This window comes from Ornithodoros turicata, chromosome 1 (assembly GCF_037126465.1).
Source record: "Ornithodoros turicata isolate Travis chromosome 1, ASM3712646v1, whole genome shotgun sequence".
Lineage (NCBI taxonomy): Eukaryota > Metazoa > Arthropoda > Arachnida > Ixodida > Argasidae > Ornithodoros > Ornithodoros turicata.
The window spans coordinates 102,213,149-102,285,237 of record NC_088201.1 but is presented as its reverse complement, the minus strand read 5'-3'; the positions used below and the strand labels follow the sequence as shown (position 1 = coordinate 102,285,237).

Below are 72,089 nucleotides of genomic sequence, written 5' to 3'. Positions count from 1 at the left end.
GTGACGAAAGGTATATGCACTTTATCACATATTTAATAACCTTGGTGGAAATGGTCGATGCTGTCCTCTGCCTTGTACGGTGCACTTCGTAGCAAAATACACAGAGTCCAAATCTTTTCCTTGTCCACAAATGCCCTGTCAAAGCTGAAAGACCCTTATCAAAATGGGGAAGCCCCGGCTTTCTTGTCGGAAGAAACAAATATGAAACTGCAGCGCTGAACGTAAATGACTGCATGCTCATCAAGTAAGGCTCGTGATGCCGAAGACCTAATATTTCTAGGTTAAAAGGAAAAAAAAAAAAAGAGAGAAGAGCACTGCATATTAATGTTGCTTCAAAAGTATAACACCACAAGATTTGTGAGGGTGAGTTGGTGTATTTAGTTATGTTGGTCACCTCGCAGCAATTTTTAATAATTGATCAATTGCGTTGCTACCAACCAGGACCTAAGCCTGACCTATGATCTAATAATAATAATGGTGTCTATCTATGACCTATATGGACCTTCAACACTAGTTTGGTCTAGGTTTCACACGTGGCTCTTAGTGAAATTCGAAGCTGCTCTGTAGAGCTCACAGGAGACAGACTTGCAGAGGCTTTCTCCGACTTTCCTGGCGGCTTCTCCCGTTTGCGAGGCAGTCCAGTTATGGCGGCCGGCTACGATGAGCGTTTCGTCCGGGGTAATCCCGTGAACTATTGAACGATAGAAACAACTGCGAACTCACCTCAAGAGCATTTTCGACGTGAAATTGTGATTATGTGCTCGAGAACTTCGCAGTTCAACCGTTCAGCTGCCATTCACGTCGACCCGTTTGCTGCTTTTACTGCAAGTGCAACAATGGGAGCGATTGAGCAACGACGTGAGACTTGGTGGTCGTTTGAGCATATACCTGCAGAGGACTGGTCTTCAAAGAAAGAAGACCGTATTTCTGCCTGCATCGTGCGATTGCCAGGCTTGTTACACGAAATACACATATTCTGCAGCATCATACCGTGACCGCAATGAACGACGCAGGAATGTATCGTGACCATTCGAACTGCATTCGTTCAGCCATTCGTCGGTTATATGAAAGTGGTCATTAGAGTTGGCCCGCACAAGTGTTGGACGTAGTTTTGTAATGCGTTGTTTATCTCGTAGGGCGCATCGCGCCAATGACAGCCCTTTAACGTATTTTTTGCATGTTTACCTGAGTGTGCGCGTTGCTCTATACCACACGGGCCATATTTCATTCATAATAGTTTCGCAAATAAAGACGAACGGGACGATCTCATACTGCTGTTGAGTTAGGCATAGTGTCTTCAAATCAGGGTATATGTATCCTGTTTGCTGGGCCCCACAGATGTTATAAAGGGAGTGCAACATTTCCCACTTCTTGAACCATGCTAACATTGCCAGAATAAGGAACATTACACTATGCTGTGTATTCCACACTCAATTGTCTCGCGACGTAAACCTACAATTATTATATGTGTACTCCACATTTTCAACCAGCCAGCACTTCCCATTCTCTTATTTTTTTTAACATGTGCTTAAAATTGCACAAATGCCACTCAAGTAACTTTGCCACCAAATTAGTCAGTGACGAAAGGTATATGCACTTTATCACATATTTAATAACCTTGGTGGAAATGGTCGATGCTATCCTCTGCCTTGTACGGTGCACTTCATAGCAAAATACACAGAGTCCAAATGTTTTCCTTGTCCACAAATGCCCTGTCAAAGCTGAAAGACCCTTATCAAAATGGGGAAGCCCCGGCTTGCTTGTCGGAAGAAACAAATATGAAACTGCAGCGCTGAACGTAAATGACTGCATTCTCATCAAGTAAAGCTCGTGATGCCGAAGACCTAATATTTCTAGGTTAAAAGGAAAAAAAAAAAAAAAGAGAAGAGCACTGCATATTAATGTTGCTTCAAAAGTATAACACCACAGGATTTGTGAGAGTGAGTTGGTGTATTTAGTTATGTTGGTCACCTCGCACCAATTTTTAATAATTGATCAATTGCGTTGCTACCAACCAGGACCTAAGCCTGACCTATGATCTAATAATAATAATGGTGTCTATCTATGACCTATATGGACCTTCAACACTAGTTTGGTCTAGGTTTCACACGTGGCTCATAGTGGCTCCTAGAGCTGGCAGGAGACAGACTTGCAGAGGCTTTCTCCGACTTTCCTGGCGGCTTCTCCCGTTTGCGAGGCAATCCAGTTATGGCGGCCGGCTACGATGAGCGTTTCGTCCGAGGTAATCCCGAGAACTATTGAACGATGGAAACAACAACTGCGAACTCACCTCAAGAACATTTTCGACGTCAAATTGTGATTATGTGTTCGAGAACTTCGCAGTTCAACCGTTCAGCTGCCGTTCACGTCGACCCGTTTGCTGCTTTTACTGCAAATGCAGCAATGGGCAGTGCAGCAGACTTGCAGAGTACAGAATTTGTTTATTTATATTTTCCATAGAACATGTAAAAAAACAATGTGCTGTACCGACTGTATTCAAACAAATACAAATATACTGTGTTTTAGCTATGTGCATGTTAGCAGATTACAGGTGACCGATGACACACAATGGGCGTCAAGGGTGAGACCACAAGTATACTACCACTGCAGGCACTGGCAGGCATTTGTCAGAAAGCAATGACCACACAGAGCTTAAGGATCATATTGAGCTCCTTCCATTATTTTTTATTGACAGCACGTTGGCTGCCATCCAGTTCATGAAAGTGACCTTTATCGTTGAAAGAACGGTTCAATAGTAAACGAGCTGGTGATAGTGTCCATGATGGCGAGACCCGAAGAGGAGATACAAGAAGGGACATACACACACAATGTTGAGCCATTGTGTATGCCCCTTCCTATCCCTCGTCTAATGTTTTTTGCTATGGACCTTCATCATGTTTCATTCCGGAAACTTTACATATTTTTGTGTAGAATTGTGAATGTACAGCCAGGCGCTGTTCACAAATCACACAGTACTTTTCTTGAATCAAGAATCCATAGACGGTACACAATCATCTTCAGCATTGCACATATCTATGGGACATGTTAATCAATTTGAAATGTCACAGACATGTAATTGAGGCCGGCACATGATTAGTGGTGTTGAACAGACAACTATTTGTCATATTTGAGGCACAAAAAGCATGCAGGTTTTACATTATGCATCATCTTCACCAGCTCGCTTGCTTCCTAGCCATTTTTTCATTGACAAAAAGCAGTTTTGGCACTTGTATGTTGAGACAGATGTATCTCTACATACTTTGCCATGACACAAATATATGAAGCAACAAATGTACTCTCTACTTCATTATGGTTATTAGTCAACACTGCCAAGAATGTGGGAACACAGTCTTGTACCACCTACACTCTTCGAAATGACCTTCACACACAACACCTTGTAGGTCAACGAGAGTCCAGAATATGTCCTCTCCCTCCTCATTGGCTGAAAACTTTTTCCACGACTTTGCATAAGGGGAAGTGAGTACAAGAATCGCACACGTTCCTTTTTTGGGCAAATCAGTATTCAGAGCGTTACCATACTGTGGTGGGCCTGCAGTGCATTACGTGGTACAGCACACACTGTAAAAAATTTCGCCGTAGAACATGTCATCCGTACTAAATGCAGCCTTCTCCAGTTTTTCAAACTGCCATTTCTCATAGTAGTTTAGGATATGACACAGTATTTTTAAATCTTTACTGTAGTTTACCGCTTGTAGCAGAAAAAAGATACCGTTGTTTCCGATCACAGGACACAAGCCATAAATGCTACACGGCAGCAGTACATGCTGCTGTCTAGCAGTTCTTCGTGTTTGGACATGGTATAGTGCATGCAGGGTAAATTCCATGGTTAAAATATCCAAACGTGAACAACTGTTAGATTACGTGATGTAGAATGCTGTATAGTATTTATGTCCCGTGTCATGTGGCCAAAAGCAATATGTGCTTTTGCTCATGCTGCACATGAAACCCGAGGCGCGTAGGAAAAGACATGACTTTACGATCTCTGTGTCAATTGTTTCACGTTGTAATTGCGTACCAGCTCGCCTGTACATGAGAATAAGTTTGATGCATTGTACATGCACCTTAGACATGCAGTTTGTGGTGTGTTGTGATAGTAATGCCACTGCCAATTGAAAAATAATGCTCCAGGTGGATTGTTACGGTACAATCTTGAACTAAGCATACCAAGGGGTAGGGCACCTGCGTGACAGGTATACCTGGAAGTAAGAATATAAATGTTAGCTGAAGTCATTGAATAATTAACATAATCAATATATTGCCGCCGATCATACAAACAACAGCACACAAGATGTTCCGATATGTTCTGCAGGAATGTCTCTGTACGCACAAGATTAGTATAGCAGCTACAGAAAGGCATGAAACAAGTTTTTGTATACATGATAACACTTGAATGCAACACAAGCTTCTGTTGCTTTGCCAGAGCACAACAGCGCACAGATTTACCTTACTTAAACCTGAGAAAAAGAATGTACTGTTGCACACATGATGCTGTTTGAATGTAATACTGAAACGTCTCGAAAAACATAATTTATGACCGAAACACATCAACTGGAAGATTTAAATTTACCTTACTGAGAAAAGGTATGTGCTGTTGCACACATGAAACTGCTTGAATGTAACCCTTGAGGGATCTGGAAGAACACCTTATTTGTGACCAAAGTACAACAGCTGAGTCAACGTTTAAATTTATACCTTACTCAAAACACACAAGATGCGCTGCCCTGCACATGATACGATGATACTGCTTAAAGGGACCGAAAAGTGAATATAAACCTATCGAAACTTTATGTTCAGCGAAAAGCTTGAACCTTCAAAAGTTCGAATATCAAAGAACTCCGCTGAAGTCGCTGTAGTTTTTCTGTAATCGAATTTTTCATAATTGCATGTCCAGGGACCTAGTAGGAAACCGTGCAGTCTGTCAACAATTGCATGACCCCGCGCCATCTGTCGAGGACGCATGTAATACGCGCACTTCCGGGCGCTAATCCGGCGAAAACGAAAATGGCAGTGGGCATTTGTGACCACTTTCTACGTCGAGAATGTCGAGCCTCTTGAACATGAGTGCGCATGAATTTCACAGTCGAGAACTGTCGCTCACACAGAACTGTTGTTCGTGCGTTAGAGTGCTGGAAAGTGTGTTCTTCGCAGCAGAAGATTCCTCGTCCAGAGATCAATCGGAGTCACATTCGTCCTCAGCAGTAGCTCACCGTGCCGTGAACATGAACTGCTTTGTGAAATTTCCATGTATCAGGGAGAAGCACTTGTGTAAGCCGAAACAAGCGCTGGTTTTTCGTCGTGCAGGTGTTCATGTGTGAAATGCAAACCGACGGATACTACGGATGGATACTACGGTTTTTGCTGCCGAGAGGTAGAGAATGCGTGTGAAAAGCAGACAGACGATTGCATCAGAACTAACGAATATTTCGAAATATTGTGCCTTGACACCGAAGTACTGCAAGTGTCTTTTACATATATCCGAGAAACCGAAGAGCATGGCAACATACATGGCAGCGCCGTGTTGTCTTCACGCGCTACTTGAACAGCAAACTGGACGGAAAACCCTTATTTCTGCAGGAAATTCCGTTATACCACCTGTCGGCCATTGACAATAAGGATATGATCCGAGAAAATACAATAGAAAGTACCCCACTGGATCTCGATCTGCGTCATGCATGCTATTAGGGATGCTTTCCCATCAGTGCGTTGACCTGTAGAAATGTTATCAGCAGATTTTCATTTCTTGTTTGCTGCAAGCTTTTCGCATTGCTTTTTGTTTGCTGTCACAGCATATTATAATTACTAGTTTGTTCCTGAAGGGTTAAATAACCTGTGGGCATAGATGTATTTGTAGGTTATACTCATGTCTCAATTGTATATGTGAGGAGTAAGTAAGATAATTTTCATCAGTGTCATTCAGCTGAACTGTGTTCATAACCTTTTAGTATACTTCTTAGTGACCACGTTTCCAAATGTCAACATTGAACCAAGATTGGGATTTAACACTTAACTCTGTTTTGCCAAACGAAGTACTTGTAACTGATTCATTATCACGTCACCAACTAACATTTGTAAAGAAGGACTTGAGGGCTGACTTCAAGTATTATTAACCCTTGATCTGAGTTCAAAGTTAACCATGCACCATTGGTGTGCATAGTTCTCCAAAATGGCTAAATAATTTCTTGCATAAGTTCTCTGTTACTGTAATTGAGATGTACTTTTGTAAAGTATTTTGACAGCCCTGCAAATTGAAACTTGCTTCAGTGTACACTACAAATGCATCATAGCATTTGATTGAAATATAATATAAGAGCAGAAGCAACGTTTTGTCACAACTCAAACTATATCTTTCTTTTTTATTGTCCAGGGATTTAGGAAACAGAGTACGACTTCCTGCCCTCTGATGTTTAGACGTACTTGATAGAGTTGTAAAACCTGCAACAAACTAAACAAGAGAAGTATAAACAGTTTTGTCTTTCCCTTTTGAATTTAACGAGCTAGTTATATTTTACCATTTGTTCACTTTTGTATTCTCTGTTGGTGAAAAGATTACAGGAACAAAAATGCTGCAGATCGAACAATGACCTGTCATCTTGATGAAGATCAGAACATTTCTTCAGGCATGCTAAGTGAGACAAAAGAAATGTACAATGAAGGTTATACAAAAACAGCAACTCTCCGTCGACTAAAACTTTATATATATGGATGTTACCACATCGTGTATTTTCCATCCAAAAGTAGGACTAGGCAAGGTTGTTTGGTAGGTTGTTGGCATGCTGATGTGCTATACCGTTACAGCACATCAATATTGATGAGGGGCAAACACAGTAGACAGCGTGATGGCTGCAAACTCAAGTGAAGATTTATTCAACAGAACAAGAAACCGAAAGCATGAGTATAGAGAAAGGCAGTGCCATGCAGTGTATGGTGACCCACATTAATCTCTGAGAAGGTAGAATCGGAAAAGCAATAAAGAGAAATGACAGTTGCGTCCTAGATAGGGGAACTCTGCAAATTTACGACCAATATGATGTGGAAACCTTGCATGGCTCACTGCAGCTCTGACACACATTGAACAATTCCAGTAGTGGGGCTTCAAAGACAACGAACGTTTGCTGTTTCACTGGGCATTCCAGTGTAGAGGATGCATCTCTAGAAAATTAATTAGCGTTCCTTAGTCATAAAGTCATAACTACATCTCAACAGGAAGTATTCTTATACCCCTCAAACAAGCTAGTAGTTCTGATCGGTTTCTTCTCCCCCTGTTGACGTCATACTAATGTTCTGCACCTGTCCAAAGACTAAAAAAAATGTCGCAAAGTCTGCAACACGTAACAAATCTAGTGCTTCCATCTGTGGACTTTGCATACCTGCTTTCAGCTATTTCTGTCATGTCAACTTGAGTGCCTGGATCACACACACACGAAGCACTCTTGCGCCACTTCAACACTGGAAGGCCCCTAAAATTAAATTTGTTGATGTTGACAATGTTGAGTACGGGACAAGTAGGATAACATAAGTGAAATGGAATACGTCGTCGCTATATTATAATTTATACATGTGTGACGCCTGTACATACCTAAGACGCTGTGTTGAACTCGTCACCTCGGTGAAGCAAAATCACTGGGTGCTGAGCATCAGTGTGCTTCGGAAGTCTTCGCAATTCGCCTTCTACGGCATCTTCGTAGTCATCGGCAGCAAAATGAGAACAGCACACACGACACGACTGCTACATCTAATAACCGAGTGTTTCGAACCACATTCGCTTTCGCGCACTCTCCTGTTGAATCTTGTGGTAGAAAACGCCCGCCGCCGATGGTGAACAAACATGATTTTTGCATCCCCGAACACCAAAACTACACCAGGCATATGTAGGTCTCTCGAATAATTGACACAACCACGACGAACATGTCATTCACTTCTCTTCGCGCGACCAACACGACCACCCACGACGTAAACAATAAACGCGATAACACAGACGAACTTGCAGATGGCGCGGCGGATCGTAGCTCGTAGCGGCGAAGTAGCTGAATGCTTTATTAACGTAAAAGCTATGGAAGTGAGCCTCATTTTTAAAATGGCGTTTAGCTGTAAGATAATGTGCGTCAGCTTTGTTATCTACAAAATTAACTCTCACGCGGTAAGGGTTGACCAATCCCTGGGAGCCCTGGACCTGAAACCCAAGTTGCTCTTTTTCGCCGTTCGCTGGCAGCACCGTCCATGTTCCGGCAATCTTCAAAATATTTATACGTAAAAAATATGCCGAATTGAGAAGTAATGCTTTCTGTATCTTATCAAACAACGATGTTGTGCACGACTGTGGGCAAAAATATGGGGGTTATTTTTCACTTTTCGGTCCCTTTAAATGTACTCTGAAAGCGCTGGAGTAAGAACACAAACACCTCAGGCATGGTCGCTCTAAGCTAGCGAACAATAGCAAGGGTATACGAATAAAAGAAGTCGAGCACAAGTGATCCAATGCACTTGATTCATCAGAAAATAAAATGTCTCAGTACCAGGTGTCACTGTTCCGTCAACAAAGACAGATGAACTTTGAAGGGATTCGTCTGGTTGGCACTGGTGACAGCCTTCAGCTTAAAACAGAAGGTGATAGTTGAGACGTGGAGTGTAAGCTTCTCGGTGGTGCCAGAAATCATTTAACAAGTAAGGCAATTCCAAATCTGTTCTGAGAATATACCCGCTGGGGCCTAATCTTTAAAAGATGAAGCAGTAACTGACAGATAGCGTATTTTTCTTTTCTATGCATTTGCACCGCATGACTACTGACTTGTCTAACATTACCCGACTACCTTTATCTGCTGCCTAGTCCTGCCTCTGCAATCTCCTGCTGCAGATAAAGTTGGCACAGCATCCCGAACGAGATATCTTCGGCTTCGTGTGAAACAAGTTGCGCATTGCTTCCGTAACATTCAAATGAGCGAAATGAACAGATCAAATCGCTGCTTTCGAAGGTGGCACCCAGTCGGAGTTGTAACCGATTGTTGCAGTCAATATATTTTTCTTTCGCCTTCCGGAAAGTTGTGGTTTGAAACATTGGAACTGCCTGAAGTGTTCTGGCAGACGGGAGCAAAACGCTCACGCATTCTCGGCACGCAGCACACCAGGAAGTCTGTACTGGCCTAGCAAATGCCTTGCAGTCGAAGGAAGCAAAACTAACGTTCCTCGTGGGCTCAGTGAAGTCCAGAAATATACTGGCTCCCTAACAGTGAACTGCCTATCACTTCCCCAATCTCCATCTGCGCAGCAGACAGCTCGGCAGAAGAAACCGGTCGGCTTGGCGGAAGAAACCAAGCCAAATGGTATGCCAAGCCGGAGCACGGGCAGACATCGGCTGTGTTTCAATACTCGGCGCAGGAGCAGCTGTCTGAGTGGACAGCTAGATAGACGCCTTATCGGCGGAGATTTGGAACAGACTTGCGGACTTGGCGCGCTGTCGCCATCTGTCATGGCCCGCAGGAACATCAATTCCGCACTTTGTTTAAACGCCGCGTAATTCATTAATAAACGCTGAAATAATTCAGCTCACATGTCGATGCATTCTCCCTGCGTATCGTTATATTGCAGAACACCTAGTGACCTCAGTATCATTAGTTAACAATGATCGGCAAAAATGCCGGCACGGCTCATTCATATTACGGCGTAGCCTTTCAAGAAATACGCGTTTCTTGTATTTTCTTGATGTGTTCATATCATTCGTATATGTCTACATTTCCTCAGTGTTCCTTGCATTTCGTTGTTCTTCACGTTTTGCAAAACTTCACTCCGCCATGTATTAACCCTGGGTCCTTATGGCACTACAATAAATAAATTCAATAAAATATCACTTTTTGGACTTATTGTTGAACGCCGTAAACACGTCAGACCTAATCGCATCTATGTTGCAGACAAGTGTATTAATTTTCAAGGCTGCTGTCAATGACGACCACTCAGACGCATAGCTAGTCTGCATCGATGCAGACTAGGCGAAAGACGCCTGAATAGCAGTCTAGGCGGGAATTGGAACGAAACTTAACATGGCGGCACTTCCGGTTGGACCGCCAAGTAGTCGACTTACCGGAGTATTGAAACACAGTCAACGAATGTGTCGTCGACACAGGGTTTGCGGGCCACAACACGGAATGTCAGTGAAACTAAAAATTCGCTTTTTCGAAAAACCGCGATGAGTTTGCGATAACTATTTTGCACACATAATCAGTGTTCCTTTATGAACACATCGTGTGAGTACCATTCCATTCTGTAACACTCGGAAATCGGCGTAGCTGAGCTTTGAGGCAAATGCTGTTCTACAAGAGGAAGGCTTCACTCGAAGCAAGGCAGATCCTTGTCTGTATTCCAAGACGACTAATAGTCCCATGTATATTTTACTATACGTGGATGATATGCTGAACCAAGCACATCGATGTTCGACATCATTATCTGAGAGACTCAATTCATCGTGGGTTGGTTGACATGCAGTATTGTCAGTCAGCCCACATGATTGCAGACGTTCTCACCTAGCCACTCCTACGACAGGACTGGAAACCTTCAGAGAGCGCTTACGTCTTGTGAAGGGGAGTTGTCATAGTTGTCGAGGGGCGGGTGTTGGCAGATGAAGAAAACGACAACTTACGTGCATCTAGCACGGTCCCACTGTCATTCTGCGCGGGACAGTAGAATAAACCTTGTTCTCTGGTTCCCTGTCACTGGTCCGGTCTGCTAGCACTTACATCAACCACGCAGGTACGCGCAGCCACAATCGGTGGTAGCCCAAGCACGGAAAGTTTGAAGTAAGATTTCCGTATCGTGTTGTGCGGGAGAAGTGCTAGCGGAAAACAAGTTAGTTGTCACCATCTGCTGGACATCATCTTGCGATACATTGGGCTTCCAGGGTGGCCACACACATCGAGACACAGTGTCTGCAGCCGTACTTCTTGCACTTAGTTCTATAGCGGCAGGTTTTAGAGAGATGCCCCTGCTTCGTTCATCGAAAACATCTCCTCTCGGATGCAAGCTTTCTCTTCTTTTCCGCCAGAGTAAGGTCACAAGGACAGGTGTCGGCAGTATGACTCTCAGAGGCACAGAAAAAGCAGGCAGCGGTCACCTTGCCGGCGCTGTGAAGCACGAGTGCAGATGGAGGACTTACTGCTCCTTGCTTGCGCTTTGGAGCCGGAGCGCTGTCCTGCCCCCTGTCGAGTACACCCGAACGTTCTCTGCTCAAGATTTCCACGCGCAAGAAATTGAGCAGCTTCACCAGTTCCTTGAAGGACTCCGATACCTCCGATGTTGATCCTGATGATGCCTGCGACGCGACGGGGGCAGCATCATCCTCGAGCAGATAGGAAAATTTGAGTGCTGCTATTCAATCTACGATGATACTCCACTACAATGTCTGAGGGAAGCACGGACAGAAGAATGTCCACCGTCATGGAGGAATACGTTGCAGTCGAGACACAAGCGATTGCAGGCCGCGTGTATTCGTTTGGACACGATCGTATAATTTTCGGAGAGTTTGAATATCTTCCGAAGACTTCACAGCAGGGAGACGTCTCATTTTGCTCAAATGTTCACGTTCAATACGACGTTTGTCTCCGAAACGCTGTGCGAGAATGTCTATTGCGTCTTTGTAGTATGAAGACGTGGACTGCAATCCCGATATCGCACTCGACGCCGGACCCACGAAAAGTGAACGCAGGTACTGGAACTTCTCAATGTCTGACAAGCTTTCGTTATTGTGGACAGCCGTTTCGAATTGATCTCAGAACGGTTGCCAGTGCGCCAATTCCCCCTCGAACTGCATCAACTGCACCTTAGTGAGTTTCACGCCAGTGTTTTGGGGCTATCCTCTGCGTGTCACTGACTTGTCAGCTGTAAAAGGACCGTTAGAGGACATTTGAAAAGTAGTTAGCTTACTCTAGATGCCACTGAGTGTCCTTACAAATTGGTCTTCGTAGTCTCCGACAGTGGAATACTCGGCTTCCAGCGCATCGTCCGGTATGAGGGGTTCGACTTGGGCGTTTACTTGCTTGAGTTCATCATTACTTGCAATGAGACGATCGCGAAGGCTATTGGGGGTAGTCACGGTGACGTCGGGCTGTTGAAGCAAGGAAGCAACCTCGTTCTTTGGTGTTCGTTGTGCGTCGAACCGATCGTTTAGTCTTCAGTCGATCCATGGCGTTGGAACTTCACGAGTGTAATCTCGGGTTTCGCCGCCAGAAACCGCCAGTAGTTGAAGAATATCTGGCGATATCACATTCGGTACACAATATATGGATGACACTGTGAAGCTGTCGTTGACCCGTACAAAGGACCGATAAGAACACACGTAGCACAAAGACGTCTTTGCTCAGCGAGGTTTATTTTACGACTAAAAAACTAATGGCTTTTCCTGGGGTTCAGACACTTCCAATTTTGAACAACTAAAAAAACAAGAAAGGCAGTTGAGACACAGGAAAAAGGGACACAGTTTCCCCTCTACTTCCAGAGAAACTGGAGTTCCGTGCACCCCTTCTGCTGGGTGTGTCATGACAGCCACTCCGTGTCGCAGCCGTCCAGCCGAAGAACCGTTTTCGGCCGCGCACAGTTTTACAACAGTACTTTCAGTACCCGTGGCCTGAACAAAAACGAAGAAACGCGGTTTCAAAATGTGACCTCTTCGTTCGATTGCAACACACCTTTCAACTGGGTCTCCAATCCTTATTGTAGATTTCCGATAACCCAATACCCATTTGCATGGATGAAGACCGACATGGGATAGAGTATAGAGTAGTACAGACTAGAACAGGGTAAAGTATCGCCTGCGATTTGACACCCCAACCTTCGTCACAATAAAGTTATTCTTGAATAGAGTTGGAGATAACGTTAAACAAGTGCTACGTGCTCTCGACTACATCATTTATTTCTAGATGAAGATGAAGCAATGCCTAGATCAGGGTAATCGGGGGTGTCTCACACGAGGCCGTATATGGCCCGAAGTCAGCTATTCTGTGACCCAAACGCTCGTGACCACTAAAGAGAACGTAGCGGCCCTCCCCCCCCCCCCCTCCCTCAAAAAAAAAGGTGAAGAATAAGAATGAAACCAGGTTTTCGTGCATTGTTTTTACCCTTGCTTGCCGTAGTACCGCTCCTGTAGGAAACAGATACACATTCGAGCAGTTCTTCTGGCTCAGAACCTCAACAAGTAATGGTTACAGCCAGTGGCGTAGCCGGTTTGAGGATTCAAACCCCTCCCGAAATCATACATAAGGTAGTGCATTTCGGAGAAGGTAACTAGGGTGAAATCCCATCAAACCCGTCTCGAGATACTTTTGTGGCTACGCTACTGGTTACAGCGACCAAGCCTGCACGTGCATTTTCGTAAACTACATTGTGAGTAATATGACAATTAAGAAGTAATAGTGAAGAGAAAAAGAACTAAACACAATGGCTTCATCTAAATTATTACAACAAACTTATTGTATATACTATATGCCTATAGTATAGCTACAGACTCTCCGGATATCATCCGCGAAAAACTGTACGAAGCAGAGAGGCGCAGAGAGAGAGAGAGAGAGAGAGAGAGATAAAATATAAATGGAACAGTTATGTACAAGGTCATTCTATTAATTTTTCAGTTATTGCTCTTTCTATGATGTTTCCTGTTTTTACGCTGAAAAAGTAAGCAAAGGCAAACTACAGTGTGTAAATAGACAATTTGAATCCTCCTGAACATGGGGTAATCGTTCATGAAGAACTCTGTGCGAATAACTTGAAACGCCTTTCAGATTTTCAGTGCACGATTTGGAAAGACAGCCTATTCATTCCTGTTAGTGTGCCGAGTGAACTTTTTCAGTGATTAATTGCGCATACACCGAGTGCACAATAACTACATCACTCCTGTTTTTCGGGTATATTTTTTTATGCTGGAGTATTGTGCGATAATTACGGTCATTTCTTTTCTGTCCGGTCCTCCATGATGTCGTCCAATGTCAATGCGGTCCGCGACGCAATTTGAGCTTGAGTCCCCAGGCCTAGACGGTCTGTGACCGATGCGACATTACTGCACCCACTTGCTGGGAACGTACGGCATGATGGGCGGATTCGCATCCATCTCTATTAGCATTAGCCGCGTTGACATGAATTCAATAGGAGTAGGTCAAGTTGACTTGTCGAGTTCGTCTCGCTTACGTAAACGCTGTGGGATCATGTTGACTCAGTGTCGCGTCGAGTCAAGTGAAGCATAAAGCAGGGGGAAGGTCGACTCGGCTCGCTCGAGCTATAGACGCCGCTGCGATCGCCTCTGGTTGGAGCGAGTTCATGTAAACAGCGTTTGGTCAGGCCCGACTCAGCCAGATAGTCAACTCGTCCTGCTCCTGTCAGGTTCATGGAAATGAGGCTATAGTGCTACCATTTTGCGGTGAACAACAACAACAGGTGTCCCAGCACCACGGAGTTTCCTTTGAAGATGACCTGCCCACCGTCTCAGATTTGATAGAGAGCTCCAAAACATTTCACAATATCGTTCTCGAAGGCCAAGGTTCTTCATAAAAGGTTTTATACATCGCTCAGGGATGTAGTTCCGTATCGGGACCACTGGCTTTTTTTCAAAGAAAAAAGAATAAAAACAGAAATCAAACGCTTTTACGTGAAAGAGGATCTAATTAGTAACGAAATTAAACAGTAACGACCCTCGTATATTGCGTAAAATGTATAAAAATTAAACTTTATCGGCGGTTCCTTGAAGGCGATCCGCCATCTTTACTGAGGACCTTCTGATCTAACCCGAGGCACAGTCTCGACGCCCGCACCGACTAGTGGGTGCCTGGGTGGGGGGCCTCAGACCCCCGAATCTGTAGAACCTAACCTAGACGAACCTCACTAAAGTGAGATGATCGAGCCCAATTCAACGACCCTACCTCTTACAAGATGGCAAGTTCCGAATCCGTTAGGCTTAGCATTCCCGTGTTTCTCCTGCGCTAAAAGTGCATCAGATGGGGTTGGTGAAATGCATATAAAAAGCTTTTAGTCCACAGAATTTTATAATTCTTGCGTTTTTAGATTCAGTATATGACCTTGTTCCACTTCTATGCAATATTTACCTTCCTATCCCTTTCACTAATTTTTAAAAACGAGTGGTCCTGACACGGAACTACACCCTCGCTCAGTAGTGCGTGTGTTTCTTCAGCAACACAGGCTCGGCAGAGGAAATACGGGCACTCCTCTTGCTATGCTGCACCCTTCCTCTTCTTCTTCCTCACACAAAATTGGCCGTGGACCACGGAGGGAGGTTGACAAGGGCTATATATAACTATGTAAGATTGGTGTATCGCTATGAACATTGTGTATATATACCTTGTATATATGAACCTTGTGTATGTTCCCTTCTGCATTCTTCAACTTCATCGCCGCCATTCGTGATCGATGTCCTTCGCTAATAGTGCAGGCAGCTGTAGCACATCGGATCACGACGCGTTACATCAATCGTGCTATTGTTGCACACTCAGAACCGCCAATCACTTACTTTACCTACAAGAATTCTTAGTCTGCGGTACTCATAACGTGGGTTTATACAAATTAGTACCGGTACTAGGTTATTATTAGAATTCTACAATAAATATGGGACAAAAACGAATTTTGGGGCCTAGAAAGGTATTCATGATAACGCCCTGAAAGTATGGCAAGCCCATTGCAGCTTCTCTTCCAACAGGTGATATCACACTGCTAAGCTAGGATTTGATAACTTTCGATGTACTAAAACTCCGTAAAGGTGAAAAGTACGCTGCAATTGAATGGCATGATTTCATTATCAGAACTCAAATTATTTGTTTCCTTTCCCGAAGAAGCTTATGTATCTTCGCGAATTTGTATGCAATTTATTTTTCAAGCAGATTACATTTTCTACGCCATGGCCCTACGACTGACTACAACAACGCACCAAAACTGATACACATAGTTACAAGGGACGAATGTCGCCTACGTTGAAATACTATGCTCACCATAGAAATAATTTTCGCCCCTTGATCAGGTCATGAAAATGTTTTCTTTGCATGCGACGGGAGACAGACGCTGCTATGTCATTCAGAGATAGCGATAACGCATGGAGAGCGCCTCACTGAGCGGGCTGGTTCAGACGGCTAATTTTCTTGTTGTTTTGGTTTCGTCACTGATTCTCCTTTCCCACTCTTCAGCCAACCAAATTTTACCTCCCGAAGACAAAATCTGTCCTGGGCATTGATTGACAAAATTAATTAATGACTTCTCGAACTGATGATTTTATTTTAGTCCCCGACATTGCGTGAGAGTTTGCAATTCAAAAGTGACCGAGTACTCACTTGCAGTTTTGCACCGTTTTAACCATCCACACCGGTTCTCGGTTTTTGGCGAAGCGTTTTGTTCCTGTTTGGGTATATACAGACGCACATACCAATGAAATAATCAGGAGATCCATAAATATTAATAGTAAAAAAAAGAAAATTTAAAAAAGTAAAAAAGAAGAAGAAAACGAAACCTTTTTACTCTGGAGGACCTGTAGTATGTACATTTATACATGACCATGTATATGCATGATGGTGTTTGTCCGTTACAGATTTTCTGTAAGAAACATATGGAAGCCACACAGATGCCTTTTTTTTTTCAGGTGGGTTATGCAGTCAGGCGGACTGTCGCAAAGCGTATCAAGTTACGTTGCGAGTCATTAGCTACAACTCATTAATTAATTTATTAATTATATATTCTTTTGCAAAAGCGAGATAACAGAATTGGAACAAGTGATTATTTAAGTCTATTGTCCTCGTTAAATATCCTGAGATGAGCACGTACTTTGAAATATACATAAATTGCCAACTTTTGCTATGCAAGTGAACCGATAACGGAACAATCCGAAGCGCAAAAAAGTGCGATGGGCATTCCACGTGAACGGGAATCACCAGTGCCTGAATAGAAACAAAACAGAAGTACTACACAACTACTGAAAAAGCTGTTTCGGCGGTGGCTCGCTTTTCCCCCACCTACTGTGTTTTACATATTCCATTTGACGGAAAGTAGCGGTAGGGGAGAAAGGGTCCGCAGCTTCCCCGGATTTTAACGGAAACATGTTTTCTGATTATTCTGTAAACTGTAAATACTCCGCTGCTAAAAAAAGCAATGACCGCACGAGGTGCCAGCGGTGCAGAAACCGAAATGAAGTCCCAACGTACGGTAATTTCTGTTATTTCGGTTGCTGCACCGACAGCGCCCCAAGCGACACCCGCACAAAACTCTCTGATGACGTCACGCTGATATCAGTATATTTCTATATTTCAGATAGGTACAAAATGGCTACAGTTTTTGCCCAGTGTTTGGTTTCTACCGTTTTTTTGTGTGTGTTATTTTTGATCGCACAAAAGCGCCGTCGCGCGACACAGGAAGCTTGTCGAGTAAGCAGGCATCGTATTACCTGAGTAAATGTGGGGCTGCTTTATCTGCACATACCCGGCACTTCACAGTCTTTGAAAAGCCCGCCTTTTCATTTCTCCACGACATTATTTCCTCTTGACCAATGCGAACCCACGAAAGTGGGTTGCGCCTCAAACTCATCTCACGCCGTGAAACTTCTTGAACCGTCGTAAAGCAGAGTCAGGAAACTGGATATCGGTCACGATCTCCGCATCTCGTTGCCGAGGGAACGTTCTCTGGCTCGGCCTTGAAAATGCGGTCGTCCAGCCAGTGCATCGGCGGCACGCGATTAATCGCTGTTGGTCTCGGTCTCCGGATAACACGTTGACGTCTGCAGCTGTTGTGAGGAGCTTGTGCGCAAAAAAAGTAAGTCTAAATGATATCCTGTACGTAAAGGGAGAGGAAATGCCTTCTGTTCTTCGTGTCACGTCGGCAGCTTGTTGAAAGCGTTTGAAGTGATTCTTTTGCTTGCCTGTAGTTTCACACAGTGTGCGTAGATAGTGTTTATGCAGATATCTAATTTGGGTCCGCCACTGGTTACTTGAAATCTACATGGTGTATCGTGATCCATTATTAATATGCGACGCTCAGTTCGACACATTCCTCCGGGGACCAGTTTCTCACGGAAAGTGTCGGAAGCGGCGGTCACGGGTGCGTCCGAAAACTGCATCGCACAAGCCGTCAGAGTGGGCGTCACATGTGCGCCTTCAAGCCAAAGTATTCGGACGAGCACTCTGAGCACCGATATGCGCGCCATCTGGTGCTGATCGTCTGCAACGTCTATTTAATAAAATAGACTCCAGAGGGCGCATAGCATGAGGTGCTGCAAAATCGGCCGTAGTAGCAGACGACAATAATTTCTCGGAATTCAGCATGGACACCGAGGCAGTTTTCATTTGTCTTGCAGTTTATCTGCATGCGCAGAGAGAATGAGGTTGACATTCCAGACAATGTGTGTAGAAGTCGTGCAAACTGAAACTGACGGAAGGACGAAAAGTAAGCAGAGCGTACAAAACGTGCCCAAAAAGAGAACTCCGGAAGAGCAGAGACGACGAGAACTCTAATTCTGACAACAGTAGTGTGATGTAGTACTGGGATCGGCTTGCTGCGCATTTATCCTGCCCAAGGCACCCTGCAATCGTGTATCACAACCATCATTGAACCTCGTGAGCAACGGTTGTGTTCTGACAACTTATCCAAGGCTGAAAGCGACAATTCCGCACGGGGAGCATTTGTGTGTAGTTTTATTAATCTATTCGCAAATCATAAAACCGTTGGAGAAGTTCAGTCTGCTTTCGTGTTTCGTTTAACATTTCTACTTCAATATTTGTTGGGGACTGGCGGGGAGGGGGAGGGGGCTCCCGGGTTGTCCCGGGTTCCTTATCACTGATCACCTCATCTTCTGGGCGTTCCTCCCGATTTTCCAGACCTTCCAGCCGATCTTTAGGCGATTCTCATTCCCGTGGAGAGGTACGAAAACTCGTGTCGCTTTAAAATTAACTAAAGAACGAAGGATAAAGTGCTCAGTGTTAATATGTGAGGCTAAACTCGCAAGAGTAATTGTTCCGCCCTGTTTCGCCTTCGCGGTATGCCCATTTATCTTGGTATGCCGACATTTTTGCAAACAAAAGGGCCGCCGGCCGCCGAAAACTGTCGTCTGCTAAACCTAGGCCTCCATGTATTACACCAGGCCTGAAAGCTTCGCGATTTCCCCATTGAAAGCGTGTGCCGGACTTAGTTCACTTACCTGCCATATGGCGCTCGCTACATGGCCCAGGATAGCGATGTTATTGGGACCTTGCCAGGTTTCGGAGCTTCGGCACAGTTCTGCGCTCTGGGAAATGTGTCGTGTGGGAACTTCTCAACGACGATGATTTGGGCACGTGGATTTGGTACTGTGAGTGTGTCTGTTTTGTGCCTGCTCGGAAGAAAGAGAGAACTATAACTCGCATGTGTGAGGATTTTTGAACAATGCCGACCGATCTCGCTTGTGGATCTTGTCATCATAATGAACGAAAGGGAAATGGCACAAGCAAGACCCCCCCCCCCCGTTCCCCTTCTTATTCTTTCTTTTCATACCTCAAACGCCCAAACTCGACTTTCTCTCTCTCTCTCTCTCTCTCTCGGGTGAGGAGGCGGCAGGGCTAGCTTATATGACCTTCTGCGAAAAATATATTTTCAACTCCGGGAGCATTCCGTCAGAACGCACGAGATTTCGCAGGATATGTCTGGAAAAAAGCAATTACAGCAATTACAGAAATTGAAACAGCTTTTATAATCGAGGAACTTGTGTGATAACGATGGTTGTCGTCTGCTAGCATCGTCTGCTAGTCTCGAATGCGCCAGGCACACGGTCAACACCGAAATCAATGCTCTTGGTCAAAAGTTTTCTGGACAAATGTTTATTCTAATACACGGGGACAGTAATTCATTCGTGAGTAGAGCGCACAACCACCGTGGAGGAAGCTGCTGCGCGCTGTACCATGAGCGAAGGTGGTGGTGTAGTGTAGTCTCTTCCTCATTGCGGATCGCGGTCTACTTAGCAGCCTTTTGGGCCATGTAGGAAGCGCCAATGTAGCAGGTAAACGAACTAAGTGCGGCACAGCTTTTTCTTGGGAGCTTTCTTGGCCTGGTGTAATACATGGAGGCCTAGGCTAAACTAACTGTTCGACGAACGCGCCCTCCCCCGAAACACGGCAGAAGCGGGAAACGCGAAACGCACTCCGCGAAGTCTGCATCGGAGGAGACTTCCCAAAGTGCGCCTTCTGTGACGCACATGTGCTCCTGTGGAGAATTCGGATGGCGAACCATTATGGCGGTACTTCCGGTGTGCCGTATGTGGTGACGCATCTCAGACTATTCGGACGCACCCCATGTCATCTCCATGCGTCCATCGTTTACGAGTGCCTTCGCACACCTCTCCCCTTCCCGACATGCTTTCGCCTGCGTCCTCTTTCCCGTTGCTAGGAACTCACGGCAGTTCTGCTAGCAAACGACAGCCGCGCTTGCTCGGAAAGTGCATTTGACGCTTGCCTTCAATTCTGAGTGACCGCAGACATTAATTTTACAGTATTCCGAAGTGCCTGAAGCCAAAACACACCGTCTCTTAGATGTCTTATAGATATCTCCGTTTTCCATTGCCCTCTTGAGACCTTCAGGCACGAGAGTGTCATCTTGCACTCACAGTGCAGTAGTCCCGTCATTCTTTCATCACGTGGGCAATAAAAACGTAGTTATCTGCTAGAGAGGATGTGTTTGGCGGTAGGCAACTCAGAAGACTCTAAAATGGGTATCTGCGGCTAATCAGAACGGTATGCGAGCGTCACATACACTTTCCTAGCAACCGCGGTTGTCGTCTGCTAGCGGAACTGCTGTGCGTTCCTAGGAACGGCTGAGAGGGAGCACACACTTAAACTTTATACATCTTCTTGGGTGTAATTGGATGATACCATAGCTGATTACTTTTTTGGTGTAAATCAACAACTTAAAATGGAAGAACGCCCTCCAGGCGAGGTGCTAATTGGACACCATCTGGGGTGTAACTCAGTGGTACCCTAACTGAATCCATTTTCGGTGTAAATCAGCACTCTTAAACAGTGGCTTAACGTGTGCAGCTTTGTTTCTATAGTGAGTGTACAAACCAAAGTAAATGCTTAACATGAAAATGTAATGCATTGTGGACCAATATTGTCCTGATATAGCAATTCCGTACTGGTGCCATATTGGGCCAATATACGTTCTGTTATGCAGATGATGTACGCGCTAAAAGTAAGTGATAAATTTGGAACATCACCTAAATGGCATAACGAACCAAACGCTCGCTTAGAATGGCATTTCTTTTCTAAGAGAAAACAGATGCTATATGCATTGCTGGTCTTGCGCACGTCTGCAAATTTGAGGCAAATTTGCTTCCAGTGAAAACGAAGGGTGAGGTGTCTAAGTTTAATTTGATTATATACACAGACAACACTGAAGTTAGGAATTCCTTGGAGTATCAACTCACCATCAAGATAGCGTCTGCGTTTCTTACTGGTGTTGGTATGAGGCAAAATTAAGACTCAGCGTACACGGCATGGACATTCTAGGACAATGTTAAACCTTTTACCCGGTTACACCCTTTTCACACCAGTAGCCAAACATACACCCTCATGTGCCACTCAAGCCACTGTGGTGTGCTTGAGGACCTGGAGCATATTCTTCTTCATTGCTCCCACTACCAACCTTTCCCGAACCACACTATCCGAGTCTCGGACCGGTGGCTCAGTCGGTAGCGCGTTCGCCTTCTGATCTCGAGATCACGGGTTCGAACCCGGCCGAGGACGCCAGCAACTTGGTGGCAGGGTACAAGTTGCTTAGACATGCCGTCTTCCGCGAGGGACGTTAAATACGGGGTGCCGTGTGATGAGCCTTCATCGCACGTTAAAGAACCCTCAGGTGGGCAAAATAAATCCACAGACCGACCGCTGTGGCGTCGCTCATGATCTCAGTTGTCTCGCGACGTAAACATCCAATTATTACTCTCCGAGTCTCTTCGTCAGCTGGACTCTCGCCCCTTCTCCCTATCGAAATTGCTTGGTCCCTGGCCTAATCCAGCCCAGCAACGCTCAAAGCTCTTCTGACATTTCTGGACACCATCGGACTTCGATCATTATTGTGACGGGGCTCGTTATTTTATTCCCCACATTCCCACCAGCAATGGGGTAGAGTATCGACTATGGCGATGAACCCAACCACTCTCCAAAGCCAAAATAAAGTTGTTGTTGTTGTTGTTGTTACACCCTCATGATCAGGCTCTGTAACTATTACACCCATATAATGCCTCCATGCAAACTTTTTTTTTTTTGCCCAGAAGGGTGTAACAGGGGTGTGCAAAACGATTTACGCAAAAAATTACACCCCATTTGCATCGAGAAGGGTGCTCAGGATTTTACAGTGCAGGCCTGGAAGAGGACAGTGGGCGAAGGCAATCATGGGCAAACTAAAGGGCGCATGGAGATAAATGACATGACAGCCGCTGCCGCAACTTTCCGTGAAAAAATAGTGTGTGTAGGAATTTGCGGAACTGTGCACGGCTAATACAAAATAGCCCAGATATACCATGCGTAACTACATCCCAACGCTTAAAAAAAGGGTGTACAGTAACTCCTTTTGGGGTGGTACACCCTTGGCACTCGTATGTCACTCCCTATGAAGTGTACAGTTATACTCTCCAGTAGGTAGTTAAGCGGTCTCCTGACTCCCTAAAGGGAGTGTGGAGACTCCTCCTTGAGAGTATTTGTACTCTCCAAAAGGGAGTGACATATGTGGCAAGGAAAAGGAATTAAAGTATACTTTTTCTTAAGAGTGCAAGGGTGTAGATTTCAAGGTTAAACTGGAGTGGCGGACCTAAACTAGAAATGAACCGGTCCTTTTGTTATTTCTTCGTGGCATCTTTCAGTTGATAAGGGTTTGCAGCAGTTTGGAAGCACTTTACAAAATCACTTTTACGGTGAAGGATGTTGTCAAATGGAAGTTCAGCCACGTGATATCTGCCGTTTCAAAAGAATAGCGAGTTTTAGTACATGGTACGCTATCACCTTTGCGTACGTAATGGATAGCGTTGATGGTTCTGCGCACGCCCATAAGAGAAAGAGAGCTTCGCGCAGTGCGCAGAACCACCAACACTATCTGTTACGTACGCTATCGCCTTCGCATACGATGTACTAAAACTCTCTAATAGCTTGGTTAGCTTACCGTGTTTTCTGAACCGTTATCCTGAACATCTTCCGATCTGCTAAATCTCCCTCACGTTCTACAAACAAAGAAAATAAATTATTAACTGGTGGTGAGATTTATGTGGATGAATATCTCGCGGAATGCAACACAGACTATGTAGAACTTTATGTAGGACGACGCTTAATACAAAACCGATGAACGAAATTGAGCGTTGAAACCTATATCCTCTCTTAACACTTAAAAGGAAGAAGACTTCTATCGTTATCGGAAAATTAATGTCCGCATCTATATAGTGAATACTGCTCAAAATTCTATACAGCGTGAATTATCAGATGGTGCTAGAACGAGTCAAGAACATTCAAACTACACGAGGATAACTGTTAGTAATGATCCTGTTCATTAAACCTCAAAACGTCCATGTTGTGTAACCCTTGGAAAAGCAAGATAAGGACAGTAAGCGGGTTAAACAAAAAATGACATGTCGGAACCTAGTTCAATGGGCTTTTCGGGTTATGTTAGCTTTCTTAGGTCCGTGCTACGTTTTCCTACATACGAATCACTTTTAAACAACGTATGTAGAAACGTTGTTTCCGCACTTACATGTGACCCGCTTTAGGGCATTAACGGTGTGGCAGATAGCGGGAAAAAGGGCACATAAAACTGCAAACATCCAGACATGTTTCAGTGCTTTTTCAGGAAGAGAAAAACGGTGTTGTTACTGGAAAAGATATCCTCGTATAGCTCGTATAGTGTGCCTCATGGATCTGAGGGTACGTAAATAAATAAATATACCGTGCCTTATTCAGCCTCTAAAGACCTCAGCATAAAGGAAACAAAAGAAGCTTTCTCGTGTGTACCAATATTTCAAGCCTGATGATTGGTGTTAATAGTGTGAGGGCCCCCAAGCATTCACATAACGGACTACGTTACAATTGCGAAAAAAAGTCTAGAATTTACGCATCCGCTCTTCATAGTTTGTTGTATGAATGTTATGCACTTTAAGGCTCTACAGAGGCTTTCTAAGTGAACAAATTTTAGCTGAGTGAAAAGTGAATTTGGTATAAAAATTTGTCTCAATTTCCAATGGACCTTTTTCACAACGACTTAGGTGCATGCGCATGACTTTGAGGCCCTGGAGTGGGTTATCTCCGTGTTCACTAGATGGCGCAGTATGGGGACGACAGAAGTGGGGACCAGTGGGGAGACCGCATGAACGGCGTGACCTCGTCGTCCTACTGCGGACCGGGTTTGGTCCTTGTTCTACACACGTGGATTCGTTTTGGCGCGCGCCGAGCGTGGTTCGCCGGAAAGCCGCTAGGATACCACGCGTATATGAAAAAGGTTCATTTTAAGGTGCAAAATGTTTGCCGCCCTCCGCTCCCTTTACGGAAGACGCCCGGAGCGGTTGCCCCCTCGGAACGACTCTGCACGTTGTTCAAATTCGGACTGTGCAATGAATTCGTAGTTTATATTGCTGAGGCCAGACACTATACTAGAAATGACAATTCAACTTTCCACGCGCAGGTGGCCGACAATGACGCCAGCCAAACGTGTGTGCGTCATAGGTGCCGGTCCCAGCGGTTTGGCATCGGCACGACAGATGTTGGACGAAGGATTCCTGGTTGTCATGTATGATATGTCGGACACCGTGGGCGGATTGTGGGCTTACACGGAACTACAGGAAGAGGGAAAAGCTTCAGTCATGCGCAATACCATCATGAATACGAGCAAGGAAATGAGCGCCTTCAGGTATGCATTTTGCTTTGTACAGTGCTGGACAAAAGTTTATGGAACCCGTTCCGGCGCATTCCTCCTTCAGAGTGACACGTTAGCAGCGAATGAGACCGTACGGACTTGCAAACAGTTGACAAGGTTACCTATTCACATGTATGAAAGTCCGTGCGGTCCCATTCGCTGCTTACGTGTCACTTCGAGGAAGGGATGCGCCGGTATGCGTTCCGTAAACTTTTGTCCAGCACTGTACCTATAGTCCTAAAACGAAGTTTTGTATGCCCATCCGCGCAGATATTCCTGAGAAAGAGGGAAGCGTGAATACATTGCAGCAGATAAACAATATACGCTGTGCAACAACAACAGCAAGAACAACAAATGAAGGGGAAGTTATGATGACATGTTATGTTTCCCCGTGGTGTGATGCACCCGCCTGCTCGCGTTGCATCCACATTAATGTTTAACACAACTAAAACGGGTGGGCCCACGCTGAGGCGAGGAAAAACGAGACGAGACCGCTTTACAGTTATAGCATATTTACTTTCCTAGCCGTACAACATCGCATCATGTGTGACAGGCTCACCCTTCGACGTGGCTTGCAGGTTGTTCTGGCTGTTCTGGCTGACAGGCCTTCGTTGACGACGACACCCTGGGCGATGGTCTAGGTCGCACCACGTTGGTGTTCAGTTCAGATCCGGGGACGCAGACATGTCGGCTGTGACGCAGGGCCTGGTCGGCGTTGTTCCGGGAGGCGGTTAGTGTCAACCGGCAATCTCAGAGCTCCCAATCGTCAGGAGATGTTTTCTCGTTCGTTGTCGGGTCTCCTCTGTCCACCGTCAAAGCTCTTCCTTAACGCGAAGGCTCGGTCCCTTTGTTTCTCCCTCGCCTGCTTGTTTCCCTTCGAGCACCCCGCACATATGGTTTTCATTCGGCTCGAAGTACGCGCCCCTTTGATGCCGCCGTCAGGTGCCACCGTGTCGCCGGAGGTGATGGGGTTCTCTAATTGCTCCCAGACGCGGAGCCTTGTCGCGTCGCTTGCTCCTTTGTACGTCACCTGGTCTGCATTACCTGACCCACCCAGCATATTGTTCATGTCGCAAGTTCACAAGAAGGGTCCGTCACATCCGCTCAATCTCGGAGAAGAATTTTGTTACACTAAACAAAATTCGCTTGTCTTTCGCCACTCAAAGATCACCACACAATTTGAGCACAGCCGAAGGTGTCCATACACACTTTGCGATGTTCTGCAGGAGTGCAGTGTCACTCTTCTTACAAAAATACTATTATGGCACTATCCCGTAGTTATCCGGACTTGATTACACACATAAAAGAAAACGTACTCAAACAACATGTACAAATTTTATCCCTAAAGTCTAGAACCTAAGATGCAGTTTCTTTCCCGCCCTTTAGTGTTTCTCGAACAGGTCCGCAGTTATGGGACGTCGGGCACGGGTCCGCGACTCCGCAGTGCATATCCTGCGGTTGGTACAGCGACGCCAGAAGACGTGCGTGGGGTACGTTGTACCTCGAAACTCAGGGCTTCTTCTAACAGAGCCTGCTCTAGTATCCCTTGGTTAATGATAGTGTGGGAGTAATGATTTCTGTCGGATTGAGCTTGGTGTGAACACGGGGGACGGACATAATCGTTTTCGTCAGCTCTGTCAAAAGGATCATGAGCGGGCTTCATCCTGTTCGCATGTACAACTTTGTCCTCTCCGCGCCTGACATCGCGAATTTTGAAAGTCACGTCAGACAATTTTTCGACGATGCGAAACGGTCCCGTCCATTTCGGCGCCAGTTTTCCACTGATGCCCGGGGCTACTGCTTCCACTCGCAAATAAACCCGATCCCCCGGCGCGAAGCAGGCCTCTTTTGCTCGTCTGTCATGTCGCGCCTTTCTTGCCTGCGATGCCTCAGTAAGACATGTGGCCGCGATTTTGTGCGCGATCGACAGGCGTTCCACGAGCTCTGCACGGTAGTTCTCAAGCGTGCCGTAGTGGACGCCCGTTGGCTCGTAAGCCACTTCCGGCACCACTGGCTCCCTCCCATGAAGCAAAAAGTACGGGCTCTCTCTGGTTCCCTCATGAATAGCCGAGTTGTATGCGAAAAGGGCGAAAGGTAGCCAGAGGTCCCAGTCCCTCTGGTCACGGGATACATAATGGGACAACAGTTTAATTATGGTTTGATTCAAACGCTCAACTGCGCCGTTGCACTCTGGCACACACACACACAAATAGAGATACGATGATGAGCACTCTGGGTGGTACGCAGTGGTCTGCAGTTTCTTGATCCCTAGCAGCTGATACACCTCGCTCATTAGCTTCCCCGTGAAATTGCTCCCCTGGTCGGTCAACAGCTGTCGAATGACCCCATGGCGGAGGATGATGCCTTCTACAAACACGCGGGCTACCGTTTCAGCTCTCTGGTCAGGCATGGGGAAGACCTCAGCGTATCGCGTCAAGTGATCAACGAATACCAATAAGTATCTATTTCCTGACGTCGTCACCGGCAGGGGTCCCACAATATCCATAGCTGCTCGCTCGAAAGGGTACTGTACCTCTCCAAAAACCTGCATCGGCGCGCGTCTCCGGCGTTTTGTGTCTTTTCGCAAACTGCACGATTCGCACGCACGGCAATATCGTCCGACATCACCCTTCATCCCAGGCCAGAAATACTGTTTCTGTACCTTTCTTAGCATTTTTCTCACCCCAGGGTGTGCGGCACACGGAGCGTCATGGTATAACCTTAGTAGCTCCCCTACCATTGACCTCGGGGCAACGAAACGGCCTTGTGAAGTGCCCGTGGGGTCTGTTTTGCGCAGAACCCCTCCCTGATCAAGATGAAAATTTCCCGAAGATTTGCCGGGAGACGACTCGCACGCGTCGATGATGGGCCGTAGAACAGAATCTCGCTTTTGTTCGTCCCTTAAACGCATTTGTTCCGCTGTTGGCACAAATATGTCCGTCTGCCGCACCACGGCCCGACTCAACGCGTCGGCGTTCTGGTTCTTTTTACCCGCTCTGTGGACAATCTCGAACTCGTACTCCTGCAGTAGGAGATTCCAACGAGCCAGTCTAGAGCTCGGATCGCGCGCGTTCATCAACCACTTGAGGGGCTGGCAGTCCGTGACAATAGTAAAGTGACGCCCGTAGGGGTAGCAGCGGAAATGACGCACCACCCACACTACGGCCAAACACTCTTGTTCGGTGGCTCCGTACTTTTGCTCGGCCTCATTTAGCTGTCGGCTGGCGTACGCCACTGGGTGCTCCACGCCGTCAAAGACCTGAGAGAGGATGGCCCCCACCGCGTATTTCGAAGCGTCCGTTGTCAGTACAAACGGCTGCGTGAAATCTGGGAATCTCAGGACGGGCGCCTCAGTCAACTTTTGCTTTAAGCGGTTGAACGCGCCCTCAGCCTCCTTTCCCCGAAAGAATGGTTTTTTTTCGTCGTCAGCTGCGTTTGGGGCCGAGAGAGCGCGGCAAAATCTTCTATATGCCGGCGATAATAGGTGAGCAAGCCCAGAAACTGCCTCACCGCGGTTTTATCAGTTGGTGTCGGAAAATTTCTGATGCAGTCAACCTTGTCGGGGTCTGGTAGGACACCCTCCGCAGACACGATGTGGCCCAAGTATTTAACTTCCGGTCTCAAAAACTGGCACTTGGATGGCTTTAATTTTAGCCCTGCAGATTTCAGTCGACCAAGCATGGCCTCGGTGTCTTTAAGGTGTTGCTCGAACGAATGGCTATAGATGATAATGTCATCGAGATAGACATAGCACGACTTCCCGAGGAGACCGGCGAGCACTACATCGGCCGTTCTTTGCCACACTGACGCGCTGTTTACGAGCCCCATGGGCATTCGCTTCCACTGATAATGACCTGATGGTGTGTTGAATGCAGTTTTTTCTTTATCTCTTTCTTCCATGTCAATTTGCCAATACCCGGAGGCCATGTCCACTACCGTGAAGAATTTTGCGTTTCCCAATTGCGCCAACGTTTCCTGAATATTTGGAAGCGGATACGGATCGACCCTTGTAACCTTATTCAAGTCCCTGAAGTCCCTGAAGTCAAAGCGATACGACCCATCAGGTTTCCTCACAAGCAATGCAGGGGCCCCCCACGGTGAAGTGGAGTGCTCTATAATGTCGTTTTCGAGCAACTCGTTCACTTGTCGTTCCATCTCCTCTCGTTTCGCATAGGGAATTCGATACGCCATGCGGTATACCGGGTTCGAGTCTGCGGTTGGTATCCGATGTTTAATAGCGCTGCAGTGACCGATATCTGTCGGGCTCCACGAGAAAGCGTCCCCGTATGTTTGAATCAGTTTAGTTAGCCTCTCTCTTTCGGGCTCCGCAATGTGCGTCAGATTGAACTTTACCGCGATGTCTACCTCGCCCACGGCGTTGCAGTCGGAACGCAACGGAACCGGTAACGCTTCCATCTCCACGTCCACCAACGCACCGACTACCTTCTTTCGCGGGAGCTTTATTTCTTGTAACGTGGTGTTTGCTACCCGTATAGGTACCGTGCCGTCCTGCCGAACTTTCACTAAAGCCGAAGCAACCCAGGCGCCAGTCACCACCTCTGTGTTGGACGTCTCCACGACTGCCACGCGTCCAGCAATCCCTGACGCGGCGACCCTCGCTGTCACTACAGATTCGCTCATGGGCGGCAGAGAGCACGTATCGACCAGACGAACCCTCACCACAGGTTCCGCCACTCCACTAGATTTGGGAGCCTCTCGACCTATGGGCGACATCCAATTCACTATCGGGATCTCCTCGTCCCTTATTTTCAGGACTCCTTTGCTTAGTAATAAGTCAGCCCCCTGGTTATGGAGAATGTCCTGGCCGATGAGGGCGGCCGTCGGGAACAGGATTTGGTCAGTGCACACGAAAAACTGAGGGTTGAGGCTATGGTTGCCTACTCTGAACGGGATTTCGTAACCTCCAACCGTTTCAAGTTTGTCCCCGGTAATAGCGACCAAGGTGCGATCACTGTTCCCTGCTCGGAACTTTTCCCTCCACCTTCGGTCTATCCGGTCGAGAACGCCATCCTTTATTAAGCTTACTTTGGATCCCGTGTCCACCAAGCATCTTACTTTGATACCCTCAATGTAGCACTCAATTATAGGGCTCGTTTCTCCGCAAAAGCTTATGACTACCATTTGCTCTTCCCCCTCGTCGCGGATACACGAAGGGGACACCACTAGTTTCCCGACGCTGTCGTTTCTCTGCTGATATTCTGAACCTCTGCGGCTCGGCGGGTGCCCGTCACTTGACTCTCTGTACCCCTCACATTGTACCGTTGTGAGCACTCGCGAGCGAAATGTCCGGATCTTCCGCAAACGTAACACTCACTACTTCTTTGCCGAGGTGTCGAGCGGCGCTGCGTGCGGCGATTCTGCAGTGAAAGGGAAGCCTCAAGCATCCTCTCTAAACGATCCAATCGCGTCCTAACCTCGTCTTCTTCACTGCCGTCCACGCGTGCCACGACCGATTGGCTCTCGCCTATTGTGCGCTCGTGCATCTCCTCCTTTGCGGCTATCTCTACCGCGGCATCAAAACTCACTGGGTCACGAGAAAGGGTAAAGCGCCGAACAGGATCCCTCAGACCTTTCAAGAAATTCGTTAGTAATTGCCCCTGGAGCAGCTCCTTAGCTACTTCTGCCTTCTGCTTCGCGTCATTTCCTTCGTAATCTACCAAAGTGACGCTGCCCAGGCTTCGAAGCCTCGATGCGAAGGTACGGACATCCTCCCCCGTGTTCTGCCTTGCTCCCATGAATTTCTCTAATTTCATGTGTGCAGGCTCCGTGTCGAAACGTTTCTTGGCCAAGGCCTTGAACTCTGCGAACGTTCGAACTGCGCACACCTCATCATCTTGCCACGCGAAGGTGTAAGCCGCGCCTACCATTTTGCATCTTGCGATCCCTATCAGCTGGCTATCCTGCCAACGTCCCATATGGCCAACCTGCTCGAGAATCTGCAGGAATTCCGACAAACGGGGCCCCATACTGTCTCCCGTAAAAGTTGGAACCATACTGCCTAGTGCTAACACACCTGCGCCTACACTATTCGGGCTAACAACGGGCTGTGCCATAGCGGATCGTTTTTCCTCTCGTGTGAGGGTACAATGGTCTCACACTTTTCCTCAGCGATTTCTCACACAGGGATCCCACCGCTGCCACCACTTTAATGTGATGCACCCGCCTGCTCGCGTTGCATCCACATTAATATTTAACACAACTAAAACGGGTGGGCCCACGCTGAGGCGAGGAAAAACGAGACGAGACCGCTTTACAGTTATAGCATATTTACTTTCCTAGCCGTACAACATCGCATCATGTGTGACAGGCTCACCCTTCGACGTGCCTTGCAGGTTGTTCTGGCTGTTCTGGCTGACAGGCCTTCGTTGACGACGACACCCTGGGCGATGGTCTAGGTCGCACCACGTTGGTGTTCAGTTCAGATCCGGGGACGCAGACATGTCGGCTGTGACGCAGGGCCTGGTCGGCGTTGTTCCGGGAGGCGGTTAGTGTCAACCGGCAATCTCAGAGCTCTCAATCGTCAGGAGATGTTTTCTCGTTCGTTGTCGGGTCTCCTCTGTCCACCGTCAAAGCTCTTCCTTAACGCGAAGGCTCGGTCCCTTTGTTTCTCCCTCGCCTGCTTGTTTCCCTTCGAGCACCCCGCACATATGGTTTTCATTCGGCTCAAAGTACGCGCCCCTTTGATGCCGCCGTCAGGTGCCACCGTGTCGCCGGAGGTGATGGGGTCCTCTAATTGCTCCCAGACGCGGAGCCTTGTCGCGTCGCTTGCTCCTTTGTACGTCACCTGGTCTGCATTACCTGACCCACCCAGCATATTGTTCATGTCGCAAGTTCACAAGAAGGGTCCGTCACAGTGGTACCCACAGGGCCTACCCCACTTCACAGCGGTTAATATGAGAGGATGTATTATGATGAACGCGAAGCGACGACAGGTCGGAGTTCTGTTTAGAGCTCTTCGAGGAGTCCAGTGGCTTGCATGAAAGCAAAAAGAGAGCGTAGAGCCCGGCACTGATGTGCAGGAGAGCTCCATGGGCCAAGTACTTTGGACAAGCTGGATGGTCTATGGTCAAGAAGATCAAGTTGGCGTCGAAACACCTGGCGTTCACTCGTGTACCGGTCGCAGTCCCCCATGATATGAAGAATGGTAGCTGAGGTGTGGCAAGCTGGGCACAGCGCCGTGCTACCGTAACCCAGCTTAACCCGTTACACAAATGTGAAGGCGACGTTGAGTCGTAGGCGCTGCGGAAGTGACCTAAAGCTGCGGGGGAAGCCACCTGGCATCTTAAATGATAATGACGGGTCCACTGCATGGAGGAGTGACCATTGAGCGATGTCATGGAGCCATTGCTATGCAAGCTGTCTGTGCAGCTTCGCTGTTTCCCACTCTCCCATGCTGTCCATGAAGCCTCATTGAACCCTCCCATATCAAGGAGTAACAGCAAACAGCGGGAGGTTAGCGGCCTCGCTACGATAAGCGCTCGACTATTGGTGGACAATGGAAACAGGTGGACATGGGGCGGTGGGGTACTGGAATGGTAGCGCTTGTTGACAAGACGTGTAAGAATAACGGCTCTAGCGCAAAGAATGAAGTCTGGTTATCTGGGGCTTTGCTGAATGAATACTTTGCTGATTTATAATTTTTAATGGTTCCTATCGGAAGCATATCACTAGATTGTGCGACGTTACAAACTATGGCTTCATTCGTGCTCTATTTATTGCGATGCGAGCAGCGAGCATCAAGTGAGGAACAAGCGTCCAACTATGGCTACCCTCCCTCGTAGGAGGAATGATACATAGGATAACCCCTGTAGAACACAGGAAGGCTTCTCATATTCAATTGAATGAGCTAATAACTAATGCTAATTCCTCGACATTCTCGTTTCGCCACGGTCACACTCCTGCCATTCTAAATAAGGGTACTTCGCCTAAGGGCCAGCACTTAAAAAGGGGTCTCTGCTGCCACGCTTTGTAATTTGACGTTGCGGCTGTGGCATAGATACGAGACGCTGTTATGGACCAGGATACCTCAATGCTGCGCGGGTCGGAATTTCGCGGCATCCGACCCGTACACGCATGTGCACTACCCTCACCCGACCCACAACCCGCATTTCACCGGGAAAGAGACCCGCACCCACCCGCAGCCCGCATAATTTTTTCGCACCCGACCCACCACCCGGTTCCAGGTTTAGGCTTCGGGTTTGAAATAGGAGGTGTTGTCACTTAACGTCTAGCCCGCGTCCGGCCCGCTACGTGCTCCGGAGTCAAGGGTTCTGGCACCCGCGCCTGATCCACTACCCGCACAATGCCAAAAATCTGGACTCGCACCTTCCCTAATGCAGGTCATGCAGAATTCTACGCAGACGGCATTCTATAGACGGCTGCAATGCAAAACACTCATCGCCCGCAATATATCGTATTTGCACGCGTATTAGCCGCACCGCAGATAAGCCGCAGGACTCGTTTTTAGATACATTTTGAAAATGCTTTTGCAGATAAGCCGCACTCGCAGATAAGCCGCGGGTAATACGACGCGACTGCTTTGTGCGCTAAACCAGTGATGCACAAACAAAATCAATAGAGACTCTCAACGCTCGTCGACGCCGTACTCCCTGCCAGCTGCCCTTTTCCCGTGCTGGTCCGCGATGTCGACGACTTTTAGTTTGAAGCCGCTGTCGTAACTCTGCCTCCGCGTTGCAGCCATGCCTTACCTCTAACCGCCGTGCCCGTATCCACGAATGCTGCTGCTCAGGTCAAATGAGAACTGACGCTTAGCTGACCACGTTTTATCCCAATGCCAGGTGTATTGAACCATTCTTGTGGGTCTGCCGACAAAGGAGACCGTAGGGAAGGCCATAAATCCTGTTGTCCACATTCCGGTGTCGGCATGGTGTATAACAAAGGAGGTCAGTTCTAGTGTTCTACTAATATCGGATTGTGCCCTTGTTGCGTGTGTTTTGTGGATTGACGAGTTAGTGGTGTTCCAGGAGACATTAATCACTGTCACCCCTTTTGTTAAAGCTGCGTGGGGGAATGTATTCGGAAGGTCAGTCCACTCCAATGTGGACCTGCCCCTGTTCGGTATTCTTTGTGCACTGGCAGGACGGTTCTGTTCCGAAAAACATGAGACACTGTCGGCCCTTTCATTTAATCCGGGGTATATGGGGAAAATACCAGGGAAAAATAGCCATCAGATAAGCCGCACCCGTGGATAAGCCGCAGAGCGTCCGCGAAAAAAAAATCACGCATAAGCCGCGGCTAATACGCGTGAAAATACGGTAGTGACATTGTTTTTGAGGCATTCGTGCGTCTATAAAATTCAATTCAATTCAATTCAATTGTATGTTATTCTTTTGTGGTTCCTTATGACTCCGAAAGCAACAAAACATTGGTCTTTTCTAACGAAACTGAACTTTATGGGGGGCAGAGCCCCTCAAAGATGCAATGCATGGCGAAAACCTATGTCGTTTTGAACAGACATTACGGCCCAGGCACGAGGCATGTTAGAAACCGCCTTGTTTGATAGGGGAGAGTTCATTTTACGGTATTTAGGCAATTTTCACCATCGCACTCGACGGGCTCGACGCTTGTAGCACGCATGAAATTTGCAAAGTTCGTGCAAGTTTGCGAATTTTTTTTAGAATAGAACATTCTAGTATTTCATCCTCATATTTTTTTTGGGCGAATAGGCCCAGTGTTACACTTTAAACAAAAAAGGTCCAGTCCAGCGGGTGCACTGCAAATCGCACTAAAAATCGGAATGTTGTGAAAATTCTACAAAACGCATATTTTTTACCGAAAACTTCGGTGTGAGGAGGTGGGGATAGAAGCATGATCAAGGTGTCATTCGATGCATCTTCTTCCTAGCAAGTTGTAGCAAAAAACTCTCAAAGATATTTTTTGTTAAACTCAAATAATAATTCTTTAATTGCAGGTAACCTCGCAAACGTGTATCCACGGTGCGGTGCATCGTAGCTAATGAACAACTAGGCGGGTAACACAGAGTTTTTTTTTCTTTTTTCTTTACTAGACCTGGAGTAGCTTGTCCCGCAGTGAGCAGGCTCACATGTCCATTTTTTCCCTCCTACCATTATCATCATCATCATCATCATCATCACAAAACACTTGATGGAAAGAAAACACTAAACACACGCATTATTGAACAGCAAATAACGATTGCAAACACGTGTTTCCCTCCATGGAGACCCGACGGTTGTGTGGTGAGTGCTCATCAATCTGGCCATTTTGTTCCCAAACGAAACTTTCAAACAAGCTCGCGGTGCTGGTAAGTGAGAGATAAGGGAAATACATGAAGATAAGGGTGCATTCAGGCTTTATAGTACCATATGGTTGGTTTTTGGCCGTGTAGCATCCGGCATCCGTCGAGTCGTTGACATGAATAGAGTAATTATGACATGAACAGTGATTAAGTGCTGCCTGCACCGAACACAAGCGGAGAAAGCTTCCACCAGTAAGTTCCTGGGGTGTGCCATTGTTTCTTTTTTTTTTACGTGTGTGTGTGTGTGTTAATCCATCCCAGCATTGGAAACAGATCCTTTTAGCTGTCCACTGGTCTAGCACGTATATGAAACTTACTTAGTAGCTGTCATGTACGATTTTGTGCGTCCACAGTTCAGATGTACGTCTGGTAGAGAGAACAATTTTGTGAGTCACGGGTGCTATCACTTTCGATATCAGATAAACTATTTCAGTGCATTTCTGTTGTGCACAAAGCTGTAATACTGCGTTATTCAGGCCAGGTATAACGTTTCTTTCATAGTCACCTTGGATACAGGATATGTTTATAAGTCCCAAACGTCGCCACACCAGCATTGGACAGCTGTTTCTGGTGTGGCTACGTTTGGGACTTATAAACACATGTTCAACGTGCAGCCAAAGAGCGTATGCTATTTTTCTTCATTGGATACAGGATAGTTATTTCATAGAAACATGGGCGAGCGTACGAGGTAGGGCACATTTATACTGCTTGCCATGTGAAGACACTTTAGTGTGTAAGCCTAAAAATGATTTCAGGGAGATCTGGGACTTTTCGCGTTGTTCCTTGACTTAGATCTTGAGTTTCAACTCATGAAAAACCGTTAACTTGACCCCTTGTTACCGTTGTTTAATGGGGTGGGGGAGTATATCTTTATTAAGAAAAAAAAAGGAAAAAGGGAAAGTTAGCCAGGCAAAGAGCCGGCTTGCTATTCCAAAAAAGAAAAAGAAAAGAAAACGGAAAAGAAAAAGAAGGAAAGAAAGAAAGAAGAAAAAAGACACTAGGACAACAGTCACATGCAGTTCACGAGTCCTGAGACTCGGAGAAAACCGAGGAGAGCGGCAGTGACAGCCCACTGGCTCGGGGTGCGAGACGGGGTCAGCGCCAACGGCGGCCAACGGAAAGTCGTTACAGCCAATCTGGAGCAGATGGCAACGAAGGGTGTTCCTATAGGGCTGTTGCACTGAAGTTTGCACAGCGCCATTTCGGGCCCAAACGGCTGCGGATCCCAACAGTAAGGAGTTCCATCAGCGGGTTTTGCATGGTGTGTCAAACGGTATGGTGCCAAGGAAGCTACAAAACCTGTAGGAAGTCAACAGAAAAAGCGGTGCTTCTTGAAAAGCGCGAACAACTCGAAACCGTGTACTTGAAAGTGCCGCGTCGTCTGCTAAACTGGGGAGTGTTGCATGATTTGGGGCGCTGATGTTGCTGCTCACTCGCGCCACCTGGCCCAGAGCAACAGGCCCATGGTGAAGGTGCTGCTGACAATGTAGGAGCTTTTGTGGGATGTCAGCTTCCACGGTAGAGATAATTGCAGTTTGGTGAATTTAGCCGCCTCATTTTAAAGAGAAGTGAGGGTGTACGGGCAACATAGGCAGTGATCAGGTTCCAAGGAATAAGGCGAAAAGTCACAGGTCAATATGAAATCGTTTTTAGGGATCACGTTTATGCACCTAAGTGTCTCCACATAGCAAGTGTCACCAATCCTCGTACGCCCGCCCATGTTTCTCCGAAATAACTATACCCCGTATGCAAGACGACAATGAAGCAAATGTAGACCCGTCCTGAATAACACTGTATCATAGCTATGTACACAACAGAAATTCCTGGAAATAGCTTATCGGGTATCGAAAGTGATAGCATCCATGACAAACAAATTTTTTCTGATACGTACATTTGCACTGTTGGCGAACATAGAGACAAAAATTGTATATCAGAGTATTAAGTAAGTATACGTGCAAGAGAAGTACACAGCTAAAAGGACGGAAATCTATTTCCCATTCACTAATGATTTAGCGCACACATGCAAAAAAAAAAAAAAGAAAGAAAGAATGGCACACCTCAGGAACTTACTGAGTGACAACATTCACCCCTTTTTACTCGGTGCAGGTAATACTTGATGACTGTTCCTGTCATGGTTACTCTACTAATGTCAACGACTCAACTGACGGCAAAAAATCAACCATATGGTACCATGGAGCCTGAATGAACCCCGTCTCCATGTTTTTCTCTCACTTACCAGCAGCGCGAGCTGGGTAAAAGTTTCGTTGATGCACGAGATGGTCAGATTGGTGGGCTCTCATTGCACAGCCTTCGGGTCTCGAAGGAGGGACACACGTATTCGCAATTGTTATTTGCTGTTCAATAGTGTGACAGTGTTTTGTAAGTGAACCGCTCATTTGACATTTGGCATTTATTGGGTATCGACACTTAGCTGTAAACACACAGTACAGTACGTCACGGCTAGGGCGAGCCTGTAATGAAGTCCTAGTAATTAAGCAAACATAATATTACGAAGTGTTCCTCCGTTCTTCAGCTGTTCCTTCGCTATGGTGCACCGCAGCGCGCATACACGTTTGCGAAGCTACCTTCAATTAAAAAAATATTCTTTGAGTTTAACAAAAAGTAGCTCTGAGATTTTTTTGCAACATTTTGCGAGGAAGACGGTGCAGCGAATGCTTGAAGCTTGATCACGCTTCTATCCCAACCTCCTCATACCGAAAGTTTCGGTCAAAGTGGCATTCCGTCGAATATTCACAACTTCCCGATTTTTACTGCGGCTTACATTACATTGCACCCGCGGACTGGATTTTTTGTGTACTTAATGTACAACACGGGGGCTATGCGCTAAAAAAATTGGAGGAATAAAAATTTCAGAATTTTAGATTGCAAGCAGTCGTAAACTTGCGCAAAATTTGCAAATTTCGTGCATGCTACAAGCGTCGAGACCATCTAGTGCGATGGTGAAAACTGCTTAAATACGGTAAAACAAACTCACCCCTATCAAATAAGACGCTTTCTAAAATGATCCGTGCCTTATGTGAGCCGTAATGTCTGTTCAAAACGCCATAGGTTTTCTCCAAGAACTGCATCTTTGAGGGGCTCTGCACCCCATAAAGTTCAATGTCGTTAGAAAAGACCAATGTTTTGTTGCTTTCGGAGTCATGAGGAACCACAAAAAAAAAAAAAAAATCACAAAAAATTCTGGGGTGGGGGGTCGAGCGGCACCTCTGGATCATTTGGCGTGGAATGGCCCAATGTCATTTGTTTACCTTGCTGAAAACGGTTAAGAAACATTCATTAACCTGGCTTACTTTCATCCAGGCTACGTTAAGAAATATGATACCAGGTAATGTTGTTGTTCTCTATACTACGCTTTACTGATAACCAGTAGTTAACGCGCGCCAGGTCTAGGTCATTCAATGGTCTCTCTTGCTAGTCCGTGCTGGTCTTGCTTGTTAGGAGCCGGCTGTGCAGTCTAGGTGTTTTTCCTGGGTGTTCCTCAGGCGCTTTAAGACAGACGTCGGCACAGTTCCGTGTGAAGTCGGTTTAGGCGCGCGATCCCCCCCCCCCCCCCCACACACACACTGCGATAATCGTGACGGTGCCCACCTAAGCGTGGCCGACGGCGGCCAGCAGTTCCCTCATCGCCGCCGCCACCACCACAACTTGTCAGTGGGACGTTCCTTATTCTATTTTGTCATATGGTGCCCCATTCACGCCGTCCATAAAAGCAGTTGATCTTTTCACTTTCCTTTTCTCACGAATGGGTTCCTCTTTCTCCGACAGTGACTTCCCACCACCGCCAGAGTCGGCAAACTACATGCACAACAAGGCCATGCTGTCGTACTTTCAATCGTACTCCAAGCACTTCGATTTAGGCAAGTGCTTCCAACCAAATAAGGAGGTCATTCGGGTGAAGCAGGATGAAAATTTCGTCGAAACTGGAAGGTGGCACGTAGTGTTGAGACACACGAAGACGGGTGTCGAGAGCCAGGAGATCTTTGATGCCGTCATGATATGCATCGGTCATCACGTTTATCCACATATGCCAAATTTCCCTGGCCAGGAGAACTTCAAGGGCACGATAGTCCACACGCACAGCGTCAAGGAAGCGGACGACTTCAAAAATCAACGGGTCGTTGTAGTCGGGTTAGGAAACTCGGCTGGCGACGCTGCTGTGGAGATAGGAAATGTGGCATCGCAGGTATGCGGACTTGAGAAACATTTCCTGGGCACGTGTTCTTTCTTACCGCATCCGTCTTTTTTTGATATTACATTCCTGGCGCAGTGCAAGAAGTAATACCTCAATAGCCGCGTTTACATGAACTGGCGTGTCGAGTTGACTGTCGAGTCGAATTGAACTCTACCCGACGCTGTTTACATGAACTCGCTCCAAAGTCCCGCGCCGAGCCGAGCAGTGCCAACACAGCCGTGCAGTGTCGACCGAGTTAATCCACCCCCTGCTGTCGGGTTGACCAGACTCCACTCGACGAAGAGTCAACGCCATAGATTGACAAGTTACCCGTCAAAAGGAACTCGGTGCGAGGTAGATTAGTGTGTGAAAATGTAACTAAGTTACTTAATAATGTAAGTTAGTCTAATGTTAGTTAATGTAACGAAGTTCTTCGGCCTGAAATGTAACTCGCGGTTACGGAGTTACTTAAAAATAAGAACGAGTTATTTCGAAGTTACTTCCGACACAAAATAGCGCTATACACAGGTGCAGCGCGCGTGAGCAGTTGAGTTAGATCTTGAATTGCCTGCGGAGGAGTGCAACATATGCTTAGATAGTTTTCATTTGTCCCACAATTCCAACGCTTTACATGTTACTCCGTGTGGGCGCACAATGGTTCAGCTTCATTTCGATTGCAGCGGTTCTTACTCCCTGAACAGAACACTGTCATTGATTGAGTATCACGTTTTCTGGCATAAAATGCCACGAAAGAACCACATAGAAACCAAGGAAATATGTGGGCGTGAGTGAAAAGTGAATTAAAAGTAACTTGGAACTTAGCTTAAGTTATTTTGGCGGAGTTACCTGAAAAGGAAATGAGTTCCTCTGAAAGTCACCACGGCGGTAAAGTACCGAGTTAAGTTATAAGTTACCAGAAAAAGGAACTTACTTACAGTAACGAGTTACTTCGAACTCGGGTGAACGCGACCCGACAGCATTTATACGAGCGAGTAAAACTCCACAGCTCAACTCGACCCGCTCCTGTCGAGTTCATGTAAACGTGGCTAATGTTCAGCTGTCGAAAGATTAAAGGAGCACCGAGGTGACTCCCTTTTTTTTTTCGGCTGCGGCGTGTTCTGCAGAACGACGGGGGAAAGGTGGGAAAGTGAACACATACAAAAAAAGAAGTTGAAACACATTATAAACAAGTGTGGAAGGCCACCGTAGAAATGTGTGTGCGCGTCCTGCCCGTTTTCGTTTAATACATTTGTAGACAGGTGAGGTCAGCAGCAATACTCCGCACAATCGCGGTCACACTTCACCCTGTTTGGACAGATACGTTGCACGTGGAAGAAAAAACTCTATTCGTTCTCTGCAGTTCTCTTGCATCGGATATATACGCACGAGTAATTAGTAAATGTGACGATTGATTAAATATAAGATATTGTATATATATATTGCGTAAATTTATAAATAAATTACGTATAAATTATATAATGGGTTCTATGAACATTAGAGAATCATCTAAGCGAACGCAACTGTCCGTGATGCGTTTACTCGAACGTAACATGTTCGTGATGGCGTGATGTCTGTGATACTTATGGTAGGCTCTATATGAACAAACCATTTACGCGAATGTAACAACCCGCGCGAGTGCAACACCTTGTATGCATTGAAACACCGATTAGGAACAAACAACAAAAACCTTATTTTTGATATGATGATTGGGGAGCTTCATCGCCAGAGGGCGACGCTCTATCCCATTGCTGGTAGTAATGTGGTGAAACGGAATAATGAGTCCCCTCACAGTCAGGACCCAAGTCCTACGGTGTCCGAAAAGTTTACAAGTGCTTTTTGGAGCAGAGCGTTGGTGGGCCGGATTTGGCCACGAACCAAACAATTTTCACATAGCGAGAGGACATCAGTGACTTGCGGTCTTTGGCCTAAGTAGCCCTTGCGCAAAAAAAAACTTCAACTATACATACATACACAGCGAGAGGGCGATACCGATTGGGTAGATACCTTTCATAACAACCGTTCATTTTACCTTGAGAGTAAGAATTTACTTACCCGTGCACAACCTCTACATATAATTATATGTGGATTCGCTTTTCAAATGTTTCAAACATGCCAAAGTTAACATACAAATCTTTGGATGTACTGAACAGCGCCACATGCCATTGACAGGCATTCCTTCTGCACAGGTATACCTATCAACTCGTCGTGGCGGCTGGGTCATGAAGCGCGTCGGACCTAACGGAATACCGAGAGACCTCACCGCCATAACGCGGCTCAACAACTATGCGCAGCGCATTCTGCCAGAGTCATTCATATCTGGCAAAGTCGAAGACATGCTGAACGCTGCGTTCGACCATGAAGCATATGGCTTGAAACCGAAACATCGCTTCCACCAGCAGCATCCAACGACTAACGACGAAATTCCCAATAAAATTCTCAGTGGCCAAATCATGGTGAAAGGAAGGATCGTGGGGTTCACGAGTGAAGGCGTCCTGTTCGAAGGCGAGCAGCAGGTAAGTGCAAGACAGGGCATTTTTGTAGTTCGGCAGTACACAATCGGCAGAATGCGGGCTGTATGCCGCGACAGACCACTGTTCCTTGGAGAGGCAGCTCCGTTGACTAGCTGTTCAGTAACAGTTCTTGGAAATATCCGCAGGAGTTTGTAACTAATCTCGTGCCAGCAAGAGTCTTACACCGTTTCATAAAGTTACAAAGTCTCACACTGTTACAAGGTCTCACGCTGCACTCTCCCAAAATATTGTTTGAACGAAATTTCTAGTTTTGGGACGTACGACGTCATGGTGTGCGCAATCTGCAGACCGTCTGGCATCATTGCTCCTCCGAGCTCGGTTTCTCGTCTCCCCACCAAGGCTGCTTGCCTCAAACTTCCAACGTGAGCCGGAGACCGGCGACGCGAAAGGTGCGTGCGCGCGCTGTTTCTAGAAGCCAGACCGCGATGCTTTCGGTGATGTCACCTACTTTTGGAGAGTCTAAAGTATGACGTTAAGCGGGTTCTTTTGTAAACACGCCGACGCACTTAATGTTCACTGGTGGGATTTACAATGAAACCTCCCTGCGTCGTACACTCGCGATGCAGGTAAAACGCGTCCTCTTAAAGGGAGACTTCGCAACCAAACGAATTTTGAGCTTGTGGTATTCCCACAATCATTTACACGACCAGAAGACAGTTGTGAAAAATCAATGCTGAGAATGTAGTAAATAACGAATAGGCTGAAAACGAAGGGGTATTCATAAAAACGACTTTTGAAATTTGAGAAAGGCTAGCTTCGACCAGCGAGCGTCGATGGAGGAGCTTTTTCTTTCTTTCTCTGGTCGGCCAACTTCACCATACATTAGTCATACCACTTCTGCACGGTTTCCTGAGTCGTGGAAGCCCACTAAACGCTGTTTTTTTCATCAGTGTCCGAGTATTTTGATCTCGAATCTTCGTCCTTTGCGTTGTTCATCAACATTCATCTTCATCATCACTCCCCATCTTCTCCCCCTCAAGCAATGGGATAGGGTGCTGCCTCCACGGCGAAACATTCCACTACATCATCATTACTTATTTGTTGTTGTTGTTTCGGGAGTGTAACACAGCTGCAGCGACCTGCGTGGTGTACTACTTGTCCGCTCCATGCAGATTGCAGAGTGACGCAATGCGGTGACCTTGGGAGGGAGAAATGTCTGCGACCTCCTCTCGGCGTTCCTGTTTCTGTTTGATTCCTTTCTAATTTGAGGCATAATTCGTCACATGAGCGAAAAACAAAGTTTATAGCAGGTATACAGTAGATGTTATGTACCAACTACGATATGCAGCAATTTTTTTCTCCGATCGTTCCGAAGTCACCCTTTAAGGAGACGTGCGAGTTTGAGAATGGAGTGTAAAAAGCAAAGAGAAAAACACGTCATGAGGCCACAAAATGCGTGCTTATTGAACTCATTGTATATATTCATGTCAGATAGAACCATTCTTTGCACGAAAATGCGTGTTTTGTATTGTATGTTTAATCAGCCAAAGCCATGTCAACTTCAATTTCAAAACCTTAACATCACCTAAAACATGTGAGAGTCACTGGTATGCCTATTCGTTATTTACTAAATTCTCAGCATGTTCCTGCTGTCTCTACAAACCTTTCTTTCTCTCAAACGTCACACAAGCTTTCTCTTTGGCATTGCATTACGGGTTAGAGGACACTTTCTCGAAAGCTTTAGTCCAGTAGACAGTTTGATGGGCTCCAAGCAAACTGAACAGAAATGAAAACTTCAAAACAGTGTAACGACATTGACTGACAACAGAGTACGATAATCCATTTCGAAAAAAAAAAATAAAAAAAGCTCGCAGATTATCTCAGGGAGAGAAACAGCGGAAGGTGATTAAAACATTTCCCCTTTTGGGCCTTCCCAGCACAAAGGATGGCTAGGATTGGGAAAATCGAGGCTGACATTTTGTCCGACTGAGCCAGTGAAATCCTGTCCAACTTCCCGGATAACAGACGCGGATCTAGTGAGGGGTTTGGGTGTCCTGAGCCTCTGCTCAATTTCTGGATCTACGCTGCTTTAATTGACCCTAGTAGTGCATGTAACGTACTGTACAAAGCTGGAGCCCCCGTCTCCGCCAAAAAGCCTGGATCCGCCCCTGCCGGGCAGGGCGATCTCCGGCGTAGGGCATTCGTTCCATATGTATGTTCTATATCAGCTTGCCAAAGCAGTGACATCTTGTATTGCTGCCTGGAGGATGGGACTTATCGGACGTAGGGAGTTGTATACGTCGAACAGAGAAGGAGACAGCAAGCTAACAGTGGTGTGGACATGACCAAGGATAACATTTCCTTGAGATGAAGAAGGCAACATTTCCTTGAAAAAGGACGAGGACGGAACAGCAACAAGACAGGGCGAGGCTCAGTTTCACATTCCACCTCCCATCACCTGTCTTGTTGCTGTTCCGTCCTCGTCCTTCCTCAGGCTCAAGGAAATATTGCCTTCTACATCTGCACACCAGCTCGTTTGCCTCCTTGTGTTATGTTCAACATTATTTCCTTGCGACTGAGGAGAAAGAGCGAAGGTCAAGAGCGAACCGTGTAGACGTTATGTAATCAAAATTAGGCATAAGCACTCTGATGTAATAACATAACACAATAAGTTCATAACAAATGAAACTACACACGGCAAGGTGTATATAAGGCAACCGTGGACTCTTCCCTTCGATGTCCACAGAAAAATGTAGACCACTGCTGACCTCACTTTCACCTTGCCAGACACAAAAACGTATTTGTGAAAGAGAATTTTTCTCAGACCTGAAAGAACCTCAAAATTCTTCCTGTTACCTAGCTCAAACTTCGACAAAGAAGGCAATAATGTAAGCAATAACCCGAACGCGTCTGAACTCTGGAAAACATGTTAAGCCTCCTATCACCTACGATCCTGTCCTTACAGAATCAATGTTCCTAGACTGTTTTATAACTGATTTTTCTTATTCTTTTCCAATATGGACGTGAATACACAACCGGTTGTAACGGGAGACTATCTAGACCACCTACTTTGTCCACACCTACTTGGGAAGCCTCCTCGTAGCTTCTTTCGCGATCTGCCTTGCATGCGTGTATGCACACTGTTCTGATTGGGCACATTCCACCTTCGTTTCTTCCTCATCCTTCCCGTATATTCTGACACTCAACAGAATGTCATACTCCTCATGTGAGAGATGAACATCATTTTACTTTGCGATCATTCGTTTGAGCCTTATTTGGACTTCGGAGTGTTCTGGCTCAAGGATATCGAAGATCAAGCTGCGCTGTACGATGTTATGCAGATGTATTTTCGTCACAATAATGTCTTGTGGTCTTGAGCCTTACGAACCCCATCTCTGATCGACAGCGAAAAATATTGCTTCGTTCTTATGTCTTCAGTACCGCTTACTGCATTTAAGTGAATATAGTTGTTGGATGCAGGTGACCCCAGTGGATGCTGTCGTCCTTGGAACAGGATACGAGTTCAAGTTTCCCTTCTTGCCTGAATCCATTGTACCAGTGCACGAGAATCGGGTTCGACTGTACAAGTACGTGATACCACCGGACCTGCCCCATCCGACATTAGCAGTTATTGGTCTCGTACAGCCTCTTGGTCCCATCTTCCCCGTCGCTGAGATGCAGGTATCGTGGAGACTGTGTGCTTGTGCTTACTACGAACTTCCAAATAATAATAACAATAACTGGGAGTATATTTAGTACCAAATGTTTTTTACGCCTTGATTTAATTGCAGCTTATTATACTTGTTCGTATAATCTTGTCATATGTACTCGAAACCTGTCTTAAGCTTTACTATTTCGCTTGCAATTTGTAGACAATTACAGCTCCGCTGACACTCTAGAGTGCACACAAGGAACATGTGACATTATGCGTGAGGTAGTTGCCAGGGAACTCGTCCGGATGCCGTGGACGGCCTTCCCGGCCGTTGGCCGCAAAAGAGGCGCCTATGTCGCGCTGCCCATTGCCAGATTCCCATACTTTTTTATGAACTCGCTCAACTGCTTTTGCGCCTAAAAATGATACAGAGTCATATGATCGTATTGAACGTATTAATCGCTGTTTTGCTTGTCAGCGTTATCAATCGACCAACCGATCGATCAATCAATCAATCGATTGTAGAAGATAAGTATGCGTGACGTCAGAGTGAACGACATAGCGACCACTGACCTCCGTCCTACGTGGACTGCACAGGGACTGGAGTAAACTGCGTATTACTAGAAGGGACCACAAAATTGAGAGATGCCACTCCATTCACAATCGAAGGCGTTTCTTCCAAAACCGCAATATCGGGGCTCCGTCCTGGTAACACAGGCCGGACCGCCGCGAAAGCTGGAAAGACGATATGTATTGTGGGAACCCGAGTTCCCACTCTCGGGGCGTCGGCCCGTCCATCCAGTGGCAAGGGAAGGCACAACGCAGAAGAGGTTTATTGCATAACTTACAAAGCTAGCAGAGAGCCGTTCACCGCCATCTTAGATCGCAAAAAGAGTCCCCTGCAAAGTAGCGCGCGTGCTTTTAAGCGCTGTCGTATCGTAGTGCCCCCACAACATTTAGCACCTTTCCCCCTTACACAGGTAGCGCTGCTTTGCGCTTGATAACGTTTGTTGATAACCAATGTTCTGCTTCCTCCACACACTATACAGCCGCATGTTACGTCGCTCTGTTGTGGACCAAGCTCCCTGTGTTATGTAAACATTGCAGCGACTGAAGTGTCACAGTGGTGGGCGCCTGCCACGCTTAGAACTATTCCCGTGTTCTGGCGTATTGACTACGTGTGTTCGTTTTGCCCACCAGTGGGCGGGACCAACGCCGCCTGGATACAGAAGGCCTGCTTATTGTCTCCTCTCCCTCCTTCGCTGCGTGGACATATATAAAGTCAGAACTTGTCTGCTACTGCGAATCGCCGTTCTGCGAATTCAAGATCTCAGAAATGATTGTAGCTAACTTAGCTGCAACCCTTTCCAGAAAATCAGTCATGAGAAAGACATGGGACCGTTTCGCTCTTATTTTAAAGTTTTCACATGGGAAATTTCCATTTCCCATTAAAGTTTCCCATTTAGTACGCGGGGACATTCAGTCAGTTCGTCTCCATGCCCACGACCGCTAAAAGTTCGTTCGCGAGTGGCTGCCGCCGTTTAAAACATGATCCTGATTGGCTGACTCTTAGTTGTAACTTCTAAGCAGTAAGAGTAAGCAGGCTTTCTCTATCTAGGTGGTATTGGCTTGACCCATTGTAGCTCACGTGACAATAACGTGTAAATTACAGGGAGCTCTATTGGACGGAGCTTCCGTAATTAGACAGCGGCTACCCTCCTCTCCTATCGAAAGAGTGCTTAATGCGCAGTACACGTAATAGAGGTCAGTCATTGCTACACTTGTCTAATACACAATTGTCTGAAAATATAGCTAGGAAGCAAGCGTTATGATGCATAATGTAAAAATCCCGAGACTAGGGAACACGAAGGGACAGACACAAACACGAAGTCTCAAACTTCGAGTTCTGAGACTTCGTGTTTGTGTCTGTCCCTTGGTGTTCCCTAGTCTCGGGGTTTTTACATTATGCACAATTGTCTGTTATACCCATGTCGCAGGGGCTGTCTTCAATGATCATTGAAACGAATTGCTACTGAACATGCGCGTAGTGCCAACACCACCTAGATATAGAAAGCCTGCTTACTTGTCCACCTGAGGTAACAACTAACTGTGTTTTCCACGACCGTAGCCAAGCGCGAGCGTGCTTTCAGCAGTCGCTGCCATGGAGACGAGTCAGCGGCAGCCACTGTCGTCTGGGAGTAGTGAACGTCCCCGCGTGCGGAGTGGGAAAACAAAACAATTCCTAATACGGCCCCATATTTTTCTTAACAGTAATTTTCTGGGAAGCGTGTTGTACTTTTAGTCTGCAAGTTCAAATTTGACAAGTTAGGTGCAATAATTTGCGAGTTCTTGAATTCGCAGAACGGTGAATAGCAGTAGCGAACCATAGAGTTAATATATGAAGCCTCTAGAGAACGTACTTGGCGCGGCGTCAATGGGATTCTCCTATCCCCGAGCGTGACCGCCCGAGCGCAGCCATCCGTTGGTCATGGACAGTGTTAGTGGACGAATTTCAGCCCCATAACTACAGCGGAGCTGCTCCGTTTGTTGCCAACCCTGTGCAGTCACGTGGGATGACAAACGGGGGAACGACCCGATGGAGGCAACGGCGTCCACCGTAGGAAGCGAGTTCAGACATGTAATTGCGTTGAGTACGTACCCAAGCAGCACAATGTACTGAAAGTCGAGTGCAATAGGGGTGGACGGGTAGGTGGAAGGCCTTGAACAGACTCGTGAAACTAAAGAACATTGATAAGACACATACCGTCCACCCCTATTGCACTCGACTTTCAGTACACTGTGCTGCTTGGGTACGAATCTTCGGGATACGTGCAGAATTGAGTAGTGCTATCGGAATCACAAGGTAAACGTTGCCATATGAAACGTGAATCATATCTTATCTATGAGATTACCTGCGACACCGCAAACCCTTTGGTTTCCACCGAAACGGATGAAGATGTTTACCGCCTATGATGTGACGTTGAAGTGGCCTTTGTATGCTTTGCGAGCGAAATCAATAAATCGTTACCCATCGTAACAAATGTAAGCATGTATTTCGGAAGGCAAAAAAATTCCAAAGATGAATACACGCAGTAAACCGTTATTTTCATGCTGCTCTGCGAACCAACGCGAACCGGAAATGGCAAAAACGAAACCACCCGACTACCCGCCATTCCATGGTCTGGTCTGTCGAGTTTAGTGATAATAAAGTGACGAACGAACGGCAGCACACAAGCAAGTGGTGTAGTGGGAAATATATTCACTGCTTATTTGTTTAACGAATACATATGAGATACGCATATAGAACGCCGAATTTAGATAGCAAGTGATGGATTTAGGGAAACGAGCACGTCAAGTTTAGCGGAATAAAGCATCCAACGGGAGGCAACGCCCTCCATGACCAACGGATGGCAGCTCCCGCATGGTCACGCTTTTTTGAGCGAGTCCGACCCCCTGTAGCGAACGAATGCTGACTTTATGTGACCACGTAGCGAAGGAGGGAGAGGAGATATTGACCAGGCCCTCTGCATCCAGGTGTCGTTCGGAGTGCCACGAAGCGCATGACTTGTCAACCTGTCAGGGAGCATTGGATCCAATGCTCACTGACAGGTTCACACGACAGACACTTGGTGGCGCTACGTCCAAGTTCAATGGCAGTTGGTTTCAAAGACCATTGAAAATTGCCCGTATGGCAGAAGTATTATAGACATTTCGGAACACATCCAATCATCTGTTCTAACTTTAGAACTACATGTGCAACTCGCGCGTAAATGTGTTCACTATTTGACCCAGGTGCGAATTTAGGAGGGGGGTCAGAATGTCCTGACCCCCTCAATTTCAGTAGTTACATAGAGTATCAATTCACCTTAGTGGCGTAATAGCATGCTGTCCAAGGCAGGACCCCCTCCTCTCAGAAAAATCCTTAGTCCACCTCTGATTCGACCACAGTATAGCGCAGAACTTAAAAACGAAACCATAGATGTTTGACATGGCCCTTGAAACGCCCTCAAGTAAATTTTATTACATTAACCAACTTTCCAGTGTACGGCAGCAAGTGTCGCTAATCAGACGTTACTAAAATGGCACGCAGTTGATTTCATAAATCGCTCAGTTTCCATTTTACAACAACAGTGTCCGCGCATAACTGAAAGATACCTGATTGTGTACGAAATATCACGAGACGCATGGCAAGTGGCGCAGGCTCAGCTCGTCGTCTACAAATGCATTGTGTACTTATGATGCTTGCAATATACACCACCATCAGGTTGCATATCATAAACCATGTGATACACAGTACATTACTTTATACCAGTCATGCAACCATTCAGCACTTTTAAAAACTGACCCGTTTAATTCTATATCTACAGGCCCGCTGGTTCGCTCATCTGCTTGGTGGGAAAATCCGGTTGCCGCAAACCACTGAAATGCACCGAGATATCAACGCTAAGCAGGAAGCTGTGGATAAACGGTTCGTTCCTTCACTGCGGCACACACTGGAGGTATACATGAATATTATACTCATAGTTTTAGGGATTTCTAGTAGGATAGGGTAGCGCAAAATGAGACACAAATTTGCATTCAGCGTCATCTTTTATGTTGAGGCATATTTCTACTTCATAAGAAATGTAGAAGCATTCTAATAAGGGCTCGAGCTGACGACCTGTAAAGAGTAAAGCGGTAAGCTTATACCATCTTCGATATACTGCACCGGCGCGCATTGTTGCGACACCCCATCTTCGATAAACTCCACCGGTGCACGCCGGAGATATTCGATTAACGGGTTCCACACGCTCGGTGCGCCGCCAAGTTGCCCCGGCGCGCACAGAGGAAGTCGGCCGGGCGACGGCCATGCCGGTCGACTGATACCGGAGCCGTTTTCAGAACAAATAAGTATCCGTTAGATAGATCGTCCGCAAAAAAATCGTGAAGGAACTCCTTTTTTTTTCTCTTTATTTTGTTCGTTGCGCATCTTCAGAGACACCCCTAATGTGAGAGGGTGAAGGAGCACAGTGCCGCCTCATGCGTCGAAGGTGAGCTTTAATTTGCAGAAACAAAACAAAAACAAATGTATCGGGTTACTCTATCGGAACTGCCCTTATCTTGGGTTGCATTTTCTGTTTTCTTTTAATCTTTTTCCATAACGCAAGAGGCGATACTGTGCTCTTTCACCCTCTTACATTGAGGATGAAGGAAAGACGCGTTTCCGAGATGCGCAAGAAAGATGAGAAAGATGACAAGAAAAAGATGGTGTTCCTTCACGAATTTTTTGCGGGCGATCTATCGAACGGATTTTTGTTCTGATAACGACTCCGTTATCAGGTGACCGAAGGAACCAGACGTTCTCATTTGGACAACTTCGTAGCTTTTATAATTAAAAAGTTAGGTATTGAAAGTTAATTAAGACATAGCCATAGGAGTTTGCTATTGCCATCCTAAGAGTGCCCTTCAGCATATGCTGTATTGCAAGTGATTTCATCTCGGAAAAGGTGGTATTTTATTTATTTTATTTATTTATTCATACTACTGGCTTACAAGTAAGCCTAAGTAGGGTGGGATACATACACTTAAGGTAAACACACAAGGTCAACAAAAAGAGATAACAGAAGACATTACTTCAGAACTGTCGCTATCAGTTTACAGAAATTCTCAACCGTAGGACTATTCATTATCGCCTGTGGTAGCTCGTTCCATTCCAGGACAGTCCGCGGGAAGAAAGAAAATTTAAAACAATCACTTTTTGGGTATATATATATTTAAAATATACGTTCACACTTCGCTTGCACACCCTGTATATAAGATGTTTACTTTTATTCGTTACCAAATTTTTATTTAAAAACTAGCAGAGCAGAATAGGTGCCGTTTTCGCAGTGGATTTTGCAGTGGATTTGCGCTAATCTGTTGTGCCGACTTCAACCAGGTAGCAGGTAGAACTCTGCAACCTTTTAGGCACAACATATGCAACCACTATTACTTCCTAAAAGGTGTAGCTGCTCCACCCTTTCTTCTAAGAGTGCAAAAAGCAGAACTTTTCAAATTCCCTGCGAAAGATCAGATGCCTCTCACTACGAGCACTGCCATGTTGCAGGTTTATCTTCAATATTGCCCTTGCTCTGGATGCCACCGGTGTGGAGCACTCCGCACCCTGCTGGTTCTGGGGTGGGCAACCAGGGTGCAGTTTTATCGAATATGCTATAACTCTAACACATAATATATAGGATCAAAGTTAAAGGGGCACTAAAATGCAAAACCAAGTTGACTTCAAAGTATGCTATGTTACTTTCGCACTTATTGTCATAATTGAAAACGTTAATTCCGGTACGAAGTTACAATCAGAATTATACGAAACTCTTTCTTACTTCGGCACTAGGCAGTGAACGTTGCTTCAGCTCGTGCATTGTGTATACATCGGGTGCTTTTAGTTCATGCTGCGCGTGCGCGCCACGCCGTGGAGCAGTTCCCGCGAAAAACATAGTGGGAGTTACGAAGCGGAGTGGTGTCACTGCCCGAAGGACGTGAATATAATTGTTGTCAGTGAAACATTCGTGTGACTGTTGCGGGCTACAACTCAGTAAATGGGTATTGAAAGATGCAGCAATGCGCATCATGCGACGCATGTACGGAACACTACGACCGGTCCCGTTCCAAAGCCACGCGCACACGATGGGCATGCACGCTTCTCCAGCTGTCTCATTGGATGCCGCCAATCTTTGCTTGCTGAGGATCCCTTTGGTTGCCGCCAAAGACGGCTTTGTTTCGATAGCGTTTTTCTTGTAAACGGTAGCTCTGTGCGAACTAATTTTGCTTGCACTACACTACTTAAAACACGAACTTTCAGTTGAGAACAAGTTGTATTTGCATTTTAGAGTGGTGAAAGAGCTCGCCGTTGTCGGCCTCACAGAGGTTGGCAGCGTCACGACCTGGGTTGAAAAAAATCCGGATATTTTCAAAAAGATCCGCTCCAGTGGACTTTTTTTTTATGAAGCCCTGATACTTTTGGATATTTTTGGAGAATATAGAGAAGCCAAGAAATGTGACAGGGAGTAAAAACAAATGTGTTTTGCTGTTCTTCTTGATTTCGGGTGATCTCTCATAGTTTCTGTTTATGAAACTGCCTGTCCCAGTAGCATTGAATGAGTTTCCATTGTTTTCCGAAAGGTAGAGTCCTATGCACGCGTGGCTGAATGTAGACGCTGGATTAGCTGTCGTACTTCAGTTACAATGTCTCCAGGAAGCAGAAGAAAGTCTCTTCCTGAATGGGAAGAAGCAGAAGAAAACGGGGGAAAAAGTTGAATTTGGAAAGTTCAAAAAGTCAAGTTAAAAAATATATAAAAAAAAACAGAAGTTAATCTTGCGCGTACCTGGGCTTTTGTAAGCCGCCAACACTACAATAAAATAAAGCGTAAGTTTTCTGTGTGACGTTGAATTAAGATTATCTTTCACATCGCATCTGGACAAAATCTAAAAAAAACGGATTAAATTGCGTGAATAAAATTCGAAACAATCCACCGGATGAAATCCATGTCGATTAAATCCAAACAACCCTGGTTACGACTAACGGCCTGGGAGAATGTGCGTCTTGGGCCGACTTCTGAAAGAACTGCGCCGACATATGTCTGAAAGCGTCTAAGGAAAGCCCAAGACAAACACCAGACAGCACAGCCGGCTCCGGGATTCGAACCTGGACATCTCCCAGTCTCGACATGACATGGCCAGCACGCTAACACGTGCTGAGGTGTAAACAAGTGACCTGTAGTTTTCTGCTTGACCACACAGGAAACGCACCAGGGGCCCGATCTTCAACTTGTCGTTATCCCGTAACGCATCCTGAAATGCATCACTTCGTCTGTGATTCGCCACAAGCTCTCGCTTGAGGGCCAATCGCAGCGTGTATTTGAATTCCCGACCTACCAAAACGCTTTTCACGTGCCGCCGCGTGACGCTTGGAGCATGGCAATAACGATAACGCCTGCTATGTGCGTGTTCAAGATCGGGGGTCAGACCCGTGGGTACGGGACATCGGCGTCTGGCGTCCGTGCTGGACCAGCCAGCAGCGCGCAGGTCTTCGGTTCTGCAGCTGCACTCACTCGCTGTTACATTAGCGTCACATTGAGGAAAATCGTACCATTGTTGCGTGGTTCGTTCTCGGCAAGAGATGGCGCATCGATTATTGTGGTAATATGGAGCGTGAAACAATTGATGTTCTGAAGCTGAAACAGATAGAAAGAACAAATACATAGAAAGCCTCAAGTGAGTAAGAAATTAATGATGAAAGAAGGAAGTCACTGAATAGGTTAGCCAGTTGTAGGACTCGAACCCACATCTTCTGGATTCCGTCCGTATTCAGTGCGCGTCATGTTTCATCGACGTTGGGGATTTAAATCAGTATTTGGTTTAAATCCGGATTCAAATCCACAAATGAGGCTGACAGATTTGATTTGGATTTGATTGGCGGCTTTGGATTTGAATTGAATCACATTTTGTTCGAAGATTTGGATTTGAATTAAATCACGTTCATGGGTGGAGTATTTGAGACCTGCATTAACTACTTTTTCTTTTCTCTCCTTTAAGCTGGTAGCACATTTTGGGGGAGAATTCTTGTTCGAAGTCTGGGTCCAATACTGTTGCGTCAGCTTAGAACGGAAGCTCATATTTATTTTTATATCAATTTCAAATTTAAGAACGAAGTTCTTGAACCTTGATGTTTGTGAAGTGGACTCATGTTATCGGTCATCTGTTGACACAAAGATGAGCACCAACTAAGAAAAGTATTGCATGACGAACCGCACGCGTGCTATCGGCTGGTGTACTCTTGTGACATGACAGTGGCAAAAAAGGCGCATCTTTTTCGTCGCTCGAAATAAAAAGACCCGACTTTATTCAGCATCTATGACTAAAGAGTTTCGCATCACTCTTTTTGTTTTGGTGACTAGGTGTTGCGCACGGCAAGAGCCCTGGAGCCAGCGTGCTCCAACACCGGACAGATTATGCGACAGCCGAAGAGTGCAGTTCGTGATGAAAAGTGAAATGGAGCGTTAGGAGAGGAAACGTTTGCTGCGCAATTTCTTAAGCGTTCATTTTCGAGTTTGACGGTTCTGTTTTTTAGCGCCCGTGTTGATGGTTTCAGAAGTCAGATGGCTTCCAGCGCCTGGAAGCCTAATGATGTAGTCCAATTAAGACTGCCAAGATGAACTTAATCCATCCACCTTTGAGCAGCTAGTGTTTATAAATAAGAATCGTGTGGGATAAAGAAACAACCACCAAAGATGCGACGAAAAATAGCTTGTCGCAAGTTTGTAAGCCACCGCTACGAATGCAAATAAAATTTATTATTTGACCATGAACCTACACAATTCCTCCTGTGAAATGGGACTGACGATTACCTCGATAATAATTTGTCGTGGAATTCAGCGTACATACATACAACGTGTATGCTTGCGCAACCGTGGCGCAACGCTTGCGCTCGAACGACGCCACTGCAATAAATGCGTGCAGGGTCTGCTATTCTTGTAACACTCTCATTGTGTGGTTGCTTTGGAGAAACTGCACAATGAGGAAGTATCGTATTGAAAAATCGTAGTTCGGATGAAAATCCCCTGAGAAATTAGTTTCTTCAATTTGTGCTCTTCCGACATGCACTAATTATAATTGTGTTGCAGATGAACTGGGTCGACGGCATGGACGCCATGGCCTCAGAAATCGGAGCCTGTCCTAATCTCGTCAAGTACTTCTTCACGGACCAGGCGCTATTCTGGAAACTGGTTCTGGGACCCGCTGTTCCTTATCAATACCGACTGGAAGGGCCTCATGCATGGAAAGGTGCAAGAGACGCCATATTTGGAGTGAGGGCAAGGATTGTCGCTCCTCTTAACAAGTCGCAAAAGTGGTTTACGGGGGAAGAGAGCGCATCACGGACCGTCTGCATCATGATAGGACTACTTTTTATCGCATTAGCTTATGTTTTATGTAGGTACTGTTAGCAAAACCTTTATAATTGTAACGTAGTATCCTGGGAGGCACGTGTCGTACGGGCTGCGATATTCCGGCTGTCCAGAGTGTGTGTGAGTGCAATACATACACCATTGAGTAGTGAGTTGTAAGTACATCGTTTCGAAATACATTGAGCAGATTACTCCTATTCTACATTTGTTGTTGTTGCGTAAATGTTCTAATGCAAGTTGCTCTCATGAAAGGAATAGTTCTGTCTCCAAGGGGCGATTTGTAAATTTCTATTTCAATGTGCAGTCATTCCCCAATCAACCGAACCCCATTCTTCACCTTCTTACCATACATATCATGTAAGACTTGTGACAGCCCTGATAATAAAAGCGCGACCGTAGTTGAAGGGCTGCTTTTTATCTTTCATGTGTAATCGCGAACCACTCCTTTCTCTGCTTTCCGCATTCGTTTAGCCAAAGACAAAATGTGCTGTAATTTGTGACGCATTAATAGAGGTTCTTCTGCCTTTATATGCGAATAAAACCAACCTTTTTCGTGTCAGACATCCGGGCTTTAGTCATCATAGTCTGGCTGTACAGCCATTTCCCTAGCAGCTTAAACATCTCCAAGCAATTGCCCCATTCTTATTGCGGTGTTGCAGGCTGTAGTTGGTTGTAAGTAACAGACATAAAAAATAAACAAAATTGGAGCAGGTGGCAGCCTTAACTGGCGCCTGTAGTGCAGGCTGTACATCTACCGACCAAGTATGGCAAAGTCTTTTCCTCAAAATGGCAGAGTGGGCCTGTTGGTACATGACTGTATTAAAACTGGAGCACGAGACACAGACAACGGAACACACAAGACGACACTTGCTCCACTATCAACGGATTTTTAATGGCAGCTCTCCTCAAAAGGAGTTGCAGAGGGGAAAGGGAGAAGACAAACAAGACCTACATCCACAGCCAACATGTCTTACATCTGCGTTCGAGATACTTCATTTCCTCACGTGTCAGTGCCACGGACGGTTCGCTCACACAATTGCCCAGTCTCCCGATTAAAAAAGCTTTAAACACTCCATTTCAGTTTTTGTTTTGAACCTACCCTTGATCTGTGGTTTTGTAAAATCGGGTGTGCAACTACACTTCACTACATGCACCCCAAATGTATCACTATCTGTGCCTTTGGTGTTGTAGTTATGCTCTTTAAGACGTTGATTGATAAATTTTCCCGATTGTCCTATATACACTTTTTTACACGGTAAAGGAATTTCATACACAACTGAAGGATCACACTTCACAAACTGGTTCTTGTGATTCACATCACACAGCTACACTGGTTTTGCATTGATCATTGGAATGAGTGATGACAACTTTGGCAATGAACTGAACACGACTGGTACGCCGAACCTGTTTGCCATTTTTTTCATATGATGAGATGTTTTGTGCATATTGTGTTATAGTGTTTTAATCCAGGTGGCCCGCTTGGCTGAGGCTGGGTTCCCTCCTCATGGAATAGCTTCAGTATTGCTTAGGTTACAAAAAGAGGTAAAAGGTGTAAAAAAACATCGGAATAAGCCGTCAGAACGACCTGTAGTTTTGCCATATATACACAAAACATCTCACCATATGGAAAAAATGGCAAACAGGTTCGGCGTAGCAGTCGTGTTCACGTCATTGCCAAAGTTGTCATCACTCATTATCACATCACAAGAACCACAAGAACCAGTTTGTGAAGTGTGATTCTTCAGTTGTGTATGAAATTCCCTTACCGTGTAAAAAGTGTATATAGGACAATCGGGAAGATGTATCAATCAACGTCTTGAAGAGCATAACTACAACACCAAAGGCACAGATAGTGGTACACTCGGGGTGCATGTAATGAACTGTGGTTGCACACCCGATTTTACGAAAACACAGATCAAGGGTAGGTTCAAAGCAAAAACTGAAAGTGAAGTGTTTGAAGCATTTATGGGGCAAAGATGATTGTGTGAGCGAACCGTCCGTGGCACTGACACGTGAAGAAATGAACTACTGTAAAGTGGTTTTTTCCGCGTGGAAAATATTTTCGCGTTTTCGAGCAAAGCTGCTTTGAGGATTGATTCGCGAGAACTTAAATTTGCGACACAGGTTTCCGGGAGTGCTTTGCTCTTGCATATCGTGCCGCCGTCAATACTCGGGCATATTTCGGCACGTACTAAGATATCCGTTGTTCACGTGGATTGCGGCATTCTAGGTCTATTCCTTTCTTCTCCTCACAGAGATGGGAGGAAAGGCCCTTTCAAATGGCCTTTAGGGGCCCTGTAGGAGGCCATAGGGCCGTGTGCAAGTTAGCCAGTTTATTTTAGCAGTTCTTATTAATTGTCACTCGGGGCACGGACCAGTTCGGTTGAGATGTGGTACTATCATTCAAGCTGGTTTTGAGAATGCGGGGAAAGGCATGTTCTGGCTTCCTGGTATAGTGGTATATTGCATGTATAGTGCAAAGCGTTTATAGGAGTAACAAAAGCATGATGAATTTTCATTTCTTTTCATCTTGCCTGACGGGATAAAACAATCTTCTGCGCTTGCTTAAACTGCCTGCGCTACATGGAGTAGAAAGGGTCAGGTAGTCGCGGTATAGCGTCGAACGCCGAACGATTTTCGCCCTCATATGGCCAGAGTTATTCGCGGGAACTTAAATTCGCGATTTTGGAGGTGTGCGCGAAAAACGCGAAAAATAATTCCGCGCGAAAAAAACCACTTCTACAGTATCTAGACCGCAGATGTAGGACATGAGTAGTGACTTGTTTGTCTTCTCCCTTTCCCCTCGGTAACTCCTTTTAGGGAGTGCTGCCCTTAAAAATCCGTTGATAGTGGAGCAAGTGTCGTCTTGTGTGTTCCTTTGTCCGTGTCTCGTGCTCCAGTTCAGTCAAAGTCTTTTCCTCTGTGACTCTTGAGGATCTCAATGGCGAACTCAGGTCGAGGCTTAAAGCGACAGTCCGAACCTCCGGAGGGTATTCGGATTGCGACTCCATTCGATTGTGCTCCACACGTATATCACCCACGTAAAATAGAAAGGGTGAAAGCTTTAAGCTTTTAGAGAAAATTAATTAAATCCTACGGTTAACCCATATGCGGTTCCGGTTTCTCCGTGACGTCAGTGTTGTTCCCAACGTCACAACTGTGCAAGACGACACAACAAGACTCAGCGCTTGTCTAAGGTGCAAAGTGAGATTTTCAGGTGAGACTTGACCCAGTTGGGATTGGCGATTTGTTTAATAACTTATGTTATTCCTAACTACGTAGCTTGTAACATTTTCTATGCAGGTGTTGGTGGTGTAACTCAGAGAGACGCGCCTGACAAATGCTTATGGTGTGTAGGCCAAATCTATGACGAGAACGGGGTCGAAACTTAACAACACTTACTTGTCTTTTCAAAAGGCATTGGTACTGCACTGAGCTTTTATCCAGGACAGTGAATACTGGCTACCCCCAACTGTTTTGGGGGTTCGGTCTCCGCAAACCCGAAAAATGACACGCTCGTTCTGTTTTTATTCTTGTTCTCACGATGCACTAAGGAACACCTAACCTTCATATCTCAGCAACACCCTCAAATATGCAGTAACCAGTCAATGTTAATAAAAAGCAGGAATGCCATGCGTATTGAAAGTACGGAAACCAAGAAAGGCGACGCACAAAGAACACACAGCCCGCCGAGAGGAGCGGAGCAGACACCGCAGAGGCTGGAAGAGAATGCTCCTGGCGTCACGACTGTCCAAGTGCGGCTTTCAGTCGGGGACAAAAGATACAAGTTGAAAGTTGCATTACAAATTTTCGCAGCCGAATATAAACGAAATATTTTGCATGGTGGCTCGGAAAGATATAAGGAATCATCTGATGAGGCTTATTTACTTCACATCTGGGGTCCATAATGTCCCTTTAAGTGCATATGCTTGATGTTCTTGTCAGATAGTCCTAGCAAGGGTGCTCACGGAATGGAGTACCGCCAAAAAGGGCCCGTGTACCTGACCATTGATGACATCACTTAATTAGACACTATGGAGCTCTAGTGCATCGCACGCTATCGCCTTTGCGTACGTAAGGGTAGCGTTGGTGGTCCTGCGCACGCCCATAACAGAAAGACAGCTTCGCGCAGTGCGCAGAAACACCAACGATATCCCTCATGTATGCAAATACGATAGCGCACAATTTACTAAAACTCTCTACTGACGCCTCAACCGCTAAATTGTCACAGTTGACGTCCTGCAAAGTCTTCCGCTCTTTTTTGAAACGCATCATGCGCAGAAGCCGTCACGGGGGAATTCGCACAGGGGGAACTGACACACAGGGGAAACGGCGTGGGGGAAATGAGACGGGGGAGTTGGGACGGGGGAAGCGTGCTACATCCCCTATTAATCACTGCTGCCTTCCGACACACTAAATGCGTTTTTTTTTCGCCGTCGAAGAGAACAATAGGAAACGCGGTAGAAAACCTGATTTCTGCTGTGATTTTACCATTTCACCATTGTCTATCAATGATGAAGCGTCACTGTAGCAGCACTGCAATGTTCAGTGACGGAGCGACGACGGCATCAGGCTCAGCATCTGCTTTTGTGGTTCCACTGCACAGGAAAGAGGAAATGGCACGACTGTCGTACAAAACATCTGCAACAAGAGCAGAATTGGTACCATCCAGCTTGCAATGCAGTACGTAGCAGCACAACAGTCACCTGCCGAGTGGGTGGTATGCAGCAATTTAGAAGCCGGACTCCAAGGCATGCTTTCGTTCTTGGGAAATGGCTGCGTGACATCGAGAGTTCGCCAAATATTAAAATTCAAATTCAAGTTTATTCAGGTTGTTATGGTGTTAATATAATAAACATGAGGAAAAGAAAAGAGATAAAGATCCCGGTTGAAGTCTACTCCCGATACATACTCAAGGCATACTCAACGAGTACTAAAATGTAGAGTCGGCGACCACGAAGTAAAGGCGCAGATATTGTTCAACGTTTTTGGCATCGCCGTCAGCGACAGCCTAAGTCGAACACGCCACGCAAAGCCATCCGGGAAATATGCGTTTATAGTCAGACGCGTGACAGCTGTGGCCGGCGGCCGTGGTGCATGCGCAAAGACGCACTGACTGTGCGAGCGCGACAACAATTGCGCTGGTCTGACTGCTCAAGCACGGTCGGCGGAAAATAGAGTATGGTCTATTCTGCGCGGGCGACGTCCTAGCGCGCTGAATGTCACCGGCTGCGCTTTTGCTAGACTAAAGAGCAATGGCTGCCAACACGCGGCCCCCTGGGCGTCCGCAACGAAAGAGAAAGAGAGAGAGAGAGAAAAGAAAGGAAGGGAAATACGAGAAAACATAATTGCAGCGAGAGAGAGAGAGAGAGAGAAAAGAAAGGAAGGGAAATACGAGAAAACATAATTGCAGCGAGAGAGAGAGAGAGAAAAAAAAAACAGAAGCTAGAAGACGGTATGAGCAATCATGGGCCTGCGGAAAGCCATTTACTTCTTGGATAACGTTGAATCACGACATTCACATACCCACTTAAATTAATACACTTCACACGGGAGCTCTCTTCACTACAATACACAGGAGCACTGCCGCTGCCACCCAACGCTTCGTCGGAAGGACAGAGCTCGGTCGAAGATCGTCCTAAAGTTTCGGAATTCGCAGGCGTCAAAGCGTCTCTTTCATAATCATGAGTTGAATTATCAAGCCTCCGGTGGACGTCAGTTTGCGCTCTGCAGGGTTTCCATGTCTTTGCGACCGACTACAAAAAGCACAGGAAGCATGGCCTGCTCGAAGCCACATCTGAAGCAGACGATGAGCAAGAGAAGCATACCTTCCAAGAGCATTGGGAGGTAAAATATCTGTTCGCCGATATAAATGACTTCCCGGGATGTCTGATGCGCCAAAAAAAAAAAAAAAAAAAAACTGTTGCTGTTCCTAAAGAGTAGAATGTCCGTCGTCATTACGAAGCGCTTCACAAAGGACAGTACGCGTAATTTACTGTAATGAGCCGCGAAGAAAAGGTGATGTGGCTCAAACCGGCAGCCACAAGACAAAAAAGACATTTTTCGCAGGGCTAGCAGAGGAAGTGAGGTCGCCGTTGAAGCAAGCCTCGCCCTGTCGCAGTTGATCGCAATAGCGCCAAAACCCTTCACAGAAGGTCCTTTTATGAAGAACTGTCCCATTCATGCAGCTGAAATTGTGTGCAAAACCGCCAAAGATTCTTTTGAGAAGATTAGCCTTCCTGCATTTACTGTCGCATGCGGGTTGAGGACATGGGTGCAGATTTGGAAAAGCAGCTGTGCGATATTTCGAAGAATTGTTGTACATATTCTCTAGCACTTGACGAATCCACGGACATAAATGATAGAGCTAATATAAAGACCCCTATGAGCTTGTGGGAGCTCGACCGGAGCCAGAGAAAGAGACAACCGGAACGGCCAGTGCGGCAGCAGAAGAGAAGTGTTTATTCGGAGCACGGGCTCCAGAAGCGTGAGCGTGCTGTAGTCAGCACTTCATTGTCTCTTGGATCACTACAAACTACCCTCCCCCTCGGGGGGACTGGAAGGATTGTCCGAAGCAAGGGAGCCCAGGAAACGGACTTTTTAGGGCGCGGGGCGGGGGACACCGGGCCCGATGGAAGAGGCGTGTCGAAGGCCTGCACGGAGGGCGCGTCGATGAAGGCTGGCTTGGTGCGGTCTATGGACACCGTCTCCGGCTTGCCGTTGAGGTCGATGACGAGGGTCTTCGTGCCATGACGGAGCACTTTGTGCGGGCCGGAATATGGGGCCTGAAGAGCCCGTCGAAGCCTGTCCACGCGGAGGAAAATGTGGGAGGCTTCAGATAGAGCCTTGGGAAGGTATCCCGGCGACGGCGGGGGAGGGCGGGTAGCCGTAGGATGAAGGCGGGAGAATGTAGATTGTAGACGGCGCACGTAGTCAGAGGGGGCATCGGGCGGCAGGGGGGAGACTTGGAACACGTCAGCCGGTAGGCGGATGGTAGTGCCGTATACCAATTCCGCGGAGGAACACTGGATGTCAGTCTTCAAGGCCGCGCGAATGCCGAGGAGGACCAGCGGCAGATTCTCGGTCCAGTGCTGGGGCGCGCCGCGGGCCATCAGGGCTTGCTTGAGATGCCGATGCAAACGCTCCACCAAGCCGTTGAAGGCAGGGTGGTACGCGGTGGTGCGGAGGCGCGTGGTACCAAGGAGCTTGGTGAATGCTGTGAATAGGCGGCTCTCGAATTGGGGACCGCGATCAGTGACGACTTCCGTTGGCACGCCGAAACGGGCGATCCAGGAGGAAAGAAACGTGGAAGCAACCGTTTCGGCCGTTGAATCCGCCATGGGGGTTGCCTCTGGCCAACGGGTGAAGCGGTCCACGCATGTGAGAATGTATCGTTGGCCATGAGAGTGAGGGAGGGGGCCCACGATGTCGATGTGCACGGTAGCAAAGCGGTGTGACGGGGGGAGGAACGTGCCAATCGGAGACTTTGTGTGGCGGTGGCACTTTGACAGCTGGCAAGGAGTGCAAGCGCGGACCCATCTTCTGACGTCCTGACGCACTCCCGGCGATACGTAGCGATCCGTGATCAGCGTAATGGTGGCGCGTACGCCGGGGTGTGCGAGGCCGTGGATGCCATTGAATATGGGTTTCCGGAGGGCGTCAGGGACAAGAGGGCGAGGGGATGCACCGGAGATGTCGCAGAGCACGGGCGTCGGAGTTAAAGGGTACGAGATATCTTGGAGCTTGAGACCGGTAGACGCGGTGCGAAGCCGTTGCAGTTCGGGGTCCCGTGCCTGGGCGGTAGCCAAGTCCGCGATTGAGAGCGGGCTGGAGGAAAGGGTGGAGATGCGGCTGAGGGCGTCAGCCACTACATTCGCGGAGCCAGCGATGTGACGAATGTCGGTTGTGAACTCCGCTATGTAGGAAAGGTGACGGATTTCCCGTGGAGAGTAGTTGCGGCCGGCCGACGCCATGGCGCCGACTAGGTCTTAGGGGATTTCAGGAGGTCTTCGAGGGGGGAGAGAAGTGCTGCACAGGCGCGGACGAAACGGCGGTAGTAGTTGACAAGGCCGAGAAATCTTCGCAACTGGCGCACGGAGGATGGAACTGGATAGTCCATGATGGGCTGGATCTTTTGAGGGAGGGGAGCTATCCCGTCAGCAGATACGTGATGTCCAAGGAATTCTAGAGATGTCTTTCCGAACTCACATTTCTGTAGGTTGATAACGATGCCATGAGCATCGAGGCGGGAGAAAACCTGGCGGAGGTGGTCGTGGTGCTCCTGTTCGGTCGCACTGGCAACCAGCAGATCGTCCATATAAGCGAACGTGAAAGGCAGTCCGCGGAGAACAGAGTCAATGAATCTTTGAAACGTTTGGGCTGCATTGCGCAGCCCAAAGGGCATGCGCAAGAACTCGAATAATCCAAAGGGTGTTATAATGGCGGTTTTGGGGACGTCTTCGGGGGCTACAGGGATCTGATGATATGCTTTTGTTAAATCAATCTTGCTGAAAAACTTCATGCCGGCGAGGTGGAAAGAAAAGTCTTGAATATGGGGCAAGGGGTAGCGGTCGGTCTTGGTGATGACGTTGAGAGCCCTGTAGTCTCCGCAGGGACGCCAGTCCCCGGTTTTTTTGGGGACCATATGAAGAGGCGTTGCCCAGTCACTAGAGGAGGTGCGGACGATTCCAATGGCGAACATGTGCTCAAATTCACTGCGGGCTACCTTCATTTGATCAGGGGAGAGTCGTCGGGGCTTGAAATGCACCGGCGGACCTGAGGTGGAAATGTAGTGGAGGACGGAGTGATTGACGGGCTTAGTCCAGTCTGGTGGTAAGCACAGTGAAGGAAATTCGCCAAGCAGGGTGGCGTAAGGAGATTGTAGCGCCGCAAGGATGGTTGTGGCGAGCTGTGGTGTGGGAGACGAGGCGATGCCCGCAACGCGGAGCTTGGTACCGTGGTCAAGAAGAACGTGGTGCCGGAGGTCGACAAGCAGGCCGAAATGTTCAAGAAAATCGGCTCCGATAATGGCTTGATCGGTGGCCGCCACTTTGAAAATCCACGGGAAAGTACGGCGGAGGCCGATGTCAAGCGTGAGGGATCGCTCTCCGAATACGGGAATGCCGGTGTTGTTTACGGCAACGAGGTGATACGTAGGTGATCTGCGCTTTTCCGAAGAAGTTGCCGGTAGTATGCTGACCTGAGCCCCGGTGTCGACAAGAAAGCGTTTCCGGGAAATCAAGTCCAACACGTAAAAGAGGCGGCAGGGAGATTGAAGGGACGCGGACGCCGCCTCTAGCGGTCCCCAGGCTGGTTTCCCGGCCACGTGCAGGGTGGGGTGCAGTTACGAGCGTGTGCCCCGAACGACCAATGGTACCAGCAAAAGGTGGTCGGGTTCGGAGGGACTGGCGAAGGTGTCGGATGCCTGCGGCGACTGTTGTCCGTACGAGGCGAGCGGGAGCGTGGGCGCCTTCCGTCGCGGCGAGAGAAGGGGGGGCGGTGGGACGCAGCGGGGGCGGGCTGGAACTGGCGCAAAGAAGCCACTGCCTCCGCCAAGGACTGAATGTCTGCCCTTAAGGGTGAAAGTTCTGAGGCAGGGATGGTCTGGGAAACGGCGGGGACGCTAGATTCCGCTGGATGGTGCTGGGAGGCAGAGTGGTGTGAGGCGACGGCGCAAACAGGCGGCGGTGCCACCTCCATGATCTTGTCAGCGTGTAGGGAGAGTTCCGAAAGCGAAAGGTTGGTGGCCGTGGCAAGAATCATCTGTACGGTGGTAGGGAGTCGCTGGAGGAACAATTCCTTGAGTAAGCGTTCATCGAAGGACGAGGCCCGGTCGCCTAGCAAGCCTTGAAGATGTCGTAGGAACTGCGATGGGCGGCGGTCGCCCAGGTCTTCAGCAGACAGCAATTGTTGGTATCTGCGTCGTTCGGAGGCCATAGTACGTTCAATAAGAGCAGATTTGAGGGTGTCGTACGGTGTTTCGCCCATTGGGGCCATCAGGACGTCCGCGACGTCGGAAGCGACTTCGGGCGGAAGGACGGATACGACGTGCCTGAATTTCGTAGGCTGTGTGGAGATCCCGGCGAGCTGAAATTGGCATTCTGCCTGCAAGAACCACACTGAGGGATTGGCGGGCCAGAATGCAGGGAGTCGGACCGCGACGGAATTGACGTGCGGCGCCGGGGCTGGCGCGTCGGTGCCACCCTGGGAGGTCATGGAGACGTTCGGTACGTTCGGGTCACCAGAAAGAGACAACCGGAACGGCCAGTGCGGCAGCAGAAGAGAAGTGTTTATTCGGAGCACGGGCTCCAGAAGCGTGAGCGTGCTGTAGTCAGCACTTCATTGTCTCTTGGATCACTACAAGCTAAAGGCCGCCGGTCCAGTCTCCGGGCCCTCCATCTTTGTCCCTCTCATCCCTGTCCCTCTCATCTGGGCTACCGGGGGTTTTCCCTCCCGGCGGTACCTAGCACTCCTGAGCACGCTCAGGTCAGAACCAGAGAACGGTAACGGTAACGGAAACAGAAACGGTATACGTATTACCGAAGTTGGAGATGGTAACGATAACGGAAACGGAACCGCATACCGGTGTCCTCAATTACCGGAAACCGAAACGGAAACGAAAATTATCGTCCGGTATTGAATTCGGGTAATGGCTGTTACTGTTGTGCGATGACGTTTGAGTTACTTTTCATTTCATTTTTTTTAAATTTTATTTTGATGACTCCATTCCCTGTAATGCTCTAAATACTACACGAGAGCACGGAAACGAAGCACAATATTGGATATCGAGGGTGCATCATTCGCTTACCTACTCGTGACATTATCTACCTACATGATATCAAGACATGGGACGTACACAACGTAGACTCCACGCACTCTACACCACCACAGAGGATGGCAGCCTATATTTTTTTTTACTTTCTTCATTGCACCGTGGCTATGGTAGTATTGTTTACTACTGTACTGAGAGCGTCCGCCTACCGATGCGACATTGGATAAAGGTAACGCCCATCTTGGGTTGCTGGACTCACAGTGGCTGCAGACAGAAGACTGGCTGAAGACATGTTCCTACATTTCTTTAAAAATCCTGCAAGATGTGCGCATCCCAACGACGTAAAATTACTTGTGTAGTGTGTACGCATGACACCGAAGCAGCACTTGGGTAAAACAGGGTGTTGACACAGCCGGACGGGGTGTCCTCCCGCAGCTCTGTAACAGCCGTTCCATTACCGGAAACAGTAACGGAAACGTAACGGAAACGAAATTGACAAGCTGCTATCAGAATCGAATAACGGGAACGAAAATATAGCAGTAACGAAAATGAAAATGGAAACGGTAACGAAAATACGTCCGTTACCCTTCCCTGGTCAGAACTACGCTGCTACGCTTCGTTCCGGAACGTGGACTCTTGGGCACTCTGTGACGCATCCCTCATGTCTACCTGTATAGCGTCTAGTGTCGGAACTGTATTCCTCTATATATTTGTATAGTTTTCTGTTTCTGTTTTTCTTCCTTTTTCTTTCTGGGAACATCAAGCCTCGTGTATGACTACCCTTTTCCTGTATTTTATTTTTCAATCAGCCCAAGTCGGTTTTCGAAGTCGGCCCAGGACGCACGTTCCCCAGGATCAGTAGCAGTGACGTTGCCCACCTCTGCGAGGCCAACATAGGCGAGCTCTCTCAGAAGCACCACCACGACCACCATCCAAACATTAAACATATAACCCCTCCCCATGAAAAGTTTACAGACGCACGCAAGGAGATACCATTCAATGGATTCTGAGGTACTACAAGAAAAGAATTGCATTATTTTTCATTGCGTTCAGGCCTTCAAATAAAACCATAATATTAAATAGTTGAAATCGAGGAGGATCGCCAGCCAAGTCTGCCTAAATGATACGAAAATAACAGAAATAGGGAAAAAAGCTCTATTTGGCGGTGCACCGTTCTCCCTATGTTTTACGGTTTTGTTCTCCATTTTGGTGGTGCTGCTCCAGTGGTGCTACGTAGCGGAGAGAGAGTGCGCCGTTCGCACGAATGCATAGCGAAAATAATTTCCCCGCTGCTACATTAAAATATATGGGCATCACTACCCTGCGGCTGAAAAAACTAACAAAAAGATGAACAATGTTTGAATGATCATGACTGGGGAGTTCCACCGCCAGGGGCCATACTCTAACCTCGCAGCCGATCCCTCGGCCGACCTACTATCGGCCTGCAGCATTCCAGTTGCTTTGGTGTCGCCCGCGGAGCCGGCTTTGGATCTCCTCTTCTCGCTTGTGGAGCTGGACCAAGGTAAATATAAATGGTAGCGAAGCTTCCATTGGCCACCCCGTCTTCAAGGGCGGCCATGATAAAGACCGTCAGCGCCATCTATCCGTTGCGAGGCAAACTACAAATTCCGTCATAATGACGTCAGCTGGTACGTCACCATTACGTATAGAGCGGGCCGGGGGCTTGCGCTGCGCGTTCCGTCCATCGTGATGTCGAGCCGCGGAATATCACAATCGCTGTTGAAAGCAAATCCAAGAGCAAAAACTCAAACAATTTTACAAGAGATAAACTGATGTTCTGAGGCTGGAACAACATAGAAGGGACAGATACAAACAAACAAAGCCTCAAATTGCCTAAGAAATCAACGATGAAAGATGAAAGTCACTGAAAAGGTTAGCCAGCTGGTTCGATCCCTACAGGTGGCTAACCTTTTCAGTGACTCTCATCCTTCATCAAACAATTTGTAAACACAGAAGAATCAACACTGGCGACATGCGTGCAACAAAGTGTAGCGGCATCGCCATCATCATCCCCGCGCACCAATGATCAAGGCGCGCGGTTAATAAAACACGACTGCACGGCCAGCTCGGGCTGTTGTTCGGCTGGCCGGTCTTCCCTCACTTCTGTGTACTGTCTTGTGCCTCTAGCACTACAAAAGGACATAGGAGACCAGATGGGGGCTTGCTTTCTTTTATCACAGGTAAATTCGCCATGCCGTTGTAAATAGTACAAATACCCATATGAGACAATTGATGTTCTGAGGCTGGAACACAGTGGCTTTTCAGTGACTTCCACCTTTCATTATAAATACCCATGACAGAATAATGTGCAAAATAACTAGTATGACAGTCCATCTACTGAATAAGCACGATAGGATAATGTACAAATTCCAGCAAACACAGGTGGGGCCCAGGACCTTAATGTCAAATGCATGCTGCTATAGCGGTCCTCATGCACACCTGGAACTTTCCACATATCTCTTGTACAAAGAAGGTGGAAGTGAACGTATTTGCACTTGAAGATTACATTATATGATATTTGCATACTGTGTGGTGCTATGTCCGCCCTCAGTTTTTGGCATTGTAACAAATGCTATGGGGGAATTAGAAAGCACAAGTCCATTAGCTCAGTTTAGAAGTCTGTGATACTTTATCTTCCAAAACAGCCACAATAATATCAGCTCCCAGCAATGACAACCTTGTTCAGTGTGTAGACACCCTGCTGATGACTACTTCTACTTTGATTAAAGGCATGTCAAAGCATCGACAATGTTCTATGCTTCTGCTATTTTGTGCACATTTTGCTATGTGGTGTAGATTTTCAAGCTGCACACGGTGCTTTGCCCTGCACATAACTGCGCCTACATACTGGCGGTTGTGCACACAACTACTGAACTCAGCGCAGGATTCAAAATATAAAATTACGTGCTAGGGATCTATGTACACAAGTATAGCTTAATACGTATCAAAGAATAGGCAAACTGCTGAAGATTCAAAATAGAAAATGTATGTTAGGTATCTATGTATACAGGTGTACATACACTAAACATATAAAAAATAGGCACAGACTACTGAACTCTGCATGGCTGTCAAAATACAAATAACAGAGTAAGGAGCTATGTGCAAAAGTGCACTTTGACAAATGGTATGCTACACAGGAATGAAAGAATAACAAGAGATCATGTGTAATCTAGGTTAGAACTGAAAGCACTGGATAGACAACAGAACCATGCATATCCTTTTGTATGGAACGAAAACTTCTGGTTACATCACAGCAACGTGCAGAGATTACGAACTTCGTCTCGCTGCCTGCTGCAGTGCCTTCTGACGTAACGTACTACTTCGTACTTCCTCATTCCTTTGTCGTGCAAACCAGAGCAGTCGTACCCTCAGAAAAAAGTTAAATATATCATCATACACCGATGAAGAACACAAACTCAATGTCTTTGGTACAAGTGTGTCCAACACTTCACACAGCTTGGACCTGACCCCTTGGGAGGTGAGGAATGTGTTGACGTTGGCTTTGAAGGCTTCCTCACACGCACCCACAAACCTAGCAAAGGCAGGAAGAGGAACCGACTGCTCCAAAGTAAGTACTGTCCACATTCTTGACACTCAAATAAAGCAATAGCTGGCTACTGCTCTGAAATGTGGCATTCCTCCGAGGAATGTCCCATGTTCGACTTGGTGGTTTGAAATTGAAAAGACGACGATGAACAAGAAAATGGCTATGAACAGTCACATGATGATGATTAGTGTTTTTATGGCGCACAGCGACTACAAAGGTCTGAACAGTCACAAAGTGCGCAGTCAACGCAAGGTATATCTAAACAGGTAGCGCAACTTCCATAGGCCCCTGTGTCATCAGAATGACGCCATGATAAAGACGGTCAGCGCCATCCATCCGTTGAGCGGACTACTACCATTTTAAATAAATGACGTCAGGGATGACGTCACCACTATGAATAATAAGTAGTGCATAATTAGCCATGGCACGTTTACATTCGCGCACTGTGTTTGCGTTGTATACCCTTTCCCTCACCCAAGCAACAACACCAGACGAGAATACAGAAAAATAAATCACATCAGGTTTAATCAAACATATCAATTCGAAATACATAGAGTTATCATAGATTTATACAATTCCAGACTTAAGGGCATCGTGATGACAACTACAGAAATTAGGAAGGTTCACTTAAGTTCCATTTCTCTCCTAGAGCTACACGTACACGTAGCGATTAAACGTTTGCATTTCTTCAGTGAGTGACTATTATAGGTAAATTGCAACGAAACGTGGCATCGTTGGTGCACAGTTGATTCCTGCTAACACTCACGCTATCATGGCCGCTCGTCCCATGCCGAAATTTTTTTTTCGCGGGACCAGCAACAGGGGATGCATTGTATTTTTCTGTTCACACAAGTGGTTCTTGGTCTACAGCTCCGAGATGTGAACGTCGTTTCCTGTTTAACCCAAAAAGTGTACCAACTCAGTATTACAATGCACGGACACACGGCACCATGCACGGCACGGACACAGAGATGCACGGATAAACACCGTAAACACGCCCACTGTGACACATGCGCAAAGGGAGCAGGACACGGAAATGTACTCGGGTGGAAGATGATTTTGTATATGTGCACGAGCGGAGCAACAGAAAGTTTTTTTCTACATTGAAATTATGAATAACCTATTAGTACACACACAAGCCACGCAAACGTTGTAAAGTTTTTTCTGTTTACTACCGTACCTCTACTGTCAACACCCATGATCGCTCGCGCCTCTTGCTGGTGGCCTTGCCGATGGGTCTGATATGGTATTTTCGCTTGTGTTCGCTACCAGTTTAGATGTACTTTGGTCAACGTACGGCAAACTCGTAGCTAACAACATGGAGAGGGACAGAAACCGGAAGTGTACTCGGCTCTGTCTATAATCCTAAGTTTGAGTTGGACGGAATAAAAATACGTATATAATCTATAATCTTACGTATTACTGGCAGATCGCGCGAATCTCTGTACTAAAAATATGCATATTGCATTAGTACACACGTTATTCACGCCTCCGATTAAATTATTTTTGTTTACCTTCGTAGTTTGCCCCTCAACAACCACGCTCGCATGTGTATCATGAAGGGCGCAGGGTTGCTAACACAGATTTCGTATTTTTTCCCGCCTTTGCTATAATTTATATTTACCTTGGCTGGACTCTGCGCTGCGGGACTCCCCTCAGCACACATCCCCGGGCCGGACCAAGTCACGTATAAAGCACTTCGGAACCTTCCGGATTCAGGTCGTGCTTGCCTCTTGCAGATGTTGAACGCCAGCTGGCAAAGAGGCGGCGTCCCTCAAGTCTGGAAGACCGCTATGGTGGTTCCCTTTCTCAAGCCTGGCCAATCACCCCGCAACATTGACTCCTTCCGCCCGATTGCCCTTACTAGCTGCGTGGGCAAGACATTGGAACGCATGATTTTCCGCCGCCTGAGTTGGTACCTCGAAACCGTGCGATTATTCACCGAAGTAATGCAAGGCTTTCGGCAGGGTAGGTCGGCGATAGATAATGTAATCGACCTAGTGACTGCTGCGAAGAGCTGAAGATCTAATGACTGGCTTCTTCCTTAATGATGGCTTTCTTCCGGCTTAATGATGATCTTCCAGGACGTAAAGAAAGCGTCCCTATAGGAAAAACGTCTTGAGGTTACCCCAGAAATCCTGAGGTTACCTCAGGATATCTTGAGGTTGTCTGAGGTTACCTCAGAACTGCCTGTGGTTCTTCTGAGGTTACCTCAAGAAATCCTGAGGCTCTACCTCAGGACCTCAGACCGGGCTGTGGTTAGTCTAAGGTTACCTCAAGCAATTCTGAGGTTCTGCCTCAGG

The 72,089-nt window shown here is 46.8% G+C and overlaps 1 protein-coding gene across 2 annotated transcripts; it reads left to right on the top strand.

The window, feature by feature from the left end:
- Window positions 1-17,555: 17,555 nt before the first annotated feature.
- LOC135378520 (flavin-containing monooxygenase 5-like) lies at window positions 17,556-56,008 on the top strand. Of its 2 annotated transcripts, XM_064611571.1 has the most exons (7): window positions 17,556-17,793; window positions 24,667-24,891; window positions 38,981-39,398; window positions 41,573-41,899; window positions 45,338-45,538; window positions 49,877-50,008; window positions 55,166-56,008. In XM_064611571.1, the coding sequence occupies exons 2-7, from the start codon at window positions 24,677-24,679 to the stop codon at window positions 55,484-55,486; spliced, it is 1,614 nt and encodes a 537-aa protein (XP_064467641.1). In that variant the 5' UTR covers window positions 17,556-17,793; window positions 24,667-24,676; the 3' UTR covers window positions 55,487-56,008. The 2 variants fall into 2 exon arrangements, with proteins under 2 accessions (XP_064467641.1, XP_064467642.1); XM_064611572.1 differs by lacking the exon at window positions 24,667-24,891.
- The last annotated feature ends 16,081 nt before the right edge of the window (window positions 56,009-72,089 follow it).

What these genes read in the sequence shown, in the direction of transcription:
- LOC135378520 (XM_064611571.1), top strand. Translation starts at nt 24,677, where the DNA reads ATGACGCCAGCCAAACGTGTGTGCGTCATAGGTGCCGGTCCCAGCGGT. An exon ending in TGTTCGAAGGCGAGCAGCAG is followed by an intron (nt 41,900 to 45,337) that starts GTAAGTGCAAGA and finishes TGTTGGATGCAG; the next exon opens with GTGACCCCAGTGGATGCTGT. An exon ending in CACTGCGGCACACACTGGAG is followed by an intron (nt 50,009 to 55,165) that starts GTATACATGAAT and finishes ATTGTGTTGCAG; the next exon opens with ATGAACTGGGTCGACGGCAT.